The sequence below is a fragment of the Prinia subflava genome, chromosome 2, assembly GCF_021018805.1.
Source record: "Prinia subflava isolate CZ2003 ecotype Zambia chromosome 2, Cam_Psub_1.2, whole genome shotgun sequence".
In the NCBI taxonomy this organism is placed as follows: domain Eukaryota; kingdom Metazoa; phylum Chordata; class Aves; order Passeriformes; family Cisticolidae; genus Prinia; species Prinia subflava.
In genome coordinates, this window is record NC_086248.1 from 108,523,514 (window position 1) to 108,595,420 (window position 71,907).

The 71,907-nt window shown below is 39.6% G+C and overlaps 2 protein-coding genes across 3 annotated transcripts; one reads left to right on the forward strand and one right to left on the reverse strand.

Annotated features, from left to right (window-relative positions):
* Window positions 1–1,668: 1,668 nt before the first annotated feature.
* Window positions 1,669–30,591, reverse strand: ESF1 (ESF1 nucleolar pre-rRNA processing protein homolog). Of its 2 annotated transcripts, none has more exons than XM_063391543.1 (14): window positions 30,480–30,591; window positions 28,560–29,256; window positions 27,526–27,854; window positions 26,652–26,765; window positions 25,859–25,959; window positions 24,667–24,819; window positions 23,123–23,237; window positions 22,018–22,156; window positions 16,713–16,874; window positions 9,515–9,636; window positions 8,296–8,386; window positions 3,577–3,644; window positions 2,757–2,903; window positions 1,669–2,605 (listed from the first exon to the last, which is right to left on the reverse strand). In XM_063391543.1, the coding sequence occupies exons 2-14, from the start codon at window positions 29,254–29,256 to the stop codon at window positions 2,306–2,308; spliced, it is 2,538 nt and encodes an 845-aa protein (XP_063247613.1). In that variant the 5' UTR covers window positions 30,480–30,591; the 3' UTR covers window positions 1,669–2,305. The 2 variants fall into 2 exon arrangements, with proteins under 2 accessions (XP_063247613.1, XP_063247614.1); XM_063391544.1 differs by having other exon boundaries at window positions 30,476–30,565.
* On the forward strand, window positions 29,406–41,210 carry NDUFAF5 (NADH:ubiquinone oxidoreductase complex assembly factor 5). Its single transcript, XM_063391789.1, has 13 exons — window positions 29,406–29,534; window positions 29,911–30,049; window positions 30,353–30,876; window positions 31,501–31,541; window positions 31,735–31,798; window positions 32,446–32,493; window positions 32,595–32,698; window positions 33,171–33,210; window positions 34,869–35,066; window positions 36,050–36,110; window positions 37,815–37,898; window positions 38,257–38,339; window positions 38,463–41,210. The coding sequence occupies exons 1-13, from the start codon at window positions 29,406–29,408 to the stop codon at window positions 38,547–38,549; spliced, it is 1,602 nt and encodes a 533-aa protein (XP_063247859.1). The 3' UTR covers window positions 38,550–41,210.
* The last annotated feature ends 30,697 nt before the right edge of the window (window positions 41,211–71,907 follow it).

Genomic DNA, 71,907 nt, shown 5'->3' on the forward strand with positions numbered 1-71,907 from the left:
CTGGATTCTTACCAGATTTTCAAGATACGCTTCTGCTGGAGACACAGAACGCGTGTCAGATTTTGCTCCCATTGATCTGGAATGATGGAGATTAGATGATGGAAGTTGGATTATTAGTAAGCAATTAAAACTTTTTTTTTTAAGGGGAAAAAGCAAAAGAGGTTTTAGAGCTAATAATTTTATAAACAAACAAAAAAATTCCCATCTAAGATGCATGCTAGGACAGATCCTGAAGTTCTCCAGTTCTTCCCAACTAAGATGCCCCCTCAGCACTCAGTAACTTGAGAGCAAAACCAGCAACAAAAACATCTGATTACATAAAATGATCATACATTAAGCATTTACAGGAATACGTTACCATACAACAAAGTAATCATTTCAACCAATAATTAAAATCACTGTCTGCCTTCATCTTTCCATGCATTTTGTCTTGCTGGGACATCCAAGTAGAATCTAGGCTTCCTAACAGGAGAAAGTAGCTAGCATACGTCCATGTGAAGTCACAACGTAATTTATACCATCGAATTTCAATAAGAAGTTCTCACAATTTGTGACTTTTTAATTTTATGACCAGATTTTTCAAATGACTCCCCCAGCAAAGTTCATGTCAAGGACAGAGGCATTGCAGGAGCACAGAAGTTCTAGTGGAATCACTCAGCATAGCTGGGAGCAGAGCAGCAGCAGAGATCCTGATTCCACATCCATTCCCAGTTATCAAAGTGCCAAGCTGAAAAGAAAAGCACCAATAACACACAAGTGTTTGGCAGAACTCCTCAGGGTAGAGGATTCAAGAGCCAGTGCAGTTTGTTGATACCTTTCTTTTTTTTTTTTCCAACAAATTTGTTTTCCATAAAAATTACTAAACAAAGTTATGGGAGCCTCTCTATGGGCCCAGTATTAAAACAAAGTAACTGTGAAGATGTTAAAATGTTTATGAAGTGTAATTACATTTAAAACACTTAAAGTCTTCAGGTATTCCACAGGCACATCATTGCAAAGCACTCTTTTAAAATCCATCTCCACCTGCATTGGTATATTATGTTCCTTAATACCTTTGGCTGTTTTGGTCACTCTGCAGCCTCCTATGTGCTAATCCAGCTCTCTTATCTCCTGTACATACTGAGATAAATTTGCTTGATATAAACACTGGCATTGCTTATCTATAGCTTTAGCCTCTGTTTTCATAGAAGTCTTGATTTAGATTAGTACAACATCTTAGAAATCAAAAATTATGTCTTTAAAATGGAAAATTACCTTTCAGCTCCTTGTTTCTAAAGTTTTCAGTCTTTCTTGTAATGCCACGTTGCTTTCCATTAGACCTGATACAGCAAACGTTTTAAAAGATCCTAACACCCCAACCCACACCAAACCTTAAGACAAATAAAAGGCCACACTCCAGGGAAGAGTGATTTTCTATTTACCCTGTTCTATTCTCCCTGCACCTCTGATACCTTCATCACCAACACTTAACATGGCCAAACAACATGGTTTCCAAAACTCTATCATCTGCATCTGCCTTGGATTTTTTTCCTTTCCCCCTCTCCCCACTTTTTTTTTAACACTTGCAGTGCTGGAAGACTTTGTGTAAGTATCATATTCATGGAAATGTAGTAACAATAGCAAAAAGTTTATTTTGATGTCATTTAGGCATGAAAGAAAAAAACACAGATAGTACTCAAAATTCTTTTGGGCCAATTTAAACTATTTATTTCCAAAGTATGTTAATGAAACACTTCTAAATGGCAATATTTCCATTAATTAATTCTACTACCTTCAAGTATTTAAAAGAGATTTTAATAAAGCATTTATGCAATCTTTTAAAAAACTACAAAAAACTTGTATACAAAATCTCTTCCATTTGTAGTTATATTATTACCTTCTTTATCAAGACAGGTATGTTTTACAGACTTCTGTGGAATTAAAAACATTAAAACCACTTAGTCTCAGCAATAAACCTCTGCAGAGCTGTTTTTATTATTTATAAATAAACCCATAATTATGATTTTTGTAGCCATCTTCAGCACTTCTGTTATTTTTAAGAGATGATGATACATGATACAAAACAAACCACCCCAAAGCCATCATGTCCTTACATATGTGCAAAACAGTATTTGTTGTGCCAAAAGAAAAGAGTGATTATTACTCTGAACACTTCAAAGTTCTCCAACATAATTAAATGACTTTTCAGGACATTTTAGGTGGACGGGAATTAGAGAGGCTCCAGTAACTCTAACAGATGGCTCCAGTGAGAAGGGCTGGGACTAAAGTCTGGACTAAAGTAAAGTCTGAGTAAGAACAGAATTAGTTATTTGAATTTCTGCTTCTTCCGTGCCTGAAATTCTTGAGTCTTGTTTTTGACAGACTTTATTAGCATGGACAGGGCAGGATCTATGGCTTTCTTGGCAACCTCTCCCTTCTTTGCCATCTTGTTCTCCAGGCCCTTGTTTGCCTCCTTAAGATCTTGCTCCTTTTCTTCTCTTCGGCGAGCTTTCTCTTCCAGGATCTTTTCTACTGCTTTTGTCTTCTTGAAATTTGGATCTGAAGGATCCAAATTAAACAGGGGAGAAGTAAACATGGCTTGGAATCTTGTATCAGCAACATTTACCTGAAAGGAGAAAAGAAGCATTTATTTTAGGTAAACTTTTCCCATGACAGGAAAGCTTTTAAGCCCAATAAAACAGGAGCTGCTTCCCAAGTCACAGTTCATGAGATTCCTGGAAGGGCTCCAGTCACAAAATCAAGAAGTACACAATTACCTGGAAGTCATCTTCTATCAATTCTTTCCTCTTCATAAGAAGTTTCTTTTTCTTCTTGCTCAAATTCTGTTGTTCTACAATCTTTTTATAATTAAAATGTTTTCTGGTGTCATCCTCATCATCCATCATCAGCAGGGCCATTTCAGCCTGTTACAAAGTAAGAAAGTCCATGTAACCAATGAAAGTTTTCTATGAAAAAATTCAGCATTTCATTCATAAAGCCTGTATGAGTCTACATTTATTTAAATAAGTTGAAATAGGGTCATCAGGGCAGTATTATTTCATCCATAAAAACCTTATTTTAACATTTTGAGGTGTATATTAGTACAAATTCATTTCCTTCTTATTAAATATAAAATAAATGCAAATACCCAATTTCAGTTTTCAAACACAGATTCAAACTATCTCATCTGAAAATTGCACACTGCAGCTTAGAAATAACTAATGGACACAATTTAATGCTGATATTCCTATAGCAAAATAAAAACTAACATATCTGGATTTAAGTAATTTCTTTAGATAACTTGTTCTGAGAAGGAATGAAAACATAAAATAGTAAATAACTCAGTCTTCGAGGACAAAAATATACAGGACAAGGTTTGAACTCACAAATGTTTCATACAATACCAATGTTAAATAAAAACTTGGCACTGCTCAACACACAAACTTCTTCTTGGTAGTTTTTGTTCCAAAAGTTCTCACTATTAAAATTGTAGAGTTTTATTCTACTGCCATCCTATGAAATTCTGCAGTTCCACTCACAAACACATACCAAATGCTTGCAGAATTCATGCAATGCCACATTTTTACATCACTTTACCTTCTGTTTTTCAACTTCATCCTCATCTTCCGAGGTACTTTCTACTGATTCTGGCTTCTTCTTTAAACCTAGGTGCAAATACAGGGCATGAACACATTTATCCAAGCTTATGCATGAGGCCATAATTTACCTATAGCTACAACTTCTTAGTGCAGCTCATTTTCTTGCAGTCAGTATTCAAATGTCAGATGTGGAAAAAGGCTGCAAAGTTAGGAAGAACCAAGAAGACCTAAAGCAATAAAAATCCACTGAATAGATGTTCAGTTTAAGGAGGCAGCAATATTCAAATGGCATAAATAAGTCAAAACCATGGTTTTACTCTATTTTTCATAGAGCAGTAGGGAGAAGTACCACAATAGTGCAGGCAAACCCATGACATCACACCACTCCCAGGGTGTTTTCTAGTGGAAATGAAAAGAGAATTGACTCTGCTCAGACTGAATATTGTTCTGAGGAAGCTCCCCTACTCCCCTAGCACTCAGATACAGACATCATGAACAGCATAAGACATTAGTCAAACCTAATTTCTAATGAAAACAGACCTGTTTATAAATCCTACTAAATCAAATTATTATCTTTGGAATGCCTGTAGATCTTGATCAAGAAAAAGCAGGAAAAGGAGAAGGTTTCCTTCTGACCTCTTGAGCTTGGAATGACATTCCCAGGCAATTTGCTGCAGTCCACTGGGGGTACTCTTAAGGAAGATATTTGGCTTCATTTTGTTAAGACAGGTTTGTACTCAGACTAGAAATACAGACATGCCAGACACATGTCAAGTTATATCACTAAGGATACTCTGGAAGAGGATGTATTTCTTGAGGAAGGCTTTTTTCTGCCTTGACTATTCCCTTGACTGTTTCTACATGGATTCCAAACTGGAAATGGATTTCCAGAAGAAACAAACCATCACTACGAAAAAATAAACTATCCTGATGCACAGTGACATCAGGTCAAAAATGAAACTATTGATTTAGTAGTTCCAGAAAATGTGCAGGAAAATCAGATTCAGATATGATACTGTTCCCTGAATTTCACTATTCAAATTAATGTGCAGAAGGGAGAAATAAATGTCTTCTGTAGGACTTCAACAACTACGGAGTCTTTTCTATCTTTCAGAAGTGGCTGAACTACAGAAAATGAGCACAGAGATACAACTGGAGACAATTATATGAGAAGTTAGATCAGTAAATTTCTTTTCTTTCCACACATTTCCCAAAGGAAAGTCATTCAAGTCACTTTCCCTCTCCTTTCACTCAGTGGGGAATCACAGAAGTGGTCCTTATGCCTTCAGAGTTTTCTGTGGCTGCAGATGGGGCTGAACAAGGAGTTGGTATCAAACTGAGCTCTTCTCCATGAGAATAAATAAATTTGTAGCCCCTTTATTTCTTACTTCGACACTGTGCAGCTAATAAAACCAGCTTGGGATCTAAAATCACCCTTGAGACTCAAAAATTTGTATCATACTGAAAATGGTTCTGCTTGAAAATTCACAAATGCATCATTTTCTGTATTTTTCACATCCCCCTGCCACAGTCCCTCTTCCCACATACATTCTGCTAGCCCCACCACACACTCCTGTTGCACACTTGTGGCAAAGTGATTGCAAACCCTCAGATTTTTCCTAGCACTTCAAGCCCACTGCCACCTTTTAATCAGATTTGTCCCACCAACAGCAGAAGATACTTCAGTGTCATGCAGAACTAATCGGGAGCTGCCACCAGGCAGTATAAACAGTGCCCAGTTTCTGCTGGAATCCCCACTCAAGCTGCCATTCCACTCTTTCTCAGCTCAAGAATTAACTTTGCACATCAACAACTTTCCAGCTGACAGTAAAAGCTTATCATAACTTTGAGACTTCAGGCACAGAATCTGACCCCAAATCAAAAACTCGTCTCACAAGACTTCTGCCTTAGTCAGAAACTTGAGTCAGTCTCAAAAGCCTTGCAAGGACACACAGTAAATGAATCTTCTCATCTACTTTATCTTTCAAGTACAGGTTCTACAACTATACTCTGATTTTGTTGCTAAGCTCTTAGGGCCTTGCACTTGTACAGCTCCCTTCTGGCTATAAAGAGCCATCAATTCCTGCATACCTCATATATTAGATCACAAGAAGCCATCTAATGGTTTGAAACTAATAAGAGTTACAATGATGTGTAAAGAATTTCTCAAAGGTTCAACAGAAGCTATGTTTAATAGTCTCATGTGTTCTGAGACTGTTCAGTGATCTCCAAAAGCAGGACCTCGCTCTATGTTAATAAGCAATTACACTATTCAGCTACTAATTTTTCAACAGTTTAGGCTACAAGAGTCATTCTGTCACCCTTTTCTAAGACCCCACAGAAGCTGATGCAGCAAGAGCAAAACTGGCCAAGCCAAACCCAAGTCTTCCAAGGCTTTTTGAAACAGTATGGGCATCAGTGTAAAATGAAAGTGACAATTTTCTTTTTCTTGACAATATGAAACTAGGGTCAAGCTTCTAGAATGCATCATCAAGGCTCATGTATCTGCAGCATCTGACAGTTTAGCCTGTGGTACTATTAAAAAGTCACATGAAACCTGTGCAAAGCAAGTACTACCATGGATCCCACACAGACAGCTTTGGGGCACAGCAGGCACAAAGGGTTTGTTCTACCTTGCCTCTCCCTAGGTGAACCACCCAACCATGTAAGAAGCACTGCCTGCTTATCAGGAACAGTTATCAGGAACAAAGACATACCTGAGGAAAATATGCTTCAGTAGACTTCCCATAAATTCCAGTTTTCCTTTCACAGCACTCAGAGGTTTTAGGCCCTTGGTCTAGCAGCTCCTTACACTCTTGCTTCCCCTCAATTGCCTCAGCTTGACAGAAACCAAGCTACACAAGACCCATGCATGTTACAGCCAGCAAATGAATCCAGCACTGCTGCATCCTCAGCTTCTGCACTGGTCCACAAGAGTCTGCAAATAAACCCCGTCATATGCTTTTTCAGCATAATCTAAAATAATCTGACTGTCAACTTTAGGGTGAAATTTCAATCTTCCAGAGGAATTGTGGAAGGCTTGTGAAAAATGACGGGCATTTAAGCTGCCTGTACCCCAAATACAAAGTTGGCAGAATTACAGCCAAGTTCAAAGATGACTGTAATCCATTTTCCCTCACTGGGTAAGTTGTGCTTAAAAGCAACCCCAACTATGAGACAGAGGCTGTTCTGGGTAAACTTGGTGGAAGCCAAAGTTGTGCTGTGTAATTACCATTAAAATGTAAACTGGCTCGCAGCCAGCCACTGTCCCTTTAGAACTTCTCCAGGGCTAACCACGTTCTGGTTTTCTCCTGTATCTCAGTAATTATCAGCAATCTTGAAGACAAAAGCTTCACTTTCCTAACCTTTATGTGTATTTAACTATCCTCAAAGACTCCACAAACATTCATGTTATTCTCCATGTTATGGACAAGGTTTAAAATCTGCAGATAAGCTCATTCTCTGCTGAGCCCCTTTAGGACACAACTGCTCACATAATGCGGGAGAAACCATTTTTTCAGAGATTTCACAGAGAACAGCACACATCATATGAGAGTACCTGGGTATATTTTGCTATTAAAGAAAAACTATAAACAATTTGGTGGAAGGAATGGTCATCTTCACAATGAGTTACTTCAGCCTATACACGAGCCACGCAGAAAGCCTGGCAGAAAACAGCACTGCATGACTTTTTGGACTGTGGTGGTTTTTCTAAAACATGCACAGGACTCACTCTGCTGTTCTGTATCTCAGATTATTAAGCACAAAATCATTCAGATTTTGGGGTTTAGTTAGTTATTTTATCCTAGGATACACTTCAACATTCAAGACAGAAGCCTGTGCTGGCAAGTATAAAATGAAAAGTAACTTATCCTTTTTAAATGGAACTTGGATCTGCACTTCCAAGCTCAAAAAACCCCCAACCAAACAACAGACTGGCAATGTTAGTAAATCTGTTGCTATCTTCTTTATGCTTGTTTTCTTCTTTTGTTTTTATGTCATTTTTCTTCTTTTAATATACAATAATATAAGTCACCCTTAGGATTTGGCTCCCAGAAATATGGAACATTAGAAACTTACCTTTAGTAATTTTACTCAGCAAAGTCACTCGAAATAAATTTGCTATTACCATGGCAAAAACTAATTTAAACGTCAGAATAGAAAGCTTGTAAAAAAGATATCCTAGAAATCTAAACCGGGCAAGTTATTTTCTAAAATACTGCATTTCACTATTGGGGTTTCTAAGCAGCCAAGAGTACTCCAGTAAAAACGTATATCATATCAGACTAAGAGAAAAGTGATTTATTCTCAAAGACAACTTGGTTAATGATGTAAAAACATTTGATGTTTTTGTAATTGACCCAAGCTTCAAAGGGACCCATATATATATGGCTGTTCCCATACAAAAAGAAAAAGACTTCAAAAGCAATGGGGTTCCTTTCTCTGGCATACTTAGGGGAGCAGCTTGTTTTTAACAGCCATCCTCAAAAACTGGATAGCTAATGGTCTCTAGTGAAAGCCAAGAGAATATTCCCTACCATCCCATGTATTACAATATCCATAATTTTACAGGAACAGCAATTTTAGGCAAATGACACCTACTTCATTTAATTCTGAACATTCTATCTCTGTGTTTAGTCCAGCCTGACTTTGCTTTGAAAACTCAGTATGTAACAAAAGGGTGGATTTACTCTAGAAGTTGCCTCTCTTGACTGACCTGTTTTCTCAAACTCTTCAGCAAAATAGGGGTCATTTAGATCAACATCAGGTGGAAGTTCATCTTCACTCTCTTCTCTCTCAGCAGCAGCCTGCAGCAAAGCACAAACATTATTTCAATCAACATGCAATTACTACTTAAGTTTCACTGGAATGAGATGGTCTGTTAGTAGCTATGAAGGTGGAAACTGAAATACTGTACATGAAACATTAAAAAACCAGAGCACACTAATAATTGATAGTAAAGACAAATCAACAATTTCAACCCTCTTCCATACATTTTGATTAGGCATATCCCCAAACTGTGATGCACCAGACAACCATTCCAACAAATCACAGGATCAGCACTGTTATGTCCTTACTTTATGTTCCACAAAAGCTATGGGGACAAACTTGAGTAAGAAAGTTCATTCTGTGCAGCAAATTTCAAAAAGCTGGAGTTCAGATTTAAAAGAACAAATTTTCTTACTGGTAGTAGTGTGTCATACACCTTGCTCCTTCATTTATCAAACTGGACAAGAATGTTATGCTAGACAAAGCTGCAGTGCTGCTTTTTCCATTTTGAGCACTTATCAGCTTAAAGAAATTATTCATTAAGTGCCAGTTAAAACTGACATGCAAAGAGTAGCTCAAGGTGTAGAGTTGACTCTTAGAAGTGTAATTCAGCAATCTGAGTTAAACTGGGAGTAATTTAAGACTTCAGAGAATCTAGATTCTGCATGCCACATGCCCTTTTTTTTTTCTCTTGCTATTTGAAATTTGAATAGTTCTTTGCAGCTATTAATTCTTTGCTGTTACAGCTTGGGGAAACAAGTCTGTATTATTTTAGCCCCAGAATTTCCAAACCTACAATTATCATTGTCGTAACAACTTTGAATTGATATGCACACAGTAGCAAAAAGACCGCTTCTAATGCATTACAAATGCAAATTAAAGCCAATTATTATTATTATGACTAATTTATCTTTACAGCAGCACAAGTAGATAAAAGATGTTTTGAGTAAGCATATGTATGGTCAGCAGTATGCTGAATATCCTTTTGCTCTGTAGGTTTGATGAAGTACTCTCTGCTTCCACGTGAGTAACCACTGCATATTCTAACCTTAAAATAGCACTGGCAGCTGGACAATTTATTTTGTTTATCTGAAAAAAGCATTAGCAACAAATTAAGAAAACAAACAAACAACAACTCCTCCTCAAATTGCCAATATAAGCATTACCTTTCTCTTTTTCTTAAGAATTCTTTTTTCTTTCTTCTTCTCTAGATATTTTTGCCATGGAGTCAGGTTATCCTTTCCTTCCAACCTGTTTTTGACCATCTCTTCAGCAGTTTCTTTGAGACCTAGAAAAAAAAGTAATTGTAAATTAAAAAAATGTGATGAATCTGAATTTTTTTTAATCAACTGCTTTTTCCTTTGTAAAAAAACAATCTAGCTTATCTTCAACAAGTCTGTGGAAACAGCATAAATATTGCTTAAAACCCTATCTTTATAAAGAAGATTGCTTTACAGGATGTGTTTTTCCAAATAAAACATTCCTTCAGTAAAAACTGTACAAGAATCAGACGAGTTTGCTATGTGGTATCTGATTCCCAACACTCCTGCTGTTCCTCAGAAAGGTTTCTTCTCCAGACATTCAACTGTGCAGTCTACAGATGCCAGAATGAGAAACACTGATGCCTTGGGAAGGCTGACCTGGAACAGAGACTGGACAGAGCTGGAGAATAAAGCAGGGATTTATTGAAAGGCCTCCAGAGATACACCTTGGGCAGGACAAGAGCCTGGCCAGGGCTACACCCAAGGTGGACCAAAATGATCACAAAATGGATGAACAGTCACAAGGGCTCACACTTTTATAAGTTTTGGTCCATTTGCATATTGGGGTTAATTGTCCAATTACAGCTGCAGATTATGAAGTCCCATCCCTCTTGTTTTGTCTCTTCAGACACCCTTGTTTGTGCTTTTGGGACTGAAAACTTGGAACCACTGTCCTTGGTCTCCAGCAGGAGAAGGATTCGTTTTGTCTCCCTACTCTGTGAAGAGAGCTTACAACACTTAATGTGAGGCTCAGAGCTACACCCCTAGGCAGCACAGAGTCTGAAAAACATGAAAGCTAAAACTTAAGGCATCAACAACAAAACCAACAGACATTCACAGAGCCCTTATGTTTAATGTACCACACCATCATTAATTAAGATTCTGAATTAGTTTAGATTCTGAATTGCTGAAGCTTTGCCTCTGTGACAATACTCTGACAAGGCTGCAGGATCTCTTCTGACCACTTGTATTTTTCATTCTAGAAAAGTAAACCTCATACAAGGGCAACACATTTGGCTCTTAATAATTCTGGCCTAACAGGACCAGACAGTTAAGTTTGGATGTGTGAATTAGGTTTACACCGAATTCTGCAATTTAGCACAGACATCCACTGTGTCTGTGCCCAGCTCTTGCACCTGCATAGACAAGTGTGTCCTAACCTTTAAGCTTTTTGTAAATATAACAGAGTGAAGTTTTCTATCAATACACATCATTAGGGTATTTAATGATGTAATCACCTTAAAAATACATCCATTAAATAACTGAAGCATTCCCATTTTACATGTAGAATACTTAGATCCAGAATATGTACATTTACCAAAATTTTCTAATTTTGGTCAAAAATTCCACACACATCAGGAATACTTTTCTAAAATTCATTGCATCACAGAGCACTTGGATGTGATGAGGATGAAAACTGATTTCAGATGTACCTTAGAAACTTTCAGCCCGCTCTTCACAAGATGGGCACTTGCAAAGACAAAATTTCATGATCTAAGGAGATTAAGTGACTTTCCTTGCAATGCACTGGAGCACAGTCCAGTGGAAGAAACAGAATCCACTTCCCTGGTAGGAGGTAACAGTCTGGACAATGAAATATTTTTCTCCTACCTGCAATTCCTTGCTTCATTCCTACACACTTTTTTTTAAACTTCTGTAACAAATCAGTCAGATAGGTAACATTGTCTCCCACAAAGTGACTGAATTGTCTTGGGAGTTTGTAGGAATCCTCTTTCTGCTCTGCCCTCCAAGCCTGACATTTGATGTCTCTTCCCTAGTCCTAGTGGTCTCTCTTCAGCATTCTCTTTCCCCCCCCCCGCAGTCCAGCCCTGGCCTGACCACATCCTACTCTCCCACCCCTCATTCCAGTTTTGTTGCTTAGAAATCACACTCAGACCTCTGCAGATGTCTCAGACTAGATCCCATTCCTTCTCCCAGATTTCTCAGTTGCCAAGTCCCCATTTCTCATCATTCCTTCCAGCTCCCCTCAGTACAGAGGACCTAAAAACAGTGATCATGGTGGAAGAAATGGGGCAGCTTTCATGGACAGTTCTAGCCGTCTCCAGAAGAGCAGGCAGAACATTTTTCTGAAAAACTGCAAACACTAATCCCTGGTTTTGTGCTCATTGATACTCCAAAAATAATTTCCAAGGCTGGAGCAATGGTTACAACTTGTCTGAAATACGAAGTGTGGGCAAGATCTAAAATCAAATTAAACCATAGAATTGTAGGAGGAGAAGAGTGGAGCAAAAACAAGATAAAGGATCCTTCTACTGCTCTGGAAAGGTGCCAGAGTGAACAGTGAGTGGCAAACTCTTACAGCCACAAAAACTGGGTACGTAACCAGCAAACAAATCAGAGCCATGATAAGGGATGGGTTTTGCATAGACTCACCAAAAACACGCCATTAAGAAACTCTCATAAAACGAGAACAAATATTTAGTTATCTTCAAAGTCCATGAAAGCAGAGCCATCAGCTTCCTTGAAATTGAACCACTGTAACTTTGGATACTTTGCAGTACTTTCATGGAAAAATTTACTGGTCAGGTAACAACCTTGCAGATTCTCTTTGAAGATGGTAATTACAGAATTAAAAAAATGTATGTCACATCTCCAGCAAAAGAGAGACCCAAAATCTGAAAGGAAGTTACAATATTTCTGATTTATTTGCCTGAAAAATGGAATCATTTGATCCATCTGGCACTGAAGAACTTGGAGGAAAATCCAGCCCTTTCTTGTGGTATTTGGCAGACTCATGAAAGGCATTACAGTTTCTCCACAGATTAGAATGGCTTAGAAACTACTGTCCAGACCACTTCCCGAGAATAAGAGTGTATTTAAGTGGTCAAAAGGATTTTGATTGCAGAAGGGGAAAGGAATTGTCTACTTTAGGTAGAAATATTAGCTGGCTATAGAAAGGTCTAACTTATATACCCTTATTGATATAATTTTTTTTAGAATTAATGAATCACAATAGTTTTATTTTATCTTCACAAACGTGGGCAAGAAAAGAGAGGAAAAAGGTCATCTATATTAGCATGCAATAAAATCCTACTTCAGCTAAAGGACTAAATGTGTTGTAAATCCTACAGCAAACCTAAATACACTGCTGTTCACACTGGTGGGACAGCAAGGAATGGGTGCAGGCCAGAATTTTTACTTCTCCAAATGCTCGGTTTTGAAAACTTATGGTAGTTTAAGAGCCTGAACTGTCACTGTTATTAGAGGCTAGAAAGATACATTTCTGTTCTGAGGAAACCTAAACAAGCAGGTTCATCTTGTGTGTAATGCCTCATCAGAAAAATGAAACACCTCATTGCAGGTAGCTGAAAGGAACAGCAAACAGAAACACTGTGGTGACATTAAGATTTGTCACCCCCAAAGATAAAATATGTTAAGCCAACCAAGCCCTCCTGAGCAGTGAAAGTGCCAGTGAGAACCCAGCAGAGGTAGCAGCTGCCAGGTGTGAGCCCCACACAGCTCAGCACTTGCTGCTCTGTGCTGCACGAGCTGAGGCCACTCCAGGCAGGGACACACTCAGCAAGGACCCAGATGGAGATAAATATTCCACAGAGCATTCCTGTGCTCTACATCGTCTCTAACTGCACAGTTGGGATTTACTATCTATGCACTTTACAGACATCACAGCCTTCTGTTCGACTTCTGATCAAAACAAATCTGAAATTTCCCTCTAAGCCTAGCTAAATATTTACATCTCATCCTTCCCAAAGGAAAAGTTTTTAAGTTCACCCCCCCTCCCTCAAAAAACTGGCTGAATATCATCAAAAAATGCAGTTGTGGTCTTCTCTCTTTTCAGTTTCTAAGGGGACCTTTGGGAGCTGGATAAAGATTCATAGCAATTGTTGCTTAAATCAGATATGATTAAGAAAACAGATGGATGCTTAAATATAACACTGATTTTGTGCCTAGAAGAAACAGACCAAAGGGAGTTGGAACTACATCTAATTTATTTTTGCTGGCACTGTGGTTTATTTAAAACTACTACGATTCAAGAATAACTGAATCATTGACAAAGTATGCTTTCTATAACCATGTGTAAATAACTCTGCCAAAAGTCAAAATTTTGAATTAATTCAAATATCTGTCTTTCAATTGAAAAACTTCCTAGATTTGTTGTAATTCTTCCATGTATTAAACATTTGGGCAGGAAAAAGATTTCGCAATAAGTCAGGCACATTAAGGCAGAACTTGATAATAAAAATATTTCAACAGACATAAACTAGTTCTGAAAAAAAATTAAAGAGTCTTCCGAGATTACAACAAAAACTATTTTTGAATGCCCAGAATACTCTGACTGAACATAAATGGTTTTGAAATTTAAAAGAGCCCATTTGTTCGAGAAGAAATAACATAACAACTGATGTTCTTCCCTCCCACAAGGAAACACACCCTCCAGCGTGTATAAACTGCCAGAGCTATAAACTCCTGTTCAGCGTGTGCTGCCTGTGCTCCACCATACCAAAAACGTATCTGAAAGAGGATTCCCTTCAGGTGTGCAGGACCTCTTCTCCAAGTGCTGCCTGGAATCAGGAATGGCTGAAATTCTGACTCAAAAGCAAGCTTAAGACACCCATTTTCACTTTTACAGCTTGTGTTTTGGACAAAACCATATTGCAAGGGTCAGCAGCCAGAAGTGGCACTGCTGACCTTGTGGAGGTGGACAGTCTCTAACAAAGGCAAGCGAGCACTTCTATGATTTCCAGAACCTCTGCTCTTCAATAAACCCCTCACTTTTTCAGGGTAAGAAATGAGGAAATGTGAACATATACTGTAAAATCATAGCTGCTAAATTAACATCAAATATTATAAACTATCTATGTAAAATTCATTGTGCACACATACACATTGAACCTAAAATTATGTGAACAAGCCTGTGTCCTGGGCATGGACATCCAGCTAAATTTAGACAAAATCAGTTAAATTTATCAAGACTAAGGGGGTGTGGTTCTTTGAGTTTTTTTACCATCCCTCCCTCAAAAGAGATAAGAACATAACAAAAGCCCTCAAAGTCCTACAAGAAGGTGCAGTAGGGAAGAGGTTGGACTAGGTATCAGTATGTAACAAATCCAATTTTCTAAAGTCAAGTTCCATTGCAAAGAAACAGAGAGCCCATGCATCAGGGAACTGGATTCCATCTCTACTACAGTTAATACTCCATTGCTACTAAATGTTACTGCAATTTACTCACAACATGCAAGCTACAGTCTTAAGGATAGCTCCTTAGAAAACTTCTTACTCTCTCAGGGCAAGCAAGGCTGAAGACTTTCCTTTGGTCTCCCTTAAAACAATTTTCCATCTCCTAAAATGAATGGTTTGCTCTAGTTTCCTGACTATGTTACCACATTAAGTTGCTCAAACTTCTTTAAACTTACAGGACTTCTTTCATATAATTTGCAAAATTCTTCGAAAAACAGAATGCATAATAAACAAAAAACCCTCCAAATGTGTTTTTCAAAACCAACACAAAAAATGGTTGCTTTAAACAACACCTAAATACAAACATATAAATACAAAACACACTCCTAGCTGTGATTGATTCACCTGTGGTTTCCACCTTCACTCTGAAAGGTGGCAACAATAAAGTCTCTGTGGAAGTCTTATAAAGCTTCCTATGTATGAAAACTCCTTGCCTTGAATGCTCAGTGACACGGTGGATTAACTACTGAGAGAGCACCATAGTGAAGGCAAGCACTGACACGCTGTGGACAGATGGAGAATGGCACCGTCTCACTGAGCGCCTCTCCTGGCTGCATGATACACGCCTCTTCAAAAAGGTTTGACAGAATCCATGCCAGAAATTACTGGAATTATCAAAGCATGGCTGAAAGCACACAACCATCTTTAATGCCCATTTTGAATACAGGTCTGATGAAGAAACAGGAATGAAATTGTTCTGTTCAGTTTAGACCATTCTAGTGAACTGCTACAGAGCACAGCATTTCGAAGCGAGCAGAACTTCTGTTCAGCAGAAGTTCCCTGAGTGAATTCAGAATAATATTTGTATAAATCATAGCATCAGATATGCATTCCTAGCTCGGATTAACCCACCAGCAGTGAAGGGCCTGGATTCTGTAAGTGTCAGTTCTTGCAATGTGCAGTAACAGAACGGGGCTGTGTCCTGACATAGGCTGCAGTCCCACACGGCTGCACCTCGCTGCTCCCAGAAGGGAATCTCACTCTTCCCTAGTCTTTCAGTTGCACAAATAACCCTCTGAACATTTGCCTATCTGACATGCTAACTCGGTGGAAAAGATCCAGGTATGTTCTTTTCCAGAGTAGTTCTGTTATTTTAGCAAATTAGGCTTGCAAAGAGACCTACCAAGCACCACAGCTGGTACAGGCAGTCAGAATGAGCTCTGGGCCAGGGCCAAGGTGATGCCACAGTGCAAAGCTTTCCCTCCATGGATGTAGTGAGCTGTTAAACTGGCTCATTACACCTCAGGGAAAGCATTCAGTCTGAGAGGGTTTTTGTCACAAAGGAAAAAGAGAACTAGACACAGGTGTTTGTCTCTCTGGATGAGTTCTGCAGGGATGCTATATGGTGAAGTTACCTTCCACTGATTTCCAGATGTCAGTCTGGATGTCACTGCTCCCCAGCCATTCCTGGTACCTTGCTTTCTCCCAGAGCAGTTTCACTGGAAGGTCAGACTTCTCCCTCTTTGCTCCCCCAAATCTTTAGCATCATGCAAGCAACATTTCCAAACCACTCCCCTCTAATTGTACACTATGTTTCCAAATCATACTGGTTTTCATCTTTAAAAGTGGAAGTAGATTTTATGATTCTACAGCAAACACATGAATTCTACTTAAAAAACATTTATAAAGTCATAATTGAAAAAGCAAGTACAAAAAATCCTGGCAAAAAATGATCTATAAAGAGAAACTTACAGCTGAGGAACTGAGTTCAGTCAGGTTATTTCTTCTCTTTTCATCACTGTAAACAATCTGGATTTCAATTTATGGGGAAAAAAACGGGTTTGTTTCTCCTACTATAAATTCAGCACCTCACACTATATCCCTGTCAGCAGACCAGTACTGCATATCTGCCAAGGCAGGAAAAGAAAAAAAAAATAAACCCTACCTGGAACCCATTTAATCTCCATTCCTATATCCTTTTCTTCCTGTTTTTTCTCTTTTTCTTGGATACTTTGCAAAAGTTCTCTGTACTTGGCAATTTGCTCTTCATCATCTTTTTGGCTTTTCCTTGGTTTGTCATCTTCCATTTCATTAGCAACATCACCATCTAGGAGGAGAGAGAAAAGTTATCACAGAGAGCCTCAAGAAAGTGAGCAACTGAAGTTAATCTTCAGGAAATAAACCTAAGACACACATATTATTTCTGGAAGATAATATAAAATATTTTCATTCATTGTTACCCCACAGAGTAGCCAGTTTAAAAATTCTCTTATTTAGATGAAACAAAAGCAGTATCTGAAAAGACAAAAGACAGTTTGTCCAGTAAAGGAAATCACTGACTGGACACAGCATCCTTCACTGTATTTTAAAATGATTAGTTTTAGAGTCCCTTCCAGCAGAGTAGAACTTAAATCTCCAAAACCAGCCCTTTGTGTAGATGGGCATTACATCTGCTAATTTCCAGTCAACTGGGACCTCCCTGATGATCCAGGACTGCTGAAAAATGATGGAAAGTGGCTGAGTGTATGATATCTGCCAGCTCCCTCAGTACCCTTGGGTGGATCCCATCTGGCCCCACAGACTTGTATGTCTCTAAGGGTGTAGCACATCCCTGGCCATTCCCTTTGGATTAAGGGGGCTCCTTTCTGCTCCCTGTTCCTGTCTCCCAGTGCAGGTACCCAGACAACTGGCATTACTATTGAAGACTGAGGCAAAGGAGGCATCAAGTTCTGCAGTCTTTCCCTCATTGTCACAGTGCTTGCCTCTGCATCCAATAAAGGATGGGGATCCTCCTTAGCCCTCCTCTTACTGCAAATGTACTTATAGAGACAATTTTTGACTTTCACGGCAGTAACCAGGTTAAGTTCTAGCTTGGCTGTGACCCTTCTAATTTTCTACCTGCATACTCCCAGCACCCTTGTAGTCCCCCTGAATTGCCTTTTCATAAACCCTCCTTCCTTTCCTAAGCTGCAGCCAAAGCTCTCGTTCAGCCAGGCTGGGCTCATTCCCTGCCGGCTCATCTTTCGCACGGCACATGGGGACAAGTCAGCTGCAGCTGCTTTTCCACTTCCCTCATCAGAAGCTGAGATCTAAGAGGGAAGCATCTGCTCATCCAGAAAGCAAAAGGCAACTCTGTTTTGAAGACAAGTAGAAAAAGAAGACATTTGGTTGTTTCTTCTTCCTAATGTCCTGACAAAGAAGAAGCTGTAGTGGATGGGAACTGAAAAAATCCTTAAGCTAAAAGAGGATCCCTAGAACCTGGAGAGGCAAGGGGCTACCAGTTTGTATTTATCACTCGTTTTGCTAGGAGAAATTTAAGTGGGAATGCATATTGTCATTCTTTCTCATTTAGATAGAACTTGTACTTCTTCTGTCCAAACTAACAGTTTTAAAACAAATGTTTAACATCCGCCTTCAAAAGAACTGTAGGAGCTTCTAATTCTGTAAGCAAATAAAGCCCGTTTGACAACAGCTGCAAGAAAGGAAAGTGAGCTGAGTATGTTCTCAGAGTTTGTTCAGAGTTCAAATAACCTTGTCAGTGGCTTTCAAGTATCATGCTGTATTGCACAACATCAGGAACCACTTTCTGATGGATATTAAGGCAGCAATGCTTTCTGCCAACAGCTTGTTCAAAGGCTTTTTGAACAAAACACACAAACCAAAAAGTTCTGGGGCATTAACCACTGCACTGCAAGAGAAATACAATCAACCTGGGAAGGAGAAAAAAGCAAAAAAACTGATGAAATTCAGAGTATCAAATACAAGTATATTCTTATTGTTTTCAAAAGAAAGTAGCAATAGAAGTGCTAAAACATTTTAAAAGAAGAAAGTTCAAATCGTGACACTGGGCAGAAACATTCCAATACAACAATTTGTTTTTAAAAGATGACATTAATACAAAATATAACCAAATTCAAAGGCTCAACACATTAAATTGGTGACTGGCAGCTGAGTTAGCTGAGATCATGTTCTTGTAATCACAGCATTGTGAAGAGCTCCTGTTCTTAGTTTAAGAAGATTATCTTGCAATAGCTGAGTAGATGGTTCCTTTTTAAAAAAATCTCAGCCTTAGAAACTAATGACAGTAGAAAACTTGTAGCAGATATAACATCTGACAAGAGGTCTGCAGCAAAGATGATTCTTTTTAAAGATGAGGAGGAATTTTCTTTTTGTGATGTAATGGCAAAGCAGAAAACGCAGCTACTGGCTTGAATGCTGATGGCCATTAAAATTGCCCTTAATGTCTCAATTCTATCCAGGGCAGTTATTCAAATTCAGATAAAAAATAAAACTCAAATTATGTACAATGCATGTAGACCCACAGAATTAGAACTAAAAAGTTTCACGCTCCAGTGTTCAAGACTCAAGTCTGAGGTAAAGGCTTTTGCTCTGCACTACAGCATGCTATGAAAAATGAAATGTGTTGATGTCAGTCTTGAGCCAGAAAATAATGTCAAAGAAAACATTGGGGTTGAACCCCATTTGACATCAGCCTTGAGCCAGAAAATAATGTCAAAGAAAACATTGGGGTTCAACCCCATTCTCCCCACATTCTAAGCACTTCCTGAACAGGGAGTTGTGCAAACCCCATTAGTTCATCCCAATGATAATAAAAAACAGTAAGAATTTAGAATACAAGAAGAGGTTTATTCAAAGCCTGTCGGAGTTGATGACTTTTTGCAAGATTTTTCAGGGAGAAAAGATACTGGAAGAAGAGAATGCAAACAGACAAGTAACAGTAAATGAATGGTAAACATTGAATTATGGCGTTTTCTTGGAGTCTTTTGCATTTTCCTTCAGGTCTGTGCAGTCCAGCCATTGAGGGGTGTGCACTGGGTGCAGTTTTTAAACCTCCCCTTGCAAACCAGGTGAGTTTTGTAGCTGCACCTGTCTGTGCAGAGGTGACCTGGCATCACTAGAGCCACACCTCTGAGCCAGGCAGACCTAAGGCAGGGTTAATCTGGCAGTCAGAGCCAGTCCTGAGCAGGGACTCACTGGCCTGCAAAAGCACAGGGATTTGTGCTCTCATATCAACTTCCTAGAAGGAAAGCTGACATGACACTTGGCCTTCCAAACACCTTTGATTACAAAAAAACCCCAGCCCAACAGCTCCTGCAAACGGGCTTTGGAAAAGCATCCAACACCTGCATCAGTTGTATCATTTTTCTGATGCTTCACAGACAGAAAAGAAGCAGGCTGTGGTATTTGTATTCTGAAATTCCCACAAAATTCCATCCAGGCTTGGCCAACTCATAAACTGCTAAACTCTCTTGCTTCTTCTCTACAGAACCAATAATAAATAACTGCATGTTCTACTTCTGTCACTCTCCATTTCTTAGCTTCTGAAACATCTTTATCAAACAAACACATGTGGATGCCGTTCATTTTTAAGAGAAAAAGGCTGTTATCTAATAAAATGCTATATATGTATTTAAATTTATATATGTAGTCATGAGATATTGCACCAAATAGATTTGTAAAAAGACTTAACAACTAGACATAAACCCCATAATGCTTAATTTGAAGCATATTTAAAAGGCCAGACACTATTGTCAAAATAGCAATTATGGGCTAGATTAGATGAATGCCACAAACACTTCCCAATATAAATGTACCCAAGTAACAGAAAATTCAGAAGCAATGCAAAGGAGAAATTTTGTGCTATAAACCACAACATTCCCGGTCACTGAAATCCTTAATGTTACAGAACTGTTGGTTAACAGTAATACTAACATTCATCATGCACATATTTTAAGTTGAAAAATTCCATGAACAAAAGTATTAGAATGAGCCAACAAAAACCTGTTTATAAATAAAACATTTTAATAAGTTTGAAAAGTATGAATAGAAGTCCAGGACATTTTTTCCTCCTTATCAGACTCCTACATTTCCATTCAAGCAGCTGACATTGATTTTTCCCATTTGTGCATAGCACCACGTAATTCTGCTGGATGGAACCCTGACAGATGGAATCCTGTTTTGTATCACATAACTGAATGGATAAAATGTCAGGAACACATTAAAGACATGACAACATAATTCCTCTATTAGTAACTTACTTTTCAAAACATCATTTGAATCTAGACATTTCCAGGTTTAAAATTTATTAGTGTGATAAGATTATTTAAGGTCTTTTTTTTTTTCCTTCCCAGCAATGGAATTGTACTCTTTAAAATTCCTGAAGTGTTGTTCACATGAATATTTGCTTTCATCACCAGCCTATCACAGATGCTCTTCTTTAGCTCACAGTAGCCTTGTATGTGAGAGAAGATGGAAATGCTCTCCTCTGCATCCCCTGCTGCCCTTTACAGACCTCACTAAGAAACTAAAGCTCACTATGGTGCAGTTTGTGAGTTTTATGTAAGGTGAGAAACAAATGGACATTATTGCTGCCAAGATAATGCCAAGATGAGTTTGATGCCACAAGATTTCCCAACTCTATAAGCAGAAGAATTTGTAACTTTTTTTTGCATGCTCCAAGCTCATCTCTGACTTTGAAGCAACCTGCTTTAATGCAGTATAAATCAATTTTAACATCTGTTTGAAAGACCTAATTAAGGCTTAATGAAATTTTATTTGCCTTGTAATCTCGGCTGTGGATATTATTGAGAGCAGGATGAATTTTAGAATGAAAACAAGCAATTTAAATCAGGAATTTAAGCACTGCTGCACCATATGCAGAAGACTCATGTACCTTACAAAGTTAGATGAAATTCTCTTTCTATTCCTAAGAAGTATGTGAATCAAAAAGCATTTGAAAGATGTTCCTGTTCATTTAGTCATTATCCACCTTGCATTTCAAACTAGAACTTTTCCTCTGAAAAGGAAACACTTCAAGCTCTATGGGCCTATAATTTATCTCAGAAATGAACAGACTAAAAGCAGATACTGCCAAACTTGTCAAGATACTCCAAAAAAGGAGAAAAAAGGGAGTAGGGGAGAAATAAAATGCAAGAAAATTGTTTTCCACTCAGGGGTGTAAGCTCCTATTCAGGAAGGAGCTACTGTAGTCCAGGGGAAGCTGTCCCTGCCAATGGCAGGGGCTTGGACCTAGATGGTCTTTAAGGTCCCCAGTCTGAACCATTTAGTGATTCTGCACAGGGGCACAATCATTATACAGCAAATGTAATATTGTCCTTGTAAAAGATGACATTTAAAGCATTTTCTATAGATATGACATATAAACACTTAAATAATTTGTATTAACAGCCTGCAGCTAATGCCTTTGTGTGCAGCATTTAATACAGTACCTTGCTGCTGTTCCTCCTCTTCTTCACTTGATGAAGCCAAATAAGCTTGAAAATCCATGTCAAGGAGCTCCTCTTTGTTAAAAGTTCTGCTGAGTGATGTCACTCGCTCATGATCTGTCTCATCCCACGTGATATCAACCTTTAAAGTAAGAATGCTGTGAGGTGTAGAAGCTGGAACACTAAAACTAAACACTGTAACGCTGTCCTTTTAGGGGAAATTATTTTATATCTTCCATTCAATACAAACCTGTTAGTAATGCTCTCCCCAGTAACTCACTATAATAACCATTTAGTAACATGAATTTAATGATAACATTTTGGAACTTATTCTACAGTCAGTTTCAATGAGGCTGAGCTCCAAGAAGAACTGAAGAAAACTCCTCATGCACTGAATGCTCCTGTAACAGCAGGTCCCACGACACAAAACCTCTGGAAGCCAAATTTCCTTTGTGGCAGCAGATTCTGGTGTGGAAGCAGCCACCAATCCCTCTCTTTTCCTCTTCCAGCAGCAATGCACAGCTGGAATCACACACAGATTGCACTGGAGACAATGGAAGTGTTTGTGCAACTGCTCCCTCAACCAGAACGTGAACCAGATCTGACTGAGAAATGATCCAGCAGAAAATGCTTATTTCTCAACTAAGCACTTCTCCAGTCTGGTTCACTCCATGGCCAGATGGAAATTTTGGCTGTCAGTAGGACAGAGTAGGAATTGCTACAAGGAAAGGAAACAACTCCTAAGCCTGGCATTACTACCAAAAAACTTCTTACTGATTTATACACTAACATCCATTTTGGGCAAATTAAAAAATTTAACTGTAAACAACAAAGTAATTTCATGTGCAACTTGTCACAGAGATATATAGAGGTCGAAATACAGTATTTAATTTGCAACAGAGAAGCCAAATCTCCTTTAAAATCCAAACCAAACGAGGGTTGCAACTTGTGGGTCCACAGCATTCTTAAATCTTTTAATACGTTTGATGTCTCTATTTTGAAATGGCAGAGATAATCAGGAATCTTTTCCCCAGTACATATATCATTCATAAGCTGACAGCAAAACTAAACAAATAAGAAAAACATGGCAAAAACACTGTAAAGATACCTTTGATGTTCCCATAGCAGCAGATGTGAAGTACTTTGGCTTATAAGCAGCTATGTTCACTTCTGAGGCTACATCTTTTGGCTTATCATCAAATGTAACATTATCTGGAATGAATCTTAGAGGCAAATAAAACATGTTATTCTTCAAATACACTGGGAAATTGCATAGTATAAACAGTCTAAGCTTTCACGAGTATGGCACATCAGCATGAAAGAATTAGCTAAAATAAAAAGGGGGTAAGCCTGAGAAGGGAACAAAAGAAATGGACAAGTACTCCACACATGTAAGATTCATTGCTGGCTTCTGGAGATCTGCTCCACAGGTCTGCAGTGTATAACACCCTGTCTGGGGAGTATTTCAATTTTCAGTCTGGTACAAACACGGTCACGGGTGGCTTTCTGAGCGGTTTCCTTTGTTTTAAAAACCATCTTTTCAGAAAGTTTAATATTAAAAATTTTTAAAAAAACGTGAATAAAATAGGATTTGGAAACAGATGAATAAGACATTCCAAACCTTTTAGGAAAGCCTGGTACATCTTTAAAATTATAATTAGTAAGGAAAAAAAAATTAAAAAGATCAAAGTCATGAATAACAATTGAAGAACTTAGTTTAAAAAAAAACAAACAACAAAAACCTTGGTATACTACATGAGAAATTACTTGTGACTTTTTTAAAATCTTTGCAAATGTAATCTGATAAACAGTATTCAACATTAAAATTTAACAAAGCAGAAGATTAGGAAAATCATTGCAGAATTTCACACAGCTGAATTAGTTGTAAAACGTTATCATTGTTTAAAATGATGAAAAGTTATGTGTTCCCTTAGCAAAGATGTCTTCTCCAAAATGGTTCAAAGCAAATTAACTGAGTTCCTCTGGAAAATGATTCAAAGCAAAAAACCCTTAACTTTCACTGACTTCCCAAAGTGTCCATAACAGAGGGCCCAGCAGACAAACAGGGCTTTTGTCACAACTTATGATTTAGTGACTTTTCTGCTTAGAATAAAAGGGGGGTTTTGCAACAAAAGGAAATCCTAACAATAAAACAAACCATAATTTAAAATCCTTTCTTCCCCAAACATGACTTTTGAAATATCAGAGCATCCAGCAGCTCATTCACAAGGACTAACATATCTATTGCAGCCTTGTGACAACAGCAGCAATAATCTTGCCCTGTGGTAAAGAATCATTAAAAAGACCCAGTTCTGGACCCTTGGGGAAAGAAAAAGAAAGAAGTTTCATTTTCTGAATTCGATCACTTTAATTAACTGTACCAAAAGTTTGAAGATGTAATTAGAACTTTTTATCTGGCTTTTCTGAAAATAAGACTTTCTATGCAGAGATGCTCTTGAACTCCCCATATTACAATAAAAATAAGAAAGAAGAACCAAGGGGAAACCTAACAACTCACTGGATTCCAAATCTATCTTTGTATCTTGTTTTGGTTACAGAATAAAGTCAATATAGTTTACTCCAAATTATTATAAACTGCCTTTAATTCACCCTCCCTGGCCCAACATCCAAAAATACCACCAGTGGAGTTACCTCAGGTCTATGAAAGAGCAGCTGCTTTCAAATTCCAGTCCATCACATTCCTCATAGATTTTATTGGCTGTTTCAGGGGAATCACATTCTACGACTGCGTAGAAGTATTTCAGTCGCTTAAACTGGTATTCCCGCAGTTTCTCCCTGTAAATCCTGCAAAAGTGGAGAACAGAGCAGGCAGGTGAGCTGGCTTTAACACCTCCTTATTAGCAAGATCTTCTAATTCAACTCATCAAAAACATGCAGATGTTAAACAGCACAAAGTTCCACTAGTATTGAGTTTTCTTCAAGTAAAAAGCCTATTTCAGACAGATTTAGTAAGTGTGAAATCTGCACATGGCTCCATTGAAAGGTCACAGGGATGAGGTTCAGTCAATCTGAAGGGCACAGGTATCACTGAGGCACCTCTGGGATTCCTGCATTTCTCTGTGTTGGATTCCAGAGTGGTAAATGCAACACTTCAGGATGCACTTGATGCACGCAGTGACCTCAGAACGTGCTCTACATCCACCCTACACTCTCCTGATGCACTAGGGAATGTCTTCAAAGGGATCTGCCCTTAGTTTAGAAGCATCTAGATTTTCCAAATACAGGGCAGTCCAGCATTATATGGCCCCAGTCAGGCTGCCAAACACCTGGAAATTCTGGGAAAATATCAAAGCAAAACCCTGAGTGAAAGTTAAGAAATGCAAAAAAGACATGCCTGAAGAAGCCAGGACAATGGCAGGACTGAGGAGCTCGGCCTAGCAGGACAGGGCTGTTGCTGGTGGCACTCAAGAAACCTCAGTCTTGGAATTCTTTGGACTAAGGCCCCTGTTGATTCACAGATATGAATTTTGACAGTGAGCACTAAAGGGAGTTTACTGCACAAATGGCCATTTGTAGAGGAGAAATGCTGGGTTTTAAGCTGCCCATGTGTTTGTTCCATTGATTATTCCAATGAGCTACATCATAAAATTTTAAACTCACATCAACAAGCAAATCTTTTCAAGTTTCATCATAATGCATTTATTAAATGCCCTGATACTGAACCAGTGCCTGTTGTAAATCAACCTTGGAAAAAATCTAAAAAGTTAAGGTGTCCACAGGACACTTCCACATATGAACTCCTGGAAACAGGAGTTGATTGGGATTTCCACTAAGAATTAAACATATTATAGCTCTCATTTGAAGACAAAACTAAAACTAATACCCATCATCCTCTGTGGTATTCTCTGGAAGATCAAACAGTTCCACAGGTCCTTTTTGTTCTTCCTCTTTCAATCTCTCTTTTCCAAACTCTGAAGGATAAATCTACAAATACAACAACACAAAACTAAATTTTTAACTGTAGTGCAACGTACACTAGCTAAGAAAAAAAGTCTCTCCAGGCTTTTACACTTTACAGTTTTTATTTAAGATCAGTAAAAGGATCAATTCCATAAACTTTAATACCTTCCTATTTTTGATATATGGAAAAGACAGCAGCCAAACTGCCTGCTGGGAATTGTGAGGCAGATGAAGAGCAACAGGAACCTGACTTTGTTCATTGTACCCTCTTCAGAGAGAGGTATCTCACTAAAATTTCTCAGAGAGCTGAGGCAGACACGAATAATGGAGAAATATAACTTAACTGGCCAGAATACAATCAATTTATGAGTGAGGTCTAAGGCTGGGTCTAAGGTTGGGTTACCTGCCATAAAGACCACTGAATATTAAACTAATCAAGGAAATGTAGTGTCCTCCTACTAGAAGTGAGAATTTCAGTATTAGTCTCAGAAAAGCAGCACTGAGAGCCAACCTCATAAACATGAGAAGTCAATGGCTTTGGCCTCTAACTCTGACAAATACCTGCCTGTTACAACAAGGTAAGTTGCAACAGTTTCTCTTTAAACACATTAATATTTCTTTTGGTTCTCCACAGCACTGTCTTACTTCTTATTTTGTAGTCTTTTTTTTTAAACAGTAGAAGCCAATACTCCTTTCAGAAACCAGGAGTTTCTTACCTTAACAGAAAACACTGTTCCTCCTTTGGGTGTGAAAGAATTAAACAGAGCCAGCAAATCCTTAGCCTTCAACCTGTCCCAATCCATATTACAAACTGCCAATCTACTTGTAATCTGAAAGAAAAGAACATGAGATGCATAGGTTTAATTGTTGACTCCTGTGGGGAAAACACAATTCTCTAGCAGAACTCAGTGGTAAAAATCAGAGTCAGCAATAAACTTTGCTGAAAAGCAGCGTTGTCGTCATGATTTTTTGTCACTTAAACAAGCAAAGATGAGAAGCAGCAATTACCAGAGCACATAAAAAGGACATAAATAATGAAGCACCACAGAACAGACTGCACCAATCACAGATGCAGCAAAAACATAATCACTTAGGATTTGTTATCATCAAACATTGATAGTCTCAGAACAACCACTATCACTGTTGTGACAGCACTAGAGCGCTGTGATTTCTTTCATACTGATTGTGCTCGTTGTAAACTATTTCACTCTCTCATTATGCTTTAATTTCTTAAAATCGGAGTTAAATAACAAAATTTTTGAAAAGTGAAAAAAATCAGTAATGAACAAAAGCAGTACAATTTAAATTCTGGAATTCCTGAAAGGCTCAATTTTGTTTGTGCTTTCACCTGCAGACAGCTTATCCATAGGCACAGGTAAGTGTGCTTAAGGAAAGAGGAGACACCAGTAACAACTGCAAGTCTCTCACTGTCACACAATTTCATCATTGTTTCCATTCTGCCACGAAAAGGCTGAAAAACCTTTATGAAAAACACTTCCATGAACTGCTCCATACATGATGGTCTATAAGGAACCCCTAACATTTCTGAGTTTGGCATGCAGCAACTTTTCACATGCCAGGCATCCTTACCTCATCTCCACGAGGGGCATCTTTATCCAGCTCGCGCCACGAGTGCTCAATCTCTGGCTCCTTTGGAAACAGCTCATTTAAATCCTCATCATCCTCTGAGCTCGTCTCAATGTTCCCTATGCCTCTGGCTAGATCAGGCCCACTGTCACTTTCTTCATCATCTTCTGAACCACTGTCATCTTCACCCGTTTCCTCATCATCTTCTGGCTCCTCTTCCTCGCCTGTTTCTCCACCATCCTCTGATTCCTCCTCTTCTGATTCTGCGTCCTCACTTGCAGAGGCTTCTTCCTCTAACTGCCTTCTGCATTTTACACTTTGGTCACAGATGTCTGAGACAGAGAGATAAACATCAGATACATTTTAATGTTAGAATTACACGTGACTCTTTACAAAAAGGAAGACTTCAGGGCTTTTCCATACCTATTTACAGGACTCCTGAAAGGTGTAAGGATGCAGGAGTAACTAACAGAAAACATCAGCGCTGCCTCTTCCGTTTGCCTGATCTAATCTAATCTAATTACTCTTTAGGTCAAAAACTGCATTATCAATCTCAACTGTAATTAAATATTCTGCTATTTTATTTATATTACAGAACCAATAGGTAGAAATCTGTGTCATAATAGAAGCTATACACATGCACAAGCAATATTTGTTCCTCAAGTTACCTGTTCTTTCTAATCCCCTCTAATATTAATGGCTCAATGCTGCCATATTTTGAATTTCAGTCCACAAGCTGTGCTGTGCCCTCATGGTATCAGTTCATGTATCTGCTGCTCAGTTTCAGAAATGCAGCAGTGCATATGCTGTTGTAAATTTTACCAACGATTTCAGTGCCAACAATTAAAAGCACAGGGATGTTCACAATCTTACTGAAGAATCAGAACTGATTCTATACAGAGCTGACCAACTCCAACCCTTCAGCAGCACTGAATCCAAGCCAGTCAGCTATTTTATAACTAAAAGTAACTATAAAACAAAAGCATTAACATCCAAACAAACACAGCAGAATTCTCCTTGTTATTTGAACAACCAACCTGATTCTTTTGTTTTCCCTCCTAGGGAGTGGTCCCTCCTGGGAGCTTTGACTGCTGTCGTAGCACTTGTTTGTGAAGACTTTTCCTTGTTTTGAATGGAAATGGATCTTCCCCCTGCCACACCTCCTTGCTTGTTTTTCCCTTTGGGTAAAAGGCCCTTGTCTCCCCGAGAGCAATCAACTTCCACTGCAGGTTTCTGTGAGTCCTCTTTCAAGCTGAACTTAGATTTACCTTTCTGTCCTTCTTTTTTAAGGTCATTTAGTTTAGTCACTGCTTCACCTGTTTGGTCCACCCCTCGTTGGGTTTTTTTGCTCTCCTGCTTTGGGAGGCCACCAGCAAGGGCCTTGGCAGAATCTGCTTCTCCTTTAGCTTTAGCTTTCTTTTTCTTTTTTTTCTTTACCGTGACTTCTTTGCTGTCGCTTTCTGAAAGGTCGGAGTCAGATTCCGACAAGGCATAAAACTTCCTGAGGTTCTCTGTGGAGGTGTAGTTGACAGGGCGGCCTCTTTTATCCACTGTGTACCTCAGCTTGAACTTCTTGTCGTGGAACATCGCTCGGAATCGCTTGTCAATCTTGACTTTCCGTTCCTTCTCGGGCATCTCCCAGAACCTGGGATCCCTTGCGATGCAGCTGAACCGGCCATCGCTCAGGATTTCCTCCTGGGATGACATTTTCGATGCCATTGCAGACTTGGACATCTGCAGCATGGAACAAAAAAAACCCCAAACACTTCTGATTAAAAAAAAAATGAATGTAGATTCAGATATGTAACTGAAAAAACCCCAAGGATTAAACAAAGCTGGATTTCTAAGCTGTATCTAACAGGTTATTCTTTCCAAAAGCACATATGGCAGTTTCACAGCATCACACACCACCTGGCTGGAAGGGACCTCAAAGATCAGCTGGCCCAACACTTCTTGGCAAAAGCACTGTCTATACAAGCTGGCCCAGCGCTCTGCCCAGCCAGATCTTGGAAGTGGGAATCCACCACTTCCCTGGGCAGATTGTTCCAGTGGCTGAATGTTCTCACTGAGGGAAATTTTCCTCTTGTAGCTAAATGGAACCTCCCCAGGAATAATTTGTGCCTATCACCCTTTGTCTTTTGCTTGTGAGTTCTTGTGAAAACAGAGTCTCCATCTGCTCTGTAGTCACCCTTTAAACACTGCGAGATGAGGATAAGGGCTCCCCTGAGCCTTCTTTCCTCAAGGCAGAACAAACCCAGCTCTCTCTGCCTTTCCTCACATGGCAGCTTCCCAGCCCTGTGGCCTTCCTTGTGGCCCTTCTCTGGACCCTCTCCAGCCTGTCTCCAGGTTGTCCTGTGATAAAAGACTGAGAGAATTGAAATCGTTCAGCCTGAAGAACAGAAAGCTTCAGGAGACCTAATTGTGGCCCTCCAGTATCTGAAGAGAGGCTTTAAGAAAGACGAAGAAAGAATATTTACAAGGGTCTGGAGTAACAGGAAAAAGAGGAATGGCTTCAATCTATTAGAAGGTAGGTTTAAATTAGATCGGGGGAAGAAATTCTTCCCTGTGAGGGCGGTGAGGCACTGGTACAGGCTGCCCGGAAAAGCCGTGGATGCCTCATCCCTGCCACTGCTCACGGGCAGGCTGGATGGAGCTCTGAGCAGCAACGTGGTCAGGTGAAGGTGCCCACGACAGAGGGCTTCGAACGAGACTGTGTTTAAGATCCCTTTGAACACAGGCCGTGCTACGATTCTGCGGTAACACCTGGGCTGCGGACACATCCCACCGTGACTCCCCACCACACCATGCACGGGACCTTCCGCGACATCAGCCCGGTGCCCACCGGAGCTACAGCCCGCCAGCAGCCCCAAGTGCGCCAAGACGGCTGCAGCCCCCGCACCCGCTCCCTCCCCGACCCCAGCAGGGAGGAGCCCTGAGGACGCTCCGCTCGCACCGACCGTGCCCGCTCCGCTCGCCCGCCGCTCCCTCACGGCGCTTCCCTCGCGGCGCTTCCCGCACGCCGGCACTGCACAGCCACTTCCGGCGGCGCTACGGCGGCCGCGGCGGGACACGTTTATAAGGCGTATAACGTGTCCCGCCCGGCAGCGCCTGCGCGGAGGGGCGCGCGAGGCCGAGCCGATGCGGGGCCTGGCGCGGCCGGCGCTGAGGGCGCGATGGTGCCGCCGGCTCTGGGCGCTGCCCGCAAGGGCCGCCGCCGCTTCGCCGCCTTCTCCCGCCGGAGCCTCGCCGGGCTCGGGCGCGCTGAACCCCTTCGACCGCCGGCTGAAGCGGAAGCAGAAGAACTGGGCAGCGCTGCAGGCCGAGCCCGCCAAGTGCGATTACCTGCGGGAGGAGGTGCGGGGCCGGGGGAGCTGGCGGGGTCAGCTCCAGCGCCGTGGCTTGTTCTGGGCTCCGCAGCTCAGGGACGATTGGAGAAGCTGCAGCGGCTCCAGGGGCTGGTGGAGGGGCTGGAGCCCGAGGCTTCTAAGGGAGCTGGAGTGTTCAGCCTGGAAACCGCAGAGAGAAAAGAAGGCTCAGGGGGCGCCTTATCACTCTCTGGAGTGATATATAACTTTATCGCATTATATATACAACTGTATAAGTCGCTTTATCTATATAACTATATAAGTCGCCTTATAACTCCCTGGATGGAAGTTGTAACCAGGTAGAGGTCGGTCTCTCTTCTCAGGCAGCCAGCGACAGGATAAGAGAACATCGTCTCAAGCTGTGGCAGGGGAAGTTTAGGTTGGGCATTAGGAATTTCTTCACAGAAATGAGTGATCAGACATTGGAAGGGGCTGCCCGGGGAGGTGGTGGAGTCTCCGTCCCTGGAGGTGTTGAAGGACAGCCTGGACGTGGCGCTCGGTGCCGTGGTTTAGTTTAACAAGGTGCTGTTTGCTGACGGGTTGTACTCGATGGTCTCGGAGGTGTGTCCCAGCCTCGGTGACCCCCGGTTCTGACGGCCGGCTGTCCCCGCAGGTGGGCGGCAGGATCGCGGACCGCGTGTTCGACATCACCAGGTGAGCCCCGCCGCGTCCCGCCCTGCCCTCACCCCGGCGGGGACCGCCCTTCCCCGAGGAACCACAGAGGAGAGCTCGCTGGGCTGGGTTCGGCGAGACCCTTCGAGATCAGCGGGTGAAACGGCATATAGTCTAAAATAAAAAATATCTTAAGACCTGGCTATGTTCTGTATTGCTAATCTTATCCTTTTAGAACGTTTCCGCTCGCTTTGGATGTCGGCTCTGGAAGAGGTTACATAGCTCAGCACTTAACCAAGGTACTGTGATTCTCTTCATACTTAAAAGTATTTAAAGGCAGTTCGTGTGTCCCTCCCATTCAAATGGGGCTCTGTTACAACTTAAAACAATCACCTGAGCCTTGATGAGATAAATCTCCCCTCCCCACCTCTATACCTGTAGTTATAGTTCAAAGCTGTGTGTTGTGCAGGCTATTCTTGGTTTTTTGTCACTGGAAACTAGACAAGTGGTAGTGCAAGGGAAGGTAATACAATACAGTTAACATTTAGTTTTGGATAGGAATATGTGTGGGGTTCTGGTGACTCCATTGGCCACAGTCAGTTGTTAAAGAGAAGTGGCATTATGGAGACTTTGAAGACCTTAACAGTTTACCTTCATGAACTAGGCTGTAAGTAAAGGTGCTTCCTTGGCTGTTCATCCATGGTTTAACTAAACTTATGCCTAAAATTATAAAATGTGTTTTCTATTACTGCTTCTGCTCAGCTGTTCTCCCTGGGAGCAGGTGCCATGTTGGGTGGGGAAGAGTGCTTTCTGCTTTAGATGAACCTTTTATCAAGAGTGGAAAAGATTCTAACTTATTATAAATAGGTGTAAGTGCCAAAAAATTACTTACATACATTCACAAAATAATTTACATTTTTAATAGGCTTTTAAAATTTTATTTCAGGAAACAGTTGAAAAACTTGTTCAAGTTGATATCGCAGAGAACGCTTTAGTAAGTAGCTTCTTGAATGCTGAAGTGCTTCAGTTCTGTAATATAGGAAAGCAAAAGAAGTGAGTCTCTGATGAGCTGTTTTTCTTCTAACCCAACATTAGAAAAATGCTGTGGAGTCTGAAATCCCGACAGTCAGGGTCGTGGCTGATGAGGAATTCCTTCCTTTCAAAGAAGATACCTTTGATCTTGTTGTCAGCAGCTTAAGGTATGTATTAATAATTTATTTATTTTGTTTAGGTTGTTAATAATGCCCTTTTCAGAGTAGCTTTAAGAAAGTCAATCCAGTAAAGATTACTAGTCCATTTAAAAGCAATAAGCAATGTACTTGTATAGCTAACATGGGCATGCATTAGGAAAAGCTATGTCCTGGTTATGCTTCCTGTTTTGTTTCTTTATTTCCCTACAAAACATTTGGAGCTTCTCTCTGCTCTGCATTTTGGCAAACTAGTCTCCAGGGCTTGCATTTTCTCAGCCAAAAAAAGAAAGAAGAAAACGCTACGTGGATAAACTTTGGTTCTTGTGTAGTATCAGTTTCAGGTGTTTCAGCATGGTTGCACCTTGAGAAACCAGTTTGTGGCTTTGGCTCCTGAAACTTCCTCAGCTCATTAAGTAGTTACTTGCTTTCTCTACATCTGATTTAATCTGAAATTATAAAATGTACATTTCTGTTATTTCAGTTTACACTGGGTGAATGACCTCCCTAAAGCTTTCAAAGAGGTAAGAAACTTTTTTTTAATACTGTAAGCCAGCACTTGCCATGATTTGCATTGAGAGCACTCTGTATTTCCAGGTCTTTAAATAAATAACTCACGTTGCACTCAAGTATTGTTTGCAATACTTTGGACAGTTTGAGGAGCCTTGGTTGATTTGCTACTGCTTTGCTCTCTCGAATCAATTTGGAATAAATAACTGAAACAACATGGTTATACGAGATTTTGGATTCTCCACATCTGAGGTCATGGTAACTCATGTTACCTGAGGCAGTGCTATTGATTTTTATTGTTAGCTCTTACTGTTTGTGGTACAGTACTACACTTCTCCAGAACTGCTTCATGGGGCTTGAGTTTATTTTGAAATACAACTTTGATCAAGGCTTTTTTATTTTGAAATTAAGCAAATACTTGTTGAGGACAGATTTTTTTTTTCTCAGTAACAGTTTTGGTCATTTTAGTCATCATGTTGATGACTACCAACATTTTGGTCATCATTCATCTCTTTCTTGCAAGAGTACATGTTAACCAGTTTGCTGTTTTTTCATTTATTTGTTATTCATTTATCAGTCATTGCAGTGCTGTTCTATCACCTGTTGGTAGGAATAGAGCTACCCTACTGTTACTGAAATAATAAAAACCAATTGAAATACATTCAGTACTTGTAAAAGAAACTTGGAAAGAAATATACAATTTTCACTGGGATTTAAGTATTCTATAGAGTCTCAAATACATTCTCCTACAGTAATATACCAGACACTGTCTCACAGTGGGGAGGAACTGGGCTTCTTGGGCAACTTTCATGATTTCCTGTGTTGGTACCTCTGTCTTTAACTAACAGAAACTGCCTTTAACTGCCTGATTTCCTTACCTGTCAATTAAAGGCCATTTTACTAGCACAGAAAAGGTAGCTTGATTAATACTTCATGAAAAAAACTATTGAAAATATTTTTTTTCAGAAGCGTTGGAAATGCTTGCTGTCTTGTTAGCCTGGTTATATAATCAGGCTCTTCTGGATGTCTTAACCAGAGGTCATTTCAACTCTTCAAGAAAAAAGAAAGCATGAATTTATTGCCCTTCTCACTAGGAAGGGAGCTAGAACTTAGGAGACCAGAAAGCAGCTTGTCAGCCTTGGTGTCTGAGTTATGATGTTCCTGTTTTGGCCAGTTAATAATGAGTAATCATAGAGGTAATAAAAATGGCATTATTCTGTTGTCTCAGAAGTGCAGAGATCACTACTGGAAACTAAAGCCTCCATTTCTCTTAAATCAAGCCATGAAAAAGTGCTTTTGCTGCTCTCAGAAAGTAAAAGTTAACAGCATACTTACCTTCACTACCCCCCTTTCAGAAGGAAACTAATTGAGAATACTGTTTTAGGAGTATTCTGCTGAAAATAGTTTTACTCTCAATTTCCACTGTTTGTTCCACGTTTCCTGACTGTAAGTGTAACTTGGGAGGATTTACTCTTAAAAACAGAGAATAGGCTCTCCTCAGCCAGAGGATTTGTTGATTCTCCCACAAGCAGTGTGGCCAGAAGCTGTCCCAGCCTGCCCTGCAGAACACAGTCAATATAACAGGTCTGTTAGACGCTTAGAGGGGTTGCTTTGGAGTCGATTAAGATACAAACTCTCAGAAGCACGGCCTGTGTGATGTGTGTGTGTGCAGATCCACCAGGTGCTGCGGCCGGGCGGGGCGTTCATCGGGGCCATGCTGGGCGGGGACACGCTGTACGAGCTGCGCTGCTCCCTGCAGCTGGCCGAGCTGGAGAGGGAGGGCGGCTTCGCCCCGCACGTGTCGCCCTTCACCGCCGTCGCCGACCTGGGACACCTGCTGGCCAGGGCTGGCTTCAACACCCTCACCGTGGTAAGTATGAGGAAGAGAACCCTCGGGCACAGCAAGCCAGAGCTGCTGGGATATCAAAATTCACCGCTAGGTTTTTATCTTTTCTCCGTGTTACAGCCGGGATTCAGGCACGGGAGCCACAGTTTCGTGTTTGGACTCAGTGTTTATTAATTTTTATCTGTATTACAGTCTCAGGAGTTGTGAGCTCTAACTAGCAAGGCAGAAAATGGAGTGCCTCTCACTCTTTCCAAGGTCTTTTCAGCGCTAATTACCCAATAACGAGATGACACCTATGTTACTTATACTTTTAACCCAATAACTGACAACCCAAGGTCCGCAATGCGGACCTTTTTCACCCAATCAGAAAAAAACTCCCGAAACTGTGAAGAGGAACGACTTAGACAATGCCCTAAGTCCTCCATACTGCTTTATACACATTACTATATACTAAACCTCTAAGTTTCCAGGGCTTTAACAAATCACTGTTTGCTAATAACATCCTGCTTCCTTCTGCGTGTGGTGCACCTCACTGAACAGGCTGCAGAAATAACCTGGCGTGCCACTGCTTTTGGCTTTGTGGTGATTAATGGAACCAACCAAAGTGTATCTTTGGCTTGTGGCCCAGTAGAATTGGGATGGTTTTCTTGGAGAAATGTTAGAGAATGTTAGACCTACATGAAAAAATTACAGACACATGCTCTTTCTTCTAAAACCAAGAAGAAAGTAATGGCATGTAAATTAATATTTGATTGCATTTGGGCTACTAAGCAAAACTTTTTAGAAATAGTTGAAATAGTACATGCTTTCTAGAAAGTCATGATTTGAGCAGAAGAGGCAGGTAAATACAATTGTAGAATGGTTTGGGTTGGAAGGGACCTGAAAAATCATCTAGTTCCAACCCTCCTGCCACAGGCAGGGAATAGTTTGGTAGTACAGCAAGGTTGAAATAATGCTATTGGTTTAGCTTGATATGCACTAATAAATGAACTTCTCAATTCTTCTAGGATACTGATGAAATCCAAGTGAACTACCCAGGGTTATTTGAGGTTATGGAAGACTTACAAGGTAAGTATATACTTTGTGGAAATAGAAATGTTTTCTATATCAGTGGAGCAGATGCAGTAGAGTTTTACTGTGTGTTCCTTAGCTCTGAATCATACATACAGTCTTGGGGGTTGCAGAGAACCTTTAAAGGCCGTCTAGACCAACTCCCTGCAGTGGGTAGAGACATCCAGAACTAGATCAGGTTGCTCAGTGTAGGAGAAGGGAGTACAGGAGCCTGGCCCCTGATTAGCAAGAGCTGTGTTAATTACCCAATACAGCCTCACCCTGACCAGTCATGGCTGTATCCAATAAAGATAAGGGTGATAAAGGGAGTGGGTCAGCTGGGGAGGGGAATCGTGGAGGAGGAGGAACCTTGAGGAAGAAGAAACGGGAGGGTCATGAAGAAGGATCCTGGAGAGAGACTCACTGCTGTGAGGTCCGTGTGGGTGTGTAGTCAGAGCCTGTTGATGGAATCTGCAGGCACAGTCTGGGTGGGGAAAAGCTGCAGTCAGAGGCTGCAAGGGAAACCTGCAGCAGGAGTTTGCTGTAGCCAGAGTCAGGGAATGGTTGGAGTCAGGATGGCTGAGCTGTGAGGAGAGATAAACCAGGACCCTTTTCATGTGTGATAAATGAGAAATCTTTGTCTCAGCTCATTTCTGTCCTCTAACAAGAGGGTGGACGCTGCTGCAACAGCTCAGAGCTCTGTCCAACCTGGTCTTGGATGTTTCCAGGTGTGGGTCATTCATCACCTCCCTGAGCAGCCTGAGCTGGTGTGGTACCATGTTCATCACAAAACATTTCTTTCTTAAAAGGAAAAAAAAAATACAAATAAGTCTTCTTGCAACAGGGGAACCATTAGGTTTTTTCCTGCTGTCTAGTGAGTCAGGTGATTTGTGTTGGGAAGCACGAGTCAAAGACTTGCTGCTTCATGGTCTGCTGGGAATGTTCTGCTTCCCTGGGTTCCTGTTCAGTGTAAGGTGCAGAGAAGCCCTTAAAGAGAGACAGAAGCCTGTATCCCATACACTGACTTGTCCTGTGAGCCTTTCTAATCACCTGGGCAATCAGCAAACTGCTGTGGAATGAGAATAAATATCTCCTCAGTTTGGAGTCTGCTGAGAGCAGCAAACAATTGAGTGAGGGTTTTGTTAATATTCCAATTGCATTTGTCATGGATTGTGAAGCACTCATTCCCATGCAGTCTGTTGTTACTGACAGCAGCTCAGGGCATTTCTTACCTGCACTGACTGCTGTTTGGAGTAATTCCTTAATGGAAAGGCAACTTTTATTCTCAGCAGAAACATTCAGATGCAGTAAGTGATTAAAAAGACTAGAATTGTGGTTATTTTATTTTGTATTTTAAATCTCTTGGATTAGTAATTTTAATGATTATCAGTTAAAACAATATGGTCATGTGTCTGAATAAACTCTTTGTACTCATTCTTGAAATTAGGTATACTTAAAAGCCTAAGTGTTTGAAGGTTCAGGCTGAAGAAATAATAATTTGAAAAGATTCCTACTGTAAATTGCAAAGCATAGGAATGAAAAGTTTTGGATTCTTACACACAAGAAACTCACCTAATGATCTGTGGTATGTTCTCTCTTACAGTGAAGTGCAGAGGATTCTGTACTTTCTCTGGATTAATAAGAATCTGTCCTTAGTGCATGACACTTAACTCATGGCGTGTGCTATATTTTCTTTTTTTTAAAGCTAAAACATATTTTTAGGTATGGGGGAGAGTAATTGCTCTTGGAATAGAAAACCTCTGCTACACCGGGAGACAATGCTGGCAGCTGCTGCAATATACCAAGGTCAGTATTTGAGAGGCAATGAGTTCATCTAAAATGACTTCAGGAACATTTTCTCTGTGTCTTTTTCTATGACCTTTGTGTAAAAAAACCCCAAAAACCAATACAAACCCAAAGCAAAACCAAAACCCCCAAGTACTTCAGAACAAAATGCCATTACCATAAGCTATTTTTAACCTTACTCATAATGCCAGGATTTGAACTATATTGATGCACGGGTATGAGATATTTTTATTGTCCCCAATCTTTCACCAGGAGTCACTGTGATGAATATGTCCCACTCAGCTCTGATGCTCTGAGAACTGAGTGTTTCCTAGGGCTGATGCTCTGTGCTTTTCTCTCTCCCTTCCTGGCCCCTCAGAAATGTACGGGAACAGCGATGGCTCCGTCCCTGCCACCTTTCAGATCTACTACATGATTGGCTGGAAGTACCACGAGTCACAGGTAATGTGAAGCTGTTCTTGTCTCTTTGAAGGTACTATTTAAATAAGCATTGTTTTAAAAGGTTTTTACAAAAAAATTAATATTACCTCATATGTATTTTCTTTTTTTTTTTTTTTTTCTTAGGCAAAACCAGCCCAGCGAGGTTCTGCAACAGTTTCATTTGGAGACCTGGCAAAAATAGAAGGACTTCTTAAAAAGGAAAAAAAATAAGTTGTTCATCAGAAATAGTAATTGCCTTGAAACTTCTATAAAAAAGTTTTAATTGCAGGCAGTTTTCACTTGTGCTGATTTAGTGGTGACATCCTGAAATGATAATAAAGTACACACAGTAGAGGTTTCTGTACTGTGCCACAGCATCATCTGTGTGGAATGGTGTTAATTTTTTGTTTCCAGATAAATATTTGAGCAGTTTGCTCTCTCAAGTCTTTGAGAGAGCTGTTCAACTCTCAGCTTTTTATTAAATTCACTGTTTTCAAAAATCATGCCTTTTCCAGCATTTCAGTCTCACAGGCTGCTCCAGGTATGGTTTACATGTCTTAAATGTACTTTTGAATTATTTCTCAGGGATAGCAGATCATAATAAATAATAGTGTATAATAACACTAATAATAAGAATGGTAACAGGTATGTTTGTGAGACATCCTATAAGAGAAACTACCAGCAAATACAAAGATATAAATTATAATGGTTTTTGTGAGTTGGAAAGTATGGGTAAAAAGTTACTGTAAGTATTGTTTGAGATTTGAATAATTAAGTGATACTTGATCTAAATGTTAGTTGAAAATTACATTTGCACATTACTTTCTGCTTTTCTATCTCAGAGGCTAAAGAGCAGGAAGAGTAATTTTCTCTTTAGCTGTGCCAGGGAGCTTCGACTTTTCCTGTCTATAACTGCATTACCAGAAATTAATATTAATTGCAACTGTGACCCATTAATATGAGAGGTTTAGAAAAAACATATGCCCAGAGATTTTTGCGTGATTTTAGCACTCGTAGAGATGAGGAGAAACAGAAAGGATGAAGACTCTACAACCAAGTACACAGTTGAGTAAGTTTTATCATATTATCTGAGTGGTATATCAATCCTGTGCTAAAGCCTTTTAAAGTTTTTCCTAGGCTATTTTAAGATTCTCCACCAGGTGGAGTTTGACAGAGCTTGTGCGTGGCACAAACCCATCAGGCCAGGTAGGCAGAAGCCTTCCCATCTCCAAGGTCCTGATTTGAGGGGTTGTTTTATCAACCAGGCTTTGACTTTGAATAAGAAATGGGCAGAGAAGGTGCAAATCATGAGAAGGAGGGCAGCAATCTTCTGTCCTGTTTTTGCTTACAAGCCTAACCCATAATTATTGGAGGGAAATTAGTTCATCTTTTGTTTTCCTAGAAACAACAGTAATGCTGCTGGAAAAAGAGGCAGAAACTCTAAATGGTCTGATAACCTTTAGAGCCCTCTAAAGACTACATCTAAAAGGAGAGCTTGTTTCTGTGAAAGCTTCTTTTTTGTTTAATACTACATCAGTGGAGCCAGTACAAGATACTGCATCTCTCTACAGATCTTCTCTGGCTTAAATAAAATTTCCCTTGTTTCTGGAGGAATCTCTGGTTTCCCAGATGTAGGTTTCTGTGAAGTTATGTGTCAAATTAATGTGACTTTGTAAAGCCTTGCTTTAGTAGCTAATTTCCAGTCACTTGAGCTGCAGGTTGTGACTCAGACGTGTTAGGGGAATGAGGAGGTGGAATGTGCTGGGTAAATGTTAATTGGAGAAGTGCTCCCACTGTGCTCCTTTGAAGTACTCAAGTTATGGAGAAAAGGAAGGATTTTCAGTTCTTTGATTTCATGTTTCATAGATGGCATACATAAATAGTCAAGTGTTTGGGTAGTGGGAAAACATCCTCTGAACGGGGAGCAAAGATGAGTAGCTTTCTTCCTAGTCCTTGGTGGGGGAAAAAGGTGCAGATATTCCATTAATGTGGAAAAGGGCTGGGGAGTAACAGAAGTAAGGAGTAGTAAATATGGCATTGGAGCAGTGCAGGTTGGAATTAGGGAACGTGTGAAGAGGCAGGGAAGGTGTTCATTTCCCTGGCTGTGTTGGAATAACTGCCTTTTCTGGTGGTTTTTAACTGCAATTACAGGTTTTTTCTGTAGAACTTCCTGGAATTCTAGTTTACTCCTGGTTTCTACTAATTGCCTGAATAAGTAACTTTGCAAACACTTAGTTTACTATGAACAGATGTTTTTGTCACAAGGCTGTGTTTCATTTTAATTCTTTTTCAGATTTAAGTCTTTATGGCTTTCTAAAATTGTAATGAAGAAGAGCATGGTTGCCAGTTGCTAGCCTAGTACCTCATGTGTGCTGAGAGTCAGCTTTTGCAGAGTGAGTAACTTCTAAAAAGTGGTCGTGAAGGTGATGTAATATCTCTTGTAAGCTTAGTTAATTTAAAAAGCATTATGCATAATACAGAATATTTTTCTCCTGCATACAGAACGAGAAAAGAATTCAAGGACATAATTATTTTGATTAATCAAAAGCTAGGAGCTCATAAATAAAATAAAAATAAGTTTAGAAGCATGGTTGCACTTAATGAACATGAGTGTTTTATTTTAGAGTTTGAGTCACAGATCAGTGAGTATGCTTGGTCTGGGTCTTGGTTTCAAGATCTGTCAATGTATAGTTTTATTCAAGTCTATTAAGGATAAAGGAATGAGATCCTGTACTTTCAAGATGAAGAATTTTTGAAGTTAAAACATGAGAGGATTCTTCATTACCTCTAATTTATAAAAATGTCACCAGCAGAAGTACAAAAGTGAACCGTGCAAAATTACATTTAACTGTATTTCTTTATACTGTTTAAAAAATAAAAATGTGAATGACACTCTTTTAATGTTTTCTGGAAAAACTAGGAGCTAACACTGAGCTTTCAGTTGCAGGGGCAGAAGCACACCAAGCTTTCATATGGCGTTTAATTGGAATTTCCTGAAGCAAAAACCTGATCTCAGGGATTAAATTCATTAGAGCATCTTGTTTAGGAAACCACACTTTAGAGGGCTAGCTTATGTGTTAAACCTCTTAAGTTTTCATTAGTCTAACCCAAAGACATAATACGCACTTTTGAAAGATGTGCTCCATTTTTGCCCAGGTTTTGTAGCCATTACTTGGGAGGAGTGCAGTTATTGTAGTGCCTTGATTGGAGTCAGTCTGAGCACTGAAGCAGGTGTGACCTGTGTAGATAGGGGTTTGATTTCCTGAGTATCTTGGGTGCCTTCAGGGGAAGGAAAAGGAAGGAGAGAATAAAGAAGAGAAATAAAAACCTGAGGTAAGTCAGTCTAGCTGAGGACTACATCTCAGAGTGAAACAGAAGACACTGAAGGAGTGTAAGGGAAAAACAGCTCATGCCTTACTTAAATCAAGTTAGAATTGAACTAATTTGTTGATTTATTCATAGCTTGTGATTAATTGTTCGTCCACTAACTATAGATGCAGGATTAATAGCAGCAATATAAGAGATAAATGACTGCTAAACCCTTACAAAACCTTAGTAAACACCTTCCCATACCTAAACACACTCCTATGGCAATCCCCCCACACAGACCCTCAAATTGGCAGGTAAGTGCTCCCCCCTGTCCCTTTACAGGAGGCTTCAGTGGTACGAGCCCAGCCTTCTCAGAAGATGTTATCCTGGGTGCATCCATCAGCTGAGGAGGTACTGTGGCCGTGTTCTCACCTGGGCTGTTCCTATCAGGACCCCAAAGGTGCCACCCCAGGAGTGACCCGTGCTTGTTGTGCCCTGCGTTCTCAGCCCACTGCCAGGGGAGGCTGTTCCACAGGCCCCCACTGAGCTAGAGGTGCCAGGGACTCCCTCTTGGTATCAGACCAGCTTTTCACTGCTTTTTTCTCCCTGTTAGAAATGTTAGGGCTTTTAATGTTTGGTTTTTAGGCTGATTTTTCTTTCCCACCTGAGGTCTCTTGGTAACTGCCTGATTTACTGTTTCACGTGGCTGATGGTTATCTTCATTTTCAGACAATCCCAGCAGATTTTGATCCAACAGCCCCTCGGTACTGGATGTTTTATTCACACACCTTGCACTTGTATTTCTGTCATAGCAGCTGAAGTCCAGGATTTTTTGGCACATTGTGCTCCATGTAGGTTTCCCCCATTATTTGGAGCTGTGTCTTGGGATACAAGGTACATTGATAAAAAAAGAGACAAATTCCACAGGTAGAGTGTTCCTGTTTGGAGCCTTATTTTGAAGCAATGAATGATGAATGCTGGGCAATTCTATTTGGCCTCAAACTGTTCATAGGCCAGAATATATTAAAATTTGCAAGTTTTCTAATAATTGTAACATGTTTCATTATTCAAATACAATCTATATAATATATATCAGATAGAATTTCTGCTTTCGTAGATGACAAAACTGCAGGACAGAAATGCACTGGATACATTTCAGCAGCCTTCCAGAACTAAAGAGGCTGCAAATGAGCTGCTGAGGGAATTTTTAAGGGTGTGTGGGGTGATGCCTTTGAAGTGACAGAGGGTGGGTTTAGATTAAATAACAAGAAGAAATTATTCCCTGTGAGGGTGGTGAGGCCCTTGAACAGGTTGCCCAGGGGAGCTGTGGATGCCCCATCCCTGGAGAAACGTTCAAGGCCAGATTGGATGGGGCTTACACTAACCTGGTCTATAAGAAGGTCTCCCTGCCAGTGGCAGGGGGTTTGAAAAAGGCAAACCTTAACATTTCTCTCAACCCAAGCCATTCTCTGATCCTTTGTTTAAAATATCACCTTTTTAGCCAAATTACAATGTAAAAAATTACAGTTTTACTCGATACCTGCACTGTTTTAAATAGTTTGAATCTCTGACCTGAATTTTTTATATCTAAAGCATGCTAATATTAAAGTACCACTTATTCTGTGGACATAGACAAAATTTAAAAAGGGAAACTGCTGGGTAAGTCTAAGAAGTATTAACTTCAAGTTTTTGTTGATAGTGGAATTGTACTCCCTGAGGTCTTTTTCTCCCTGGAATATTTTCCTCCTGGAATTGTTTTCTCCCTAGGCTGAGCCACAGATGGTTGTATGTGATGCTGATTTTTTTAGCCATTCTATCATCTTGTCTTCACAAAGTGTGCATTGCTGTAGCATTCAGGTGCCAGAAGCATCAGTTCTTACCAAAGACTACTTAAGGAAAGTTTTGAAGTCTCCCAATTTTCTACTGCATATTCTAATTCTTAGCTTTGTGAAGATCTATGATTTGATTCCAATTCTAGAACTATTGTTTGCTTTAATTTGATGCAGAACTTACATTTGTTACAGAACTCTTGATGTTATTTCCTAATGTCAGTTGCTTTCACTTCTGTAATTAAAAATGTAATTCCTGTCAAGTACCACTTCACATTTGGTGATTACATTCCCAGTCCATTTCTTTTCTGACTCAAAAGCAGGATGCCCAGTCTCTGAGTAATATTGCACTTCTGAGGCAGCAGCTGTAGTAAGTAAGCTTTACTTGGTGAGCTAGTGCTGAACTTCAGAGGGAGCTAAGTTCAAAATATGAGCCAGTCATAACTCAGCATCCACTTCACCCAGATTTGCATAGCATCTTGTCCAGGCCTGACTTTTTATGTGATTTTTTTTTATTTAACCTATAATTGTTTCTGAAATTCTGAAAGAATAGCTGAGCTGGAGCTGCTGCCAAGAGGTTTTTGTTAATCACATCTCAAACAAAGCTTTCCTCAGATGATTTTGCCTCCAGGATTCAGCTTGGAAGGCATTCTCAGGAGGAGCTGCGGTGCTGTCACAGCACTGTTGAGTCAACAGATGTAGAGCACTTGTTTGATGCATGGATGACTGATCTTCGATTACCACCTTTCACAAAACAAACAAAAACATCTTTTATTTATATGTGAGCTCTCCAAGTAGATGTGTACAGTTTTCTTTTGTTTATTTTTGTTGTGTGTGTTCTTCTTCCCTCCTGACTCACTGAATCTTCACTGTATGGAAAGTGAAACTTGGAGCACTGAATGGATTGGGTGTCTATTCAGGATGTTTTAAAGAGTTTTAAATTGAATTCTGTCCCAAATATATGGCATTAAGATAATAGCATGATTATTTATTAGCCTATATTTGGAACAGATTTCATTGCTCTGCTTTGGGAAAGAATTCAGGTTTATGAACGCAAAGGCTTCCAAAGTGCAGGGAAGTGTTTCCCTGCAGAGAGTTAGTAAATCTTCACAAATATAAAATTACTCAGTTCCTGCACACTTTTCTGCCATTTTCTGCTCAATGGCTTGGCTTTGTTATACTGGCCCTCCTGGATTTCTGAACAGTCACACAGAGACTGTGCATCATTTTAGAAGTGTTGAGAATCAAAATCAGAGCCCCCTGGCTGTAAAAAGGAGCTGAGAAATCACAGAATGGCTGGGTTGGAAGGGACCTTAAAGCTCATCTGGTTCCAACCCCCCTGCCATGGGCAGGAGCACCTTTCACCAGAGCACCGCCCCGGGTGCTGCAGCAACACAAATGCTTCTGTGCACCTACGTGTTCACTCTCTGCTTTTGAGTATTGCTGAATAACTCCATTTAACTGTACTGTAAATATTATTTGTTTTTGAGCAGTTAACCATCTTGAAAAGACATCAACATGACTTAGTAAGTATAACACTTGAATTTACAAATGAATCTTGGCAGAAGGCAAATGCATTTGAACGCCGGGGTTTGTGTGCCTGCTCCCTGCATATTTATTTTCAACTTCCACTTGATTAGCTGCTTTGTCTTGTGTGTAGAAATGGCCTGTTTAATGCAGTGGGAAGTCGAGTAGAAGCCAGCATTTGTTAATGGATGCTTTGAACAGGCACAGTCAGACATTTTAAATTATTCTAACTAAGCAGGAATTCTAATTTATTTCTAAAGATAGAAGTACAACAACCCAATTACCTAGTTTTCTCACAGAGTGTAATGAGTATAATTAGCATAAAATCGGTCTATAAATTTAATGGGCAATTTCTTGTGTGGACATTGAAAACACTGGTAAAAATGTGGCAAGCTATATTAGAGTCCATATAATAACTTGTTCCCATTGGATGCTTCCTTGACAGAAGGCATTGCTATAAAATACCAATCAAATCTGTTCTGCACAAGAAGTTTTTAAGGTAATGGTTCAAGACAGGCATGCCAGTAGGTTTGAAAGTTCCTTCAATCTGAGAAATTTTTTGGTTGGGTTGGAAGCAGGTTTTTTAGCTTTTAAAGATGGTATTCTGGCTGTAAGTTCAAACTTGTAATATATGTGAGGATGTAGCCAGTTCTGTGTGTGTAGCCTCATAAGAACAGCTGGATCACTTGTTCTAAATGTAGGATGTAGAATACAGCTGACAATAAAGATAATAAAATACTATTTATTACTCTTGAAAGTGGAAAGGGTGCTGGAGTCCCACACCTGAGGCAGAGGTTCTCAAATCACAATTCAGGCTGGTGCCAGCACTTGTGCACTTGGTTGGATGTACCCAGCTGTGGGGCATTCCAGAAGTTCTAGATGATGGAATTCCAAGGACAACTTTCCCTCCCTTCTAGCAGCTGATTTGTTTATGATGGGGAATTCTCTATGTAAATGTGTTTTCATCTAGTAAACTCAGACATAGCAAAGTTGTGGAGACTAACGTGGTGAAAATCAATGCTGTGAGAGAGAACACAAACTTAGAAGAAGTTTCTTCTGCTTTGTCTATTCCCTAGGGAGTGAATAAACAAAAAATCCAACCCTGAGTCTCACAGATTAGGACCAAGTTCTTCAGACTATGTTTTCATGATGGATTTTTGATTGCACCCTAGTGCAAGCTGACACTACTGGAAAGAGAGATAAATGTAAAAGACTCTTCTTTAAAACAAACTTACCAATCATGAAAATGCTTTAATTCCTTCAGGAGCACATCCATTTTAAAGGTACTTTTATTGCATTATTCTGTTAAGTACAATGAATAAAATTATAGCTGTGACTGTGAAAATAACAAATTCTTTCTTGTGCGTTAGAACAGCAACTCTCTTAGGGATTTATGCCCTGCCACACTTTTCCCTGTCTGATAATTTCATAGAGTGCACTTGCCTGCCTTCCTCTTTTGCCTTATCACTGAGCAAATGAAATAGTTTGCAGGTCCCGGGCTGCTTTGGAGAGCTGATGGGCCACTGTGTGTGCTCTGTGACTAGCAGCCTGCCAAAAAAAATGGGCACTGTGTTCAATTCACTGGGTTATAGGGCCATGTATCTTCGCTTTTCTAGGATTTAACTCTGGGCAATGTAAATTATTTTATTAAAATACATTAACATCTAATTAACAATTCTGTTCCAGGTTAAACCCAAAGGATGTTAATCCTATGGGATTTCTAACTTTGGCTTATTCAAGAAATAGTATTTTAAAGTAGGTATTTTAAAAAAGGGTTTTTAAAGTTCCTGAACTCAATGTGAACCCCACAGCAAGGAGAGAAAAGCAGGGAGCAGTCCATTGCTGGCCTCCCTCAAACTGAGCTGTACTCTGCTAAAATAGAACTTCTTATGGAGGAGAAGTGTTCTTAGGTCTTTTTTTCTCAGAGAGTCAGAGAAAAAGATAGGTCAAAGTTTTAAATAAATCTCTTGGGAGAGTGTATTCATATCTTACCTAGGAAATCAGTGCATCTCTCTTCACTAGTAGCTGAAGATTGAAGATGTCATTCTATAATGAGGGTGTTTTGGCAGTAGAACTTGTAAGAAGTAAAATGTTTTGTTGGTCTGTGTAGGAATTTGGCTGTGTTTGACTTGGAATGTGAGAACCACCTCACTTAATCCTGATTATGGGAATAAAGTTATTCCCAGGCAGTGCAGGAAGGGGCTGATTTTTGTGGCTGTGCTCACAGGGGCAGCTGCTCCCAAGCCCCAGAATGTTTCAGGGCTGCCCTCACCTCTGCAGACAATAAAAAATTTAAAAAATTTAAAAGTTCCCATCTCTGGAAATATGGTCAAGCTGGATGGGACTGTGAGCAACCTGACCTGGTTGAACGTGTCCCTGCTCTTTGCAGGGAGGTTGGACTCGATGGCCTTTAAAGGGCCTTTAAACCCAAACCTTTCCATGATTCTGCCATCTTACTAAAGTGGAAATTATAATGTATTTCTCCCCTAAAATGCTTTGTGAGCAATAAAATAGAACCAGATGTAAGCACAAGGCAAACCCCTGTTTCCCAAGAAGTTTCAGAAGTTAAAAATGGACATATGGGTAAGTTTGGAAGTTGGCTGCAAGGTCAGGTAAGTAGAACAACATTATTGCTTGTAAAAGTAGTTATGTTGATTTTTCTCTGCTGTGATTTTTTTTAAGCACAGGCTTTTACCATCTCCTGGAAGCAGAGCACTTGTGCTCTGGAATGAATAATTAGCTGTTGAAGTAGGTCTGTGCTGTGTCAGTACTGTCTTCCACTTGCCTTCTTATGTAACAGAGAGATTCAAACTGAAAAGGGAAAAGTTACTAAATGCTATGCAGAGGTTTAACTTGTAAGTGAAAATGGGATTGTGATGTTAGGAAGATGCTGCTTGGGAAAGACACCTTTCCTCCTGGTGTTCTCCCAGTAATCATGTTTTGGGCAGTGTTCTTGCAGAATTGAATTTCTGAGTATATTTCATTTAAAAAATAATAGCAATTGAAATGCTAACATGGTGCTCCTAACTGGCTATTTTTGCAAAATGGTACCATAAGAAGCAAATAATTTAACAGTATAAGGACATTAAATTCAGCATTCTATGGATCATATATGGATTCTATTTTAGTAAAACATGCACATTTAATTTTTTATAATGTACTTTGCATAAATGCTGAATGTGATTACTTTTTTTTTTTTACTGTATTTGCAGTTATTGTCACTTGTACTAAGTTGTTTTGCAACTTGTCCAGCTCTGTAGAATACAGCTAACTCTATGTTGCTGTCTATAATTAACCCTTTTATTGAAAGGTGTAATTATTTATAAAACAAATTATGAAAATTGCTGTTCTGGTAAAGTTTACTCAGCAACACAGTAGAAACTAACCACAGGAGAATGAAATCCACGATGGAGGGGAAATGTCATTAGGAAAGGTACAGCTCTAATAGAGGAATGTGTGTGATAATAATGAAGACCTGTCTCTCTGACTGAGAACTGGAATAGTGAAGAGATGGGAGGGAAACTAAGGAGAGAAAGACCACTCATAACATAAATGTTGAAATTCATACTAATGAGATACAGGTTATTGCCAGCTAAACTAAAAAGTAAAGTATCATATTTTTCATTAACCTGCTTTAATAATTTAGATTCCATGTGTGTTTTTCCATTTCACCTTTTCATGCCCTGCCTTCCCCTTTATATACTGCAGACTCTGTGCTAGTTTTTCATTTCCAAGCTGTGTTACTTAGAGGTACTCAATTATATATCACAATGGTGTCTTTCTTCCCATTTACTGAATGACAGAGTGCATATCATTTCTTCATTGATTCTTATGTTAGGTTGCCATAAATGCTTAGGCTTAAGACCTAATTAATTTCTTCTCCACAGCCATTTATATCAGGAAAACTCAATTTTTGGAGCACTTGTGGAAAGTAAATGCACAAAGTGCCCTGATATCATTAAATCAAATTCATTGAAAAGTATAAGGAGGAAAAATGTGCAAAGTGAAGGTATATGGCAGCAGATCTGGAGTTGGGTTAGACGTGGAGATGAGCCTTGTAGCGTGCCTGAGCTCAGCTATTTTTATTGCTTATGCTGAAATTAGTTGCATGTATAATCTGCCAGCATGTCACACAGCAGTTTGGCTGGAACAGGTCTGCAACTTGGACCTCCAGATTGCCAGGTCAGTGTTTTCCTCTGCTGCAGGCACTTGTCTCTGGTTTTTAAAGCTGGTGATTATTGTCATGTGCTGTTCTGAAAGGAAGCAAAGGCTATAGCTACAAACAGTGAAACTGGCCAACACATAAATAATGCCATTGTTCTAAGCAGTCCTAGATAGCTGTAAGGATGGAGGTTTAGGCTCCTGATGAGGGAGCCTCTGCAAAGGAAAGGCAGAAGGCAGAAAGAATTGAGGAACAAATCTTAATGGTACTTTCTGTTTGCTCCTTGTTGCTCAGGCCCTGAAGTGCCAAGGTTGCTAAGTGGCTTGAAAATTTCTGAGACTTTTTTTCCCAAGTGGAATAAAAGCAGTACAGAGCAGTACATTTGTTATAGTTCTGTGTTTAGCTGGAACAGAGAGGGACTTCTGAGGGCAAACCCTTTGTTTTGGGACCCGACTCAAGAAAGCAATTTTGCTTCCTCTTCTTGTTACTAAAAAGAGAAAGCATTACTGAGCAATGATGTTTGCAGCTGTGCCAGGGAGCTGTATTGCTTCCATGTGATTGCATGGAGCACTGACAGAGAACACTGTGAAAAGGGCTCTGAAACCTGGGACATTTGGAGAGAAGAGCTCAGAGGGCACCACAGGCAAAGCAAAGCCTGAGATATCAGCTCACATACGAGGCAGAGACTTTTGAATGTGAAAATGAAAAGCCTAAGTGTCAAAGCTAAAGGAATGATAAAAGCAACCCTCAAGGGTGGGGCAGTCAGCAGCTGGATTCCCAATACACCGAAGAACTTGGGGTGACAAGCAGGAAAAGGGGCACTGTCAAAAGTATCTACTGTGGTTTCAGGATCAGAGGGAGAAAGGAAACCAGGTTTATAGAACAACATGAAGGGGAGGAAGATAGGATTTAGCAACAGCTTCGCTAAAGGAGAAATGGGTTGAGTGTTCAAGTGATGGAAGAGAACAACAAGTTTGAGGGGAAAGGGATCTGACAAACTTGAAACTTAATTTTTGTTAGTTAGCTGGAGGTGACAAGGCACACCTTCGATTCTCGTGCTAAAAATGGGTGCTTGGAGGACAGCCAGAAGATATTTAGATCACTCAAAGGCAGAAATTACTTCTGGAAATAGTGAGAATAGGTGATGTCATTGAAGTGAAAGAGAGAAAGTGCACCAAAAAAGGCTGCAGGAAAATCTCTCTTTTTATCAGCTTATTCAGTCAGGTTAAGTTCTAGCAGGAGAAGTAGTTATTGCTTCTCTTTTCTTCTCTGACACTATATAGATTGATAAGTGCAATAATTGAAAATATTTTAATAGTTATTATGAAGATTTGGACTTTGTCATCTTGGTCACTCGGATATATCAAATTTCAGTGAAGGAAAGGAAAAAGTAGGTTAGAGATGGAAAAGGATTAGAAATAGTAAAGCAACAGGTATTACTTTGCTATACAAAACACTGAAAAAGTTTTGGAGAGAGGTTGTCTGGAACAGGTTCAGTGATGAAGGCGAGGGACTGAAAATGACAGGAGTTGGTGTTGGGAGTGATGTAGGCTGACTCCTACTCTGTGAAATTCACGCTCAGCTCAGTATTTCTTGGCACTGTGAACAAGGTTAAGTGTTAATGCCTAAGAGGTGAGGGGAAAATAAATTTCCTCTCCCAGAGAGGATGAAAACCAACTCCTGTGGCTGCTGCTACCTGCCAGAGAGTGAGTAAATCTGCAGCTATTGTAGACAAGAAGTCAGCTGCAGTGCCATGGCAACTGCTCTGAGACCAAGCAAGTCTGCCTCGTCTTGCTTTCTTATGTTATGCTTTTTCCATCCCATTAGTCTAAAAGGTTATTTATCTTTTCTCTCCCTCCCTCCCAGTAGTTGCTTGCTTTGATAGTAGTGCATAAAAATAAGGAGAGGCATCATTCAACTTGTTAAAGAAAGATAAGAATACAGGCAGGGATTAAATCACTCGAGAAGGCATCAACAATACTGATTGTTTTTAATGGACAGATGAGAAGGTATGTTCGCTTTCTGAATAAAACCTTTTCCTCAGTACCATAGTAAAATTAAGTCTGTTAGTCCATTAGTTTTTGAAGGCTCCAGTAGAGTCGTGCTGGCTTGAAAATTTTTTAAGAGTTTCCATGCTGATTGGTAAAACTTTTTTGTGCCTGAGGTCAGGAGCTCAATATCTGTCTTTGGGGCATCATCTCCTTGGGACATCCTTCAGAATACTGAAGAAGCCTTGGTAACTTCAGTAAAGGATACCCAAAAGATATTAAGATCCTTAATCTTGATTTGAAAGCTCAAACGCAATAGAAGCCACCACAGCCTTATTTGCAATGATTAATTATTTGCTATTTTAAAAATGTGAACCTTACTTTCAGCCTTAGGTCTGGAGCTTGCAGCTGTTGCATTGATTTTGGATTGCTGTGTATGACTGTAGCCCTTCAGAGCAGAAACATACCCGAGAGTGGATGGTGATCAAATTATATTAACACGCTTGGATGAAAAATAAAATAAATGTCTTTAGAACTGCTTATTCTTTAAATGGCATCTAATTGAACTAAGTACTGTATATTTAACAGAGAAGATATTTTTATCCATTTCCCTCACTTTTTCTGCTTAATTTCTTTCAATTTTTTGGGTGAATGTGATGACTTTTTTTCTAGAAGAGGTTCATTTAGCTAAAAACTTCTTTTTCTCCTACAGTTTTACTGACTGTAGATGTGGTACAGAGCAGATAACTTATGATGCGAAGAATATTTATGTATGATGATTTTGTAAGTGAGAGGTATGGTTGCACAACCTGAGGATGTGAAAACCTGCTGTGCATCATTTTTAATATGCATAAAGCTTCATAGCACATGTTATTTTGTGAACTGATCACAGAATAAATCCTCTGATGACAGAATGACTGCATTCTCAGGACCAAATGTGGATTGATTTCACCAGTGTGAGAAAGAAAATAGAAAATATACAGTGCAGAAGCTCTTAGAGCAGCTTTCCAGTTCAAAAGCACTTTGGTAAAGCTGGACAGAAAAGTAGCAGTAGAACTAAGTGAGATTTTACACTTGTGCAGCACAGCTAAGCAATGAGCCAGACCTCAGTGTTTTAATATGCACAAAGTCCTCTCTGCTTTAATGAGATCTTGAGCTTTGGCTCTGAAGATTGTTAGTGGCACAGTGAAATAGCCCTTCACACTTCAGGCATACAATGAGAATTTGCTTCCTCTTTCAATTCTTCAGCTTCTTGGATAGAATTTATTATTTCCCTAAATACACTGTCAAAATTCATTATATACTATAGTACCCCTTGCTATTTTTAACTCCATCTCATTAAGTGGATTACACGGTTTCCTTTCATAATTAAGTGCAGATTAATTATTATATTAAAAACATTAGAAATGACACCTTTTCAACGCCATTATGACATTTTTAAAGGCAAAAGAATGACTCTGCTGTTTTTTCCAGAAATGTTGGTCAATAAAATAAATACATCTTGTCCTTGTTGATGTGATTGTAGAATCAAAAATGTCAAGATGAAATATGCTCTTTCTTTCCTACTTAAATTCCATTCAAAGATAATTAATTTTTTTCCTATTTTATCCTTTCTTTCTTTGGGTAATAATGACTTCCTTCCAAGATTTTTGTTGTATATGGGTTATCTGGACATCAGGAAACCCTAAATAGTAGTAGAGTCAGGGAACAGAGAAAATACGAAAATCTAGTAGGGGCTTGCATATGAACTTGGTAAATATTGGCTTTATTTGATAATAAAATAGCATTTCTATTTCCACCAGCTACATAGAGTCAAACCAATCCATGAAAATTACCATTAAAATTCTGCATGTTATAAAATTCAGTCAAGACAAGCATGATGGACCCAAACCTTTCTTCATATGAACTTGCAGAGTCCCAAATCTAAATTCAACCCATTTAACATCGATCCATTAAGAAATGAGAGGGATTAGTTCTTCCAGAGATTTGATTCCCACCTAAGACTTGCATCACCCTTGAAATCACCTCCCATAAGGCAAGGCAGCCTCTCTGCTGCTCCAAGTGCCCCATTAAATTATTATATTATTGTATTCCCATATTCTGTTCCCCCCATTAATGCCTAAAGATGGGGGAATATAATTTTGGTGGTCTCCACGGAGCTCAGTGAAGCCAAACTGCTCAGTGTAACTTGGTCCTGTGTCTTTGGAGTCAAGCTCTACGTTCTCCTCCTGCTTTTCTTCCAGTTTGGTTCAGGTATGGTTCAAGTATAAAGTGTATGTTATTAATGATCTCAATCTGGATCCTGGTGGGATTTCTTTGGGTGATACTGTTGCTAATTCTAATTTAGCTGAATTCAAACTAAGTCACCAATTGCATGATTTCTAAGAGCTCAATTCTGTTCCTCAGGATGCAATGTAGCGACAATCATTTTGTCACCAGTGCTCAAGTGTAGCTACAGCATTTTCTGGAAAAGAACAAAAAGCAGCCATCATATTACCCTTATGCACCTGAGCAGCTGCATTAGACTTAACCATTATCAAGTCCTTAATGATGGCAATTTATCAAATTAGCCTTAAAATAACACATTCCTTTTTCCAAATGCTGTACCATTAGCACGCCCAATTTTGACGGTCTTTATCAAATAGTGAAAATTGTTTTCTTTAAAATAAGTCTTTCCACTCACTTCCAAAAGGTGAAATGAGTTTGATATATTCTACATTTTCATTTTGTTTCATATGCATTGAAAATATTAAGATTCACAAAAATGTATTCCCTCGATTAGCTTTTTAATCTGATTTCTTGCTAAATGTGATTATTACAGATGCAGTCCCACTCAGCAGATTGGTCATGACAAAATAGCCATAGTTAAGCGTAGGAGGTGGAATGTGGCTGAATTTGAGGTCATATGTGAAGAGTTAGATGTTTCAGCTGCAAGAAATTCTCTCTAAAGAACAAGGTCAGGTTAACTCTGCTAGAACCAGACAAACCAGCAATTTGGAATGCTTGTTGTGGTGCATTGGTATATGTGGAAGATGTTACTTTTTGTGAAAACATGAAATAGTATTTTAAGGTATTTTCACTGCAAATACATTCCCTGCTCTGCCCAGCTGATGCTAGTATCTCGGAAAGTGCTCAGCAAAGTGTAAAATTAATGAGTATATATATATTTATGTGTGTATGGTTTATATATGTCTTTTGAGAGGACAAGCCCTAGGCACCAGGAAGTACTTGGTTGTTTTGCAAAGCCTTGCAGACTATGCTGACCTAATAACTGAGAATTATTCCTTCTTTCCTGACAGTGGGGATAGAAAGAAAAGAGACAAACCTGAGTCAATTGCTTTTCCTTGCAGCACTGAAATAGGAAGGAGCTTTCTCCTAGCTTGGTGCTGTCTGGCAGCCTCAGTTTCCCTTTTGTGCATACCTAGAATCTACTTTGATTCCATATTTGCAGCCTATCAGCTTTCTTTCGTATTTCTAGGTTTTATAACTATTGCAATATTGGATCTTAGGTTCTAGATTCAATCTTATTGTTCTGGGCACAGTGAAAACAAGTACAAGAGCCAGCTTCCACCCTGAGAAGTCCTAAAACACAACCTGCTCTTCCCCAAGCTTTCCAGTTCTGTAGGCTGTGTTTCCAGCAGTGGATGTGCATCTGCAGGAGCAAACACGCTGCAGGTACCCTCTGTGTGGGTTTGGAAGGGGTGAGGGTGGCTTAACCTCAGACTGGTTAAGGTCTCATTCTGTGAACTAATTGCTCATTTGGGGTTGATGTGCGCTTCCAATTTAGGTGCACCTTAAGGTAATCGAGTCAGTGCACATCAAAATGGGTCCACAGTGTGAACCAGATCAGGTAAATGTGGACAGGGAGATTTTCTTTTAACAAGTACATTGTTGAGCACAACAAGCAGACCCAGGAGTGTTTGTGTAAAACTTGCTGTTGTAGTAGTGCAAACATGATGTGTGTCCAAGGCACACACATGCTGAGTGCCTAGGGAATCCATGTAACTAAATGGATCCAGCTGAAACCAGTGGCTTAATATCTTCTGCTTGGTTTCTGTGATTTTCTGTGCCTAAAACAGGCTTTAAGGACTCACACACCACACTCAGGAGTTTTTTGTGTCACAGTGCCTTGCCTTGAGCACAATTCAAGAAACACTGTTAGAGCAGAGGGTTGGACCACATCCCCATGAACACCCAAATCACTGCTGCCTTTTGTGTTGCTACTGTTTCACCCCAAGTCCCTAGAAAATTTTAACAAAATATTTGAGTTTCCCCCAAACCTTCTGTTACCAACACATAGCTGAGTCCTTAAATGTTCAACTTTTGTCCATCTTCAATCTTTTTAATCCAACAACAGTTGTTAACAAACTGTAAGAGCTAAGGCTGAGATGCAAAAAGAGCAGTGTATAGTGACCCAGAGATGTCAAACCAATTGATGCTAAACATAATGAAACTGCATAAACGTGTTGGGTAAGCAGAATAAACATGCACGAGGAAATAGTTCCAATATTCATTTCTCTTCTTAGTAATTATTGGACAGTTCAGTAAAAAAAGAACAGCAGCTGGAAGAATTCAGTGCCAGGGCTTCCACTGGAAATTATCAATAATTCACCCTTCAGGTGGCTGAAGATATCAGGCCAAGAAGAAATGAGAAATAATAGTCTTATTTACCAAAACATAGGGTTTCTGTTATCTCTGTATGTCTCTGTTATCTCTCTGTATTTGCTATTGCTGCACTAAGGACACTAATTCAAGATTGTTTGCAAAGTAAGATACTTTCATTTTACAGGCTCTCATGTAAACTGGATGTTCTACTGATGAAGCTTTAAGGATAAAATGATCTCTAACAAAACCAAAATAATATAAGAAAACTCAATTTGATTCTATTAACTTCAAATGTTAAAATATGGTTTCAGCCATTACAAATAGAATTTCTTATGAAGCTCAGTATGCTTCAGAAACAGAGTTAAAAGTAAAAAATTATGACTTAAAAATTAATACTTTTTTTTTTTTTAATACAGCATAATCTTGGGAATTAGGGAAGCTTCTAGTTGGTGCTTCAGTATCTGGGCCAGAAATGCTCCTACCCCTACCCACCTGCAGAACGGAGCTTGGCACCATTTCCCACAGGAAGCTTAGTCAGCTCAGTTAAATAAATTGCAATAGTATGGTTTTAAATTGTATGCTAAAACTTAACACCTACTCTTGTAGTTAATGTAGGGTACAGTCATTTTGAAAGAATAAAGTATTTGGGGAACTCACAACTCAGAGGGCTGAACTGGTTGTGCTGGTGACGTCAGGGAAGCCGCACGGGTCTCGTGAGCTGTGGCTCTGCTGGCTCAGCTTGATTTCTAAGAAGTCTTAAATGTACTTCTCTCATGCTCTGCAAGACTAAACAGGATATAAATATCATCAAATGGGAAGCCATTAATGCTGCAAAGCTGTACAGTCAGGTTCATTTCTTGGCTTAAAGCACTAGTGCACGCTTGAAATTTGAGATGCGAGGTTACAGTGGTACAAAATGCAGCGAGTTGTATCTGATGGAGCTTCTGCATCGTGGGGTTGTTTGGTTTCTTTTTGGATGTTTTTTGGTTGGGTTTTTGTTTTGGGGTTGTTTTATGGAATATGTCAACTGCTGAACCTAGAAATGTTTTTCAGGAGTTACCTATACCTAATACCTATTTGGTTTAGTGAAGTTTTCATAGGCACACTTTGGAAATTCTGATGAATAACTGGAGATTTCATTGGCTTGTGGCTTTCATTAAAAAAAAAAGAACAAAAAATAACGACCCCCCCCACTCATCTCAAAACCTTAACTTTTGTATGGAATTTAGAATGAAAATAGTCTTGATCACAATATCTTTGATACTTCCAGTGTACTGAGCTACTGAGAACCACATAGTCCAGTGAACTGGATGGCTCAGAAGTGCAGATAAGCACAAAATCATAAAGGCTGGGAGGCCACAAATTAAGCCAATGGAAACTGATGAAGAGTCTGGGGTATGCCATTTTTGCAGTATATTCCAAGATTTTTTTGTAGCTACAATGTGGAATTAAAAACATGAACGATAATTGAGATTAGAAGGATAGAAATCTACAGCAGCTCCTGGAGATATTCTAGTGAAGCTCCTTCCACATAGCCAAGGAAATAGTACTGAAGCATATTCAAAATAGGAATAATAATACTTAGAGATTATTCTAGAGAATTATTATGTCAGGCATTATTTTTATTGTTTTGATTGAATCAATGTCCATTTTATGTATTAATGTATTTTTGTAAGGAATATACACTTCTTCAGAGCCTTTAAAATTAATGAATGGGGAAGATAAGTGCATAATAAGTGGACCATTTGCAGCCCACCATTCTGCACAAGAGGGAAAGTTCAGAGAAATAAAAGGCAGTCACCTGTACAATTTAAAAGAAGTTGTTGTGATAAATAAGGAAGAAATAGAACTCCTCTTCCAGTTTCCTCTGAAGTGTGAGTTAAGTCTAAAGGAAAACCATGCTGAAGCACTGGAGAGACTTTTGACCAAGGCAATGGAGGTTTCACAGTCAAGAGTGACAATTTCTAAATATAACTGCATAGTTCCACCCTATTTCTTGCAACACTGTGACAAACTGCCATCCTAACAAGCTCTTCTTGTACAATTGCACCTTAAATTGTCACCCACTTCAGAACCCCTTGTTGGTCGTGGCACTTTTTCATCTTGTCTACTGTAAAACTACAGGAAATATTGCAAAGGAACATTACAGGAGAAATAAGTGTTATTTTTCAGGTTCTCTGCAGGAGACTGGAGCAGGCTGCCAGGCAGGAATTCCAAGAGCAGACTTGCTGTCTGAGATGCTATGGGAGCATGGAGCAGCTGAGGAACAGAGAATTGCTGTTATATAAGCCTTCTATTTCCTGGCTCAACAAGACAGGTCTCTTGTAGAAATTGAAGCCACAAACTAACAGGAATCCCTAGTAAGGGAGACAAAGCACAGTGGTGAAGTGGGAAAAGGCATCCCAGTGGCAGAGCCCTGCAGGATGTGCCCCCGAGAGGCAGCTGTCTGTCTCTGGGGTGCATCAGCTGAAATGCAGGTGAGTGAAATTGCTTTACTGATAAAAAACGTTCACACAAGAAGCAGAATGGGCAGATCTGGTCTGTAGGGACAGGAGAGGGGTAAATGGTGCTGGGCCAGCGTGTTCCTTCTCTCCAGCTGGTGCCTTCCATGGCAGTTTTTATCAGCCCCTTTGCAGTGGGATGAGGTTACCAAACTGTGCCATGTGTGGTATCTCGCTCCTTTGAAGTTCATACTTCAAGGGGAAGAGCAAAGAGAGATCCCACCAGAGTACTCGGATGGATTCAGTTCGGCCTTCTTTGTATCTTAAGAAGGAAGTAAAAAAAGCAAAGTAAGTGGAGAGGGAAAAGAAATTCTTGCTCAACGCAGGACTGGGTAAAGTTGATGCAAATCTTGGTTTGATTAGCATGTATAGGAGTCATTTCCAGTCATTTACCTGCTTCTTCCCTAGTGCTTTTGTCCTAAACTTATTTTGCACTGCAAAGTAAGGCCGTTATCAGCTGCTTTTCTGTTATCCTCTGAGGAGGGAGCATTTTCTGCAGCTGCTGAATTGCACTCAGAAGAGTGGAGAATGATCAGCATGATTTACAAGGAGGCTTCAGGTCAGTACCCTGCTGAGGAAGTGAAGGAGCAGGGGCTGATCAGACAGAGATAACTGCTTCTGCCTGGAAGTGAAACGCCTGCCCTTGAGGGGAGACTGCCCAGGGATCGCAGGTTCAATCGCTCCAGGGATGTGGTAATCACTGGATGGGCCATTTACCCAAGGAGTCTGGAGATAGCAATAACTATTCATTACTGCAGAGCTATCAAATTGATGACTCTCTTTTTTCCTTATTTTCTCGGGTTTAGCATATAGAGAACAAAACAGGAAAGGCATTATATTAAACTGCTCTTAAATAAGGTGTAATAATGAGCTTGGTTATAAGTAGTGTTTATAAATTGGACTGAAGAAGAATAAAATCCAAAGAGGACAGTCTACTGCTATTAACACAAATGATTTCCACTCGTGGGTTTGTAAAGTCCTTAGTCCAAATTAACTGAATTTCCTGCTTTGGGGAGAGTAATGTCACAAGAGATGGACAGTTTTCCCTTCTGAGCTCAGGAGTAAAAGGAGAAAGATGGGCATTCAAACTGAAGAAAGATAGACTCATGCCAAAGAAACCTGAAGTTCAAACTGCCTGGGGCACTACGTGGCACAAGAGTTTGAACACGTTATTCAAAGTGCATGGCTAAAGAGCACAGGTTACAGAGGCCAGACAGCTGAGACCCATAAAGGGAGGGCTGTTCCCATGCTGATAAAACTGATCTGTTGGCTTAGACATCTAGGTGGGATGCAGAAGAATTATATTCTGTTTCAGGTTTTATAAAGACAGCCCATGCTCCCTGGACAGATAGTTATCCAACTTCTGCTGTAGCTCCTACGTGAGAAATTGGTGTAATAATCCTCTTGCTCATGGCCATGTGCTGGTAACCAACAGAAAAGATCACTGCCATGGTGCTTGAACTCCACACTCCCTCCACTAAAGGTTCAGAGAAACAAGGATGAATGTGTTTTTCCTGGGGGCTTTGCTTATGAAATGTGTTCTCACTGAATTGAAGTAGAAGTTGATGCATGTTTATTTACCTGATCTAATGTTTACTGAAGTCAGCAGAAATCTTTCACTGGGTGTTTCATGTCTTCCCCTCCCTGTCTTGCTGTGATACTTTATGGTCAGTGGAGCAGCTGAGGAAAAATGCTTGAGATTAGAAGCTCTTAGGATGAGTATTGAGGCAACAGGGGGTCCAGCAAAAATAATCTGAAGGGTGACATAGTTTATATTTTAAAAGTAATTGTAGCCCTACAGAGACAGTGTTAGTGTAAGGACTGTTGCAGCCTTGATGTTTCAAAGGTATATGGCAAATAAGGTTGTTTAACTCAAGGTCTAAATCAAATTTAAATGCATTTATTCTAACATTTATTACACTTATCCCCATAGTCTGAACTTCAGAATGGAATGCCCAATAAGCTGAACACCGACCCAATAAATCTTTGTATTTTATTTTAAACTCAGTGCACAAGGATGTGGGCAATGCTGAAAGAAGCCAGGGAGGTAGTTCCTGAAATTGCAGGATTTTGTTTGGACAGGAATGAGAATTTCAGTTTTCACTTCTCTTGGGGAAAAAAAAATTCTCCTTCACTCCTGTTCTGTGATTCACAAATCCTGACTGATTTACTCATATGTAAGAGCTACATGATGAACTCCAGTTACAACTTTGGCACATTCAGCCTCTTTTCACATCAAATGCTTACTTAGGAAATACCTGCAGGACTATTTGTAGTTACTAGGACACAGTCAGTATGTCCATAGAGTGTTTAAAAGGGGATTTACTATTATTTACTTCCTTTAGCTTTCTGTTCATAGTTTCCAGAGTGATTTTTATGTCTTTAAGAGAAATTAAGTGATGAACCTGGCCTGAGAAGTAGCATTTGGACCTAAAGACCACAATTCCTAAAAGGTCTTCAAGTTCTACATCTGTGGGATTTTTATGAATGAAGTAAGGAGCAGACACAAGAGATCTTCAGGTAAGACACTTTCCACAGCCTCAGCAGGAAGTGAAAATGTCTTGAAAATTCTGCCATTGCTTGAAATTTATTCTTCTGTCCCTTGTGTGTTATCTTTTAGACTGTTTTCTATACCATATTGTTATGCAGTGATAAAGAGTTCAACAAAATGAAAAACTATTTGAATGAAAAATGGGAACAAGACTATGACTTGCCTGGTTTGTACAGATAAGGGAGTATATGAAATATAATGTTACCAGCCTATTCCGTGTTACTTTGGACATTACCACACTTATAGTTTATTAACAGTAGGATTTCTGCTCTGTAGGTTTTGTACCAGCTAAGTTGCTTAGCAACCTTAACTCCAAGATAACTGTGTCTTGCTGCCTGTGATTAAAGAATGATTTTTCCTGTATTCTGTTGATCATATACCTAACTTACATATTTTGTTGTTTGCAAAGTCTTTCCCTCAATTTTCATTCCAAATACAGCCAGGTATATCTATGTTCCTTGAAGCACTTTATCTTTGAAATTCACCACGGTCACCTACTTGAGGGAATGCGAGCAGCACAATGGTATTATGAAAACCCACACTATACAGTAATGCAAAGAACATAAAATGGAGAAGCAGCCCAAAGAACTGCTCCTGATACTGCTGTATAAATCCTGAAAATCTTTTCAGCACAACTGCATCGCTAATAGCTGTGGATAACACTCCAGTTCTGTGGTTTAATTCTCCTCTTAAATAAATAAATAGAAAGCTCTGGGACTTGCCCATATGTGATGCTGTGCTTTGGAACTGGTCCAGAAAAGTGAAATAGTGTACTTTAAATGGTAGCAAATGCCTCTTGATAAAGCTGGGAGCTGGACCAATTACTTTAGGAGTATTACAGAAGTCTACTGGACCTCAACACTAACAGTATCGTGAGCTAGATTCTGAAGGATGGCACACATTAAAATGGATATAAGATGGCATTAATATATTTCAAAATATTATGCTAATTCCTGAACTGCTTATCACCATGGTTACTATGACAAGAAATTAAACAAACAGGAAAAAATTTTAAATTAATCCATCCTGAATAAGATTCCAGTGGAATCTAAACTCTCATTTAAGCATTGGGACCCACAATAAAGAGTGACAGCTCTTTGGATAATAACATAACCCATGCCTGCTGGAAGAGAAGTTTTGTCCTGGAATTTGGGGTGTCTATCATAAATTACTTCCCATGCTGTAGGAAGGGGTGGATTTGCAATGGAGACCTAGATAGGAGCTACTGATGTAAACTGCTCCCAGCAGACTGGAGTTAAATTGGTAACTCTTCATGGTGTAGAGGTTTGTAACTCAAGTACTGGTGTTGGTAGGGATGCAGTGGGAATATCTGGATGTGACAGCACCAGAAGTTACAGCAAAGTATCGTGAGGCTGGCATCTGTCTGGAGCTCCCAAGACATGGCATCAGTGGTAACACTGAGGGGGATGCTGTTTAAATCCGAGTGAGAAAGGAGCACAGCACAGATGCTTCCTCAAGGCAAGAGCCCCCATTCCTAAACTCAGGGTGCAACAAGTCGCAGAGCATCATGTGTGCCAATCCTTTCCTTTTTCCCCAACAGGAAAACTTACATTTCAATCAAACAAAAGAAAAAGAAAAAAAAAAAAAAAAGGAAAAATAGACAATGCATAATGAGCTTACCAAAAGCTTGTGGCGCTACTGGAGTCAAGAGCAAAGCACTGGCTGTCAAAATGGGCAAATCTCTTTGTGCTTAAGTATTCACTTAATGCTGCATTCAACTCTCTTCATCTAAGAGATGTGAACAAGTCCTGTAGTATGGCATTTACCTGCTGCTTTCTAACATATCAAGCTGTTTCTGGTTCTAGCTGTTTATTTCAACAATTAACATTACTTAACTACTACCATTTCTAATTTCAGCAGTTCTGCCCTGAATATTTGGAGTAAGTTTTTAGTTACTGTCCTGGACTGGCTTCTGTTGGGTGTGTGAGGGTGTTACAGGAGCAGGAGGGGATGGTTGCTGTGATAATGATGTTATGTCTGCAGTGAACCTTCTGTAGACCAACAATTGAAAAATCTGAGCATTTCTACAGTGAATTCCTGCTGGGTCAGCCTGGTGTTTCTTGGATATTTTTGTAAAGAGTACTTTAAAGAATAGAGGTGTTGCCTCAATGGAAATAGGAGTTGTCCTATACAAGATATAGTTCCCCTACATGAAGCGTTTGTTTCAAATGTCTCCCTGCCAGGTGGATAAAGACTGAGATGGTGTTTGATGCTTAGTTTAAAGTGGAAACCCTGTTTATTCTATTGTTGCCATAGATGCCCTGGGATCCGAAACAGATGACAAAACTGTTCTTTCCAAGGAAATTCATACAACCAAAGTGCAAAACCTTGGCAAGAGCAATACCAAGGCACAACAGGAATACAGTAACCTCAATTAAAATACCCTCTTGAGTGATGGGTTTATGCCACCTTTACTTCACCAAACAAACATGTTTATACAAGTAAATATTTGGCATCTGGAGATGCCCCTTGACTTGAAATTAGGCATCAATTAAAGCACTTTAGCTTATGCTGAACTAGATATTAGTCTCTGCTAAACAATGCAGTGAGAATATACATGTTGAGGATCTCATCCACTGATAATTATGAATGAAATTAATAGAATCTGGAGTACCTGATTTTGTAGTGACATTCCCCAGGGGAGCTCACAATGGTAATGCTGGCTGGCTCTGGAAATGAAGGGGCATTAAATGATAGTGAGTTGTAATTGGAAGTGAATCTGGTATGAGCCATCAGAAAAGAGCAGCTGGGAAAAGCAGTATTTTTAAGGGAAGACCTTTAACCCATGTACTTAGTGCATATGTAGTCACAAAGGAGTTTCACTCAGACTAAAATTATTCAAAATTACATCTGGTATTCAAGAGAATTAGGCAAATCAAAAAGTTTTCTCTGTGAGAAGTTAAAGTATTTTCTATTTTTGAATTATAGTTAATGTTTTTCCATAGGAAAATATTTTGACCTTGTTAGCATTCAAAGATGAACCTATAACTTTGACAGCTAAATATAGTTTTTGGTGGTAGTGTAAGAACATCTGAATTAAAATAGTCAAAACATATCTCACATTATGCACTCACTCAAAATTCAGGTTTAAAACCTTCTTAGGGATTCATATTTAATATTTAGTTGAACATTGCCAATTATCTTTGGAACCACAGAATAAAACAGAACTTTAGTAATTGTCACAAAAAGTGACATGGAACAGCTTATTGCAATGTGAATGAAGCTCTGAACATAAGTAATTCTTTTAAGGAATAAAAAGGAAGTACATTAAAGGTTCATTATCACTCATTAATATTAGTTACTTCCAACATTGATCAGGAAATGTGATCCTCTAAAGCTACCTCAAAGAGGATGCTGTCATTTGGATAATTACACGTGACCCCAGTTTATGCCAAGATGCATGTAGAAGTAAACTAATTCTTACTGCTATTCAAATGTATATAAGCTTTCCAGCTGAGCAGTGCTAATTAAAGCCTTATACACTTACAAAGAAAATTTAAAATAGTGCTTTTAGCTTGGCTTTTATAAAATCTTTTTCTTTATTTCTTTTCCCAAAGATGTCATGCAGCACCACAGCTGCAGTGGTATCGTGTGCAGCAGCCCAGGAGGTCTGAAGAGTAAACCAGGAGCTGTTGTTGCATTCAGATTTCCTGTGGCTGTTGTTTCGTTGGCATTGATAGACTCTAATTCACAATTGAGGGGTTTAAATTGAATTTCAATGTTTCCTAAGGCATTTAAGAGTAGTTACAGAGTAGTACAGAGCCTGAACACCAGCAGCTACTATCCCACTGTCTGCCAGCTAACTACAACACATTTTTTGGCAACTGTGATCTTTCAAGTTCTGTTTCTCCTCCCACACTCCCAGAGCAGTAGTTTCAACTATTGTGATTATTACTTGGTAACATTAATATTTACATGAGGTTAGGGTTAATAACATTAAGGAATAAAAAAGATAACCCGGAATTTAACTGTCAGGAAAAAAAAAAGTCTGGTTCAGGCTTACGTAAAGCTTCTGGTAAGAGAGAGAGGACTTGTAAAGCCCTTAGGATTTATTAAAGGAGGGGCTGGATTTACACCCGGAGCTGCAGAAACCTGAAGGAGGCCACCAGAGGGCCAGTAAAATACTGTCAGGTCACTGATAGCCCAGATCAGCTCCTTCACCCAGATCAACATCTGTGCCAGTGCCAGGGGAGGGTGGCACAAGGTGAGAATAAGGAACCAGTGATTGTTTTGGTGCCAATGCAATTCCAGCTTAAACTTTGTGTGAAAAGGTAAGACAGTTGTCTTTGGAAATTCTGCTTGAAGATTAAGCTGAAGAGAAAGAAACATGATTTTCCTCCATTCTCTGTAATGTACCAGTAATTCCTCTGGTTGGAAGTGTATTATTCTGAAGCCTGATTTCTGGGTTCAAAGCATGTGCTTTTGGAATTCTCGTTTCTACCAGAGCCATAGAAGTTTCCTCTGAGTAAAAGAGGGACAGAGCATGTAACACGTGTGTGTGTGTGCATCTGTGCATGCCACACAATTGTTCTGCACCTGGTGTAGTCAGTTGGGCTGTTCTGGAGAATAGATGGGGCAATATTCCATCAAAAGGAAAAATACACAGCCTGGAATTGGTGGTTCCAAATGTTTGTCACTGGCTAAAATGAAACATCTCTCTGTTGTTACTATTGGTTAATTAGAGTGCTGCAACAAGTGCTCTCTCTGTAGCAGCCCTGTGCTTTAGGCAGCTGTTCTTTATAGGAAGGTGCCTTAGGTGCTAAAATCTGTCTTACATTCTTAGTAAGCATGCTGGATGCTTATTTTTCTGTAATGAAGATGAGTGAGGGATGCCATCACAAGTTATTTGTTGAATTCTTTAGTAGACTTTATGTTGTGAATGGCTGCTAGAAAAGTACAAATTGCTTCTCCCTCACAAACAACACACTTCCTTCTCAATCTGTCTTTCCTCATCCTCAACCTCTAAATGAGGATTTCACTTATTTTTGTGTGTATTTTTAAGGATTACAAATTAACATTATCTTGCATAATTCTTCCTTTGGTTTTATGTTAAAACCTACAACTCCTTGAAGGAGAAGGTTATATGAAAGATTGGTACCTATAAAATCTGTTAAGTCTTAATGTGTTTTATTTAAGCATGGCTGTTTTTATCTAAGCTGAATTCTAAATGGATGTCACTGGTTTTCAAAAGCTTTATTTCAATGCATAGCTTTATTTATATATATAATACCTTATTTTTGTAGAGTTAACTTGTCATAGTCACACATTGATCTCAGACAAATTAATCAAAGCATTTGTTATTTGAGTAATCTCATTAAGATAACTGCATAAAGTAACATAACCTTTCTTGCAATGATATTGTAAGATGACACATCTTCTTATCACATTTACTGTGAAGTTTTTCCTGTTTGACATTTCCCAGTGGTCACACAGTTCAGACCATGGATCGTGTGGCCCAGGCACTGACCAGTGTTGACCAGATCATGTGTATTTGAAAATAGCAGTGACTGCTGTCAAGGGTGGTCTGCATCTCTTCCTCTTTATATTTTTATCTTCTTTGTTTTGATCTTCACCTTTTCTGTTTCCTGTATTCTATAATTATTTGTTTCTTCCCACCTTGCTTAGGGAGGACACTTCAGCCTGTCCTGGAGACTCAAAGGAAGAGTGACCAAATGGGAATATTCCTGAAAAATTACAGAGGGGGTAAGTACACAGGCAACTTTCTAGCCTCCATCTGCTGAGAAGCTCAGAGATTTCTTGATCTAGACACAGTGCTTGAGTATTTAATAACTATCAGTGGGATTATTTTCTGGGAAGTTGTTCAGTGTCCCCTAGAGCTCCTGCGAGTTTTTGGCACCCACCGCACCTTTTGTCGTGCAGTTCCTTAGCTCTCCTCTCTGCTACATGAAGAAAACTTCCATTTGTTCCCAGTGTAGCTCCTAATAGCTTCATTTGATCACCCACAGGTTTTGTTTTGGAAGAGGCAATGAATACTTGGTCTCTATCCAACTTCTCCATACAACTCATGATTTTGTAGATCTTTGTCATACCCCTTTTTAGTCATCCCTTTTTCAGATTAGAGAAAAATATGTCTTGGACAAGTTCAAGAAAAAACAAAACAGAACCAGGTTTTTTAAGGCTTTCAGGAAACACTACTGCTTAGGTTCTACAGCATCCATTGTGTAGAAGAGTGGGCAGCCTTCTGCTTTGCTCCATGATTAATAGATGGTGGAGCTGTCTGATTTCATGTTTGTTATGTCTTTATCATCACTTGCAAGGTAGCAGTCCCCTTATCATGATGGGGTTTGCTGTGGTCTGCCAGGTTGTTTTGCAGGCAGAAAGAACCACCCCAATAAATTACAGCACCAAGCATAGCTAACAGATGGGGTTTTTTTCTCTATTATCTTACTGAAATAGCTTTAGTAGTAAACAGTTAACAGAAACATTTCTCCATGTCTTTTTAAAAAGGACTTCCAATCACAATGATCCCATCTCCAATCAGACACAGCAATAATAATCAAAAGAATTTACTATCAGTGCACTTCTTGGAAAAATCCAGCAGTCAAATTAAATACAAAATTATTGGTTCTGACTACTTGAGTATCGATTAGATTACATTAAGGGGAAAATATGACTCCAGCTTCTTTTGTAGTAAGAAAATTTGCTTTCTTTACTGAATTTCACCACAGAATTGCAGAGTGGATGAGGTTGGGTGGGATCTCTAGAGATGACCTGCTCAGTGCCCGTGGTCAGGCATGGTCTCCAGAGAGGCTGTGGGGGCTTCAGCCTTGGAGATATTCAAAACCTGATGGGATGGGGTCCTGGGGAACCTGTTATAATGATCACCTTCACATAAATAAGCATTTTCTTATATTTAGTTGGAATTTCCTGTATTTTAAGATGCTTCTTGTCCTGTCTAGATACCACTGAGAAGACAGTGGCAGTTTTCTTTACTGAAGGTCAGATTGAAGTGGAAAAGCCATCGAGTGCTTTGCTCTTTTCTGTGTCCTCTGTCATCAGTTCCCTGTCCTGCTCGGGAGCAGTCCCAAAATTTCCCTAGACTTGCTCTTGCTGCTGATCCACTTGTGGAAAGCCACCTTTTTGCACCTCACATTTTTCAATAATTCATCTGCAGATGAGTTTCAGTTTAAATGTAACAGACGAGTTTAGATATAGATTTAGTTAATTCCAAAACTTCTTGCAAACTAGTCCGGTCGAGTTTTACAGATGCTACTTGTTACTTGTTTTCCTGAGGAAAAAAAAATGTCCTTATTTCTCAGCTTAGCTGGAGCTTATGTAAAACAGGTATCTTACCAGAATTTGCTTGTATATAATATATAATTTGCTAATTATATTTAATTGATTTCTGAGTAATGATAAAAAATATTTGGTTTAGCACTCTAAAAGCTCTAGGTTACGAAATTTCTTTGCCTCACAAGTTCCTCAGACATCTGCAACAGCACTGAAAATCACTACTGACCACGGTATAGATCTAAAGACTGTGTCTTTCACAGTTAAAATGCACCAAACATTTCAGAAATCTCCATTATTTTCTTTCATGACTATTTCTTCATTTCACTCAATGCACACTTCCCCACTGCATCACTTTCTTGGATTGTCAAACAATCTATAATCTGCATTGTACAGAACGGGTTGAAATAATAATAACCTGCTCCCAAACGCAAATCAAGTGAACAATGATGAATTTGGCTCATATTCAATTAGGAGTTTAGGCAAATGCTCAAACATTTTACCCCATGGAAGCATTTGTGAATGTGAATTGAAAATTAACCCCGTATGGGACTAAGATGCTGAACTGGGAAGGCAGGTCATGTGAGCTCCCAGAAATCAAATGTGGCACTTGTATTTATTGGCTCTTTTATTGTCCTCTTCTATGGCAATATTAAGGAAGATTAGACTGGGGATGTGTTGAGCTTGCATGGCCTGGTTTTGATAGTGGGGGCTGCAGGGGTGGCTCTGTGAGGAGCTGCCAGAAGCTTCCACCATGTCTGGTGGCTCCACAAGCCCTGGTGGCTCCACAGACAGAATTGCCACTGGTCAAGGCTGGGCCAGCTAGAAATGGTGATAAAGCCTCTGTGATAACACTTTAGAAGAAAGAATAAAAAGGTTATTGTCCAGTTGTAATTGCCAGAGAAGAGTGGGGTGAGAATATGGGGGAGGAAAACCAAGGTTTTGAGACACATCTGCTGTAGAAAAGCTTTGTAATTCCATTGTCTCACACTGCCAGCATGCTTTACACAGGGCAAGCAGCATGTGGGAAAGCAGATACTTAAAGCCAAGGCTGTTAACTTGCAGTGAGGTGGTGTCTTCCATTCTTAATCTTTGAAATTCCTTCAGTGTGTCCTGGATATGAGAAGAGAAGAAATGATGCAGCATTTCTTTCAAAGCAATCTTTATTTTTGAGCTGTACACACACATTTATGTGTATTTCTAGATATCATTCATCATTCGTACTAGCAATAACTGACATAAAATGTCACTCAGTTCTCTACTTTTATTCTTAATATATAGGATTTAAACAGTCTTGTTATGCTGCTGAGCTGTATTTGCAACATTTGTTACGACTGACATCCCATACATAAAACATCTAAAAATTCAGCTTATCTTCTTTTGAGGTGGCACAAATATATTCACATATTACATGAGCTGAAGGAGTCTGGGCTCCTTAGACTGAAGAAAAGCAGGTTATAATTGGTAGCTAGAAACAGCATGATCATTGAGAAAATATACACTGTATGTATTGACTTTGAAAAAGCAGGATTAATGGCCCATTCACTGTTTAGAATTCATTTCAATAAGTATTTAAAGATTCTGCTTTATTGGCACTAGGCATTCAGTAATAACAGATATCAGAACTCCAGTGTTATCAATGAAATCTCATATTTAATGATATTTAATATTTATCAGATTTTGCAGAAAACAAAAATATATAGTTGTGTAGTAAGCATCTCCCATTTGTTACTATTCATACTTTTGCACCTGTGCTTCTCTATTTTATTTCATTTTATTTCTTCTTAAACTGTCCTCTTTCAAGGAGGCTGCTTTTTTCTCAGCCACAATGCATCTGCTTACACGTGCACCATGGAGATCTCACCCAAGTCAGCATGTTTCTAGAACTTACAAACCTGGGACCAAAACACTTGTCTCAAAAAGTAAGTAAATCTGAGAGACCCTTTCCAAGTATAGTATCTGACAGAGTAACTGAGAGAAAAGTTCACTGAAATCCTTAAAAAACTATTGTTTCATTTAGTGTGTCATGGGCATGACAACCACTTGAGTGGTTTTTTTTTCCTGAGTGTTTGCCTGATTGTGTTTCACATTAGCCTGAGCTGATTTCCCCACATCTGAAAGGCCGTGCCAGGTTTCATTCCCTGTAAGTCAGCGTAGCCTTCACAGACAGCCTGGGGATAAATACAGATCCAGTGAATGGACCTACAGCCCTGTTCCATTGTTGCTGGAATTTGACCTGTAAGAAGGAACCTTGCTTCCATTTTTATCCTGCCAAAGCTGTTTCTTAAGCCAAGGAACTCAAATTCGGATTTTTCCTGAGAAAACAAGCAAACCCCAACAAGACACATACACAATTTCCACCCCTCTCCACCCACCGAAACACTGTCCATGGCTACTGATACAAATCTTGTTCATGCCCCTCATTGTTACTTCCTGTTTGGAGCTATCCTTGATCCACTCTTTCTTCCTGAAGAAAACTCTCATAATCAACTTTTCTATAAGGGGAGAATCGTAAGTCTTTGTAGAAATAGAATTTTAGTGTTCCCATTACTATTTCTTCAGAATCTGGAGCACAGTGCCTGGTGTTCAGGTAGCTCCCATGTTAGTTTTCTCTTTCAGGGTGTTAGTTTTTCAGCTGAAACTTCACATCACTTCTGGAATGACATTTGTGACCACAGATGGAATTCAATCATTATTGAGGGTAATGGGCACTTTTACCTGCAACATCTGTCCTTTGGGACTAAAATCCTTTTCAGGCTTCTCTCTGACCCTGCCCAGATGCAGGAATATGCCAGGAGAATCCAACAAGCCTCTGATATCACATCACTTTTGATGGTTTTATGCAGTTTACTTATATTAAACTAGCATACAAAAAAGTTCCAACATTTGAAACCTGTAGCTGTCATTGCTGAATCACTGCAGTATTTCATTTTGATAGCATGAGGTGAAACTGCCTAAAGAGGGTGATGGCAAATTCAGGGTTGAAAGAAAGGCTGAGGCAGACCTTGTGTGAGGCTGGAAAAAACACACCAAAAAGTCTGCTGGCAGAGTTGTATCAGTAAATGAGTATTTTGGCAAGGATTGGTTCATCAGGCAGTCAGCTGTGCTAGCAAAAGCACTTTGATATCAGATATGTTGTGTCTATGCTGGAAGGAAAGTGGAGAACTAATAAAAAATAAAATTCACTGGTGTTTCTCATTTAGAACTCTTTTTAGACTGGGCTTAAATTGATTTTTCGCTAAATATCTACTTCTAGGATTTCTATTTTCTGGTTTTTCATTTCCCTCTATCCATGATGTGCACTGTGATGATGCCTTAATCTAGATTTTACATCGTCTCTATCAAACTAAGATCAAAAGATCTCATCTTGGTATTATAATATTAATATGCTTGGGTTTTTTCAGCTTGGCAGCCTTGTTCAGAAATGCACATCATTTATATTCAGGTAAGTCTGTATTTGCATGAAGAAGTTCAAGTGCAGCAGCTCTTCTATTTTCCCTGGAATATTTTTCATGCTTGAAACATGTAACCATTCTAGATCACCTTTTCGATAGCTTGTGTAAGTCTATCAAAATCACATTTGCTCTAGGCAATAAACCAGCCTGAAGCTGAAATACTGGCTGTGACCCTTTGGAAAGATGTAAAGAATTTATCACTGAAAGTGTTCTATCCCTTTGGCAGTGTCTCAATTAATTATCCTTGTGCCACTGTAGGTCTGGCAGGTATATTGCCATCAAATGGCCAGGGTGAACTAAAATTCATTCTGTCATTGCATCTTTCACACACAAACTATTCTATAGCTAAGCAGATACTGTTATTATAGAAAGGGGAGAATTGTGCATATT

Excerpts from the sequence above, each read along its gene's own strand:
- ESF1 (XM_063391543.1), bottom strand. The coding sequence starts at position 29,256 with ATGTCCAAGTCTGCAATGGCATCGAAAATGTCATCCCAGGAGGAAATC. Across the intron at positions 26,766-27,525 it reads ATGCCCCTCGTGGAGATGAG|ATTACAAGTAGATTGGCAGT; the intron begins GTAAGGATGCCT and ends CTTTTCTTTCAG. Across the intron at positions 9,637-16,712 it reads GGAGATTAAATGGGTTCCAG|GTCTCAAAGAAACTGCTGAA; the intron begins GTAGGGTTTATT and ends TTTTTTTTCTAG.
- NDUFAF5 (XM_063391789.1), top strand. The coding sequence starts at position 29,406 with ATGGCAGTTTCACAGCATCACACACCACCTGGCTGGAAGGGACCTCAA. Across the intron at positions 30,050-30,352 it reads TGGCTTCAATCTATTAGAAG|CCCGGTGCCCACCGGAGCTA; the intron begins GTAGGTTTAAAT and ends CCGCGACATCAG. Across the intron at positions 30,877-31,500 it reads GCGATTACCTGCGGGAGGAG|GTGGGCGGCAGGATCGCGGA; the intron begins GTGCGGGGCCGG and ends CTGTCCCCGCAG.